Source organism: Pseudophryne corroboree, unplaced genomic scaffold (genome assembly GCF_028390025.1).
Source record: "Pseudophryne corroboree isolate aPseCor3 unplaced genomic scaffold, aPseCor3.hap2 scaffold_1008, whole genome shotgun sequence".
Taxonomy (NCBI): Eukaryota; Metazoa; Chordata; class Amphibia; order Anura; family Myobatrachidae; genus Pseudophryne; species Pseudophryne corroboree.
In genome coordinates this window covers 50,467-122,187 of record NW_026967635.1, presented here as the reverse complement: position 1 = coordinate 122,187, position 71,721 = coordinate 50,467, and the positions used below count along the sequence as shown (strand labels likewise).

At 48.1% G+C, this 71,721-nt stretch overlaps 1 protein-coding gene across 2 annotated transcripts; it reads right to left on the bottom strand.

Moving 5' to 3' along the window:
- Positions 1–28,444: 28,444 nt before the first annotated feature.
- Positions 28,445–56,931, bottom strand: LOC134987561 (zinc finger protein 271-like). Of its 2 annotated transcripts, none has more exons than XM_063950499.1 (7): positions 56,853–56,931; positions 54,582–54,730; positions 53,480–53,671; positions 52,443–52,521; positions 52,227–52,324; positions 51,769–52,075; positions 28,445–31,449 (listed from the first exon to the last, which is right to left on the bottom strand). In XM_063950499.1, the coding sequence occupies exons 2-7, from the start codon at positions 54,657–54,659 to the stop codon at positions 29,711–29,713; spliced, it is 2,493 nt and encodes an 830-aa protein (XP_063806569.1). In that variant the 5' UTR covers positions 54,660–54,730; positions 56,853–56,931; the 3' UTR covers positions 28,445–29,710. The 2 variants fall into 2 exon arrangements, with proteins under 2 accessions (XP_063806569.1, XP_063806570.1); XM_063950500.1 differs by having other exon boundaries at positions 28,445–31,446.
- Positions 56,932–71,721: the final 14,790 nt, after the last annotated feature.

The window sequence follows — 71,721 nt, the reverse complement described above, 5'->3', positions numbered from 1 at the left end:
GTGTCTCAGTATGAGTGTGTGCGCCTCAGTGTGTGTCAGTGTGCGTGTCTCAGTATGAGTGTGTGTGCCTCAGTGTGAGTGTCAGTGTGCGTGTCTCAGTATGAGTGTGTGCGCCTCAGTGTGAGTGTCAGTGTGCGTGTCTCAGTATGAGTGTCAGTGTGTGTGTCTCAGTATGAGTGTGTGCGCCTCAGTGTGAGTGTCAGTGTGCGTGTCTCAGTGTGAGTGTGTGTCTCAGTATGAGTGTGTGCGCCTCAGTGTGAGTGTCAGTGTGCGTGTCTCAGTATGAGTGTGTGCGCCTCAGTGTGAGTGTCAGTGTGCGTGTCTCAGTATGAGTGTGTGCGCCTCAGTGTGAGTGTCAGTGTGCGTGTCACAGTATGAGTGTATGCGCCTCAGTGTGAGTGTCAGTGTGCGTGTCTCAGTATGAGTGTCAGTGTTCGTGTCTCAGTATGAGTGTGTGCGCCTCAGTGTGAGTGTCAGTGTGCGTGTCTCAGTGTGAGTGTGTATCTCAGTATGAGTGTGTGCGCCTCAGTGTGAGTGTCAGTGTGCGTGTCTCAGTATGAGCATGTGCGCCTCAGTGTGAGTGTCAGTGTGCGTGTCTCAGTATGAGTGTGTGTGCCTCATTGTGTGTGTCAGTGTGCGTGTCTCAGTATGAGTGTGTGTGTGCCTCATTGTGAGTGTCAGTGTGCGTGTCTCAGTATGAGTGTGTGCGCCTCAGTGTGAGTGTCAGTGTGCGTGTCTCAGTATGAGTGTGTGTGCCTCAGTGTGAGTGTCAGTGTGCGTGTCTCAGTATGAGTGTGTGCGCCTCAGTGTGAGTGTCAGTGTGCGTGTCTCAGTATGAGTGTCAGTGTGCGTGTCTCAGTATGAGTGTGTGCGCCTCAGTGTGAGTGTCAGTGTGCGTGTCTCAGTGTGAGTGTGTGCGCCTCAGTGTGAGTGTCAGTGTGCGTGTCTCAGTATGAGTGTGTGCGCCTCAGTGTGAGTGTCAGTGTGCGTGTCTCAGTATGAGTGTGTGTCTCAGTATGAGTGTGTGCGCCTCAGTGCGAGTGTCAGTGTGCGTGTCTCAGTATGAGTGTGTGTCTCAGTATGAGTGTGTGTGCCTCAGTGTGAGTGTCAGTGTGCGTGTCTCAGTATGAGTGTGTGTGCCTCATTGTGTGTGTCAGTGTGCGTGTCACAGTATGAGTGTGTGTGCCTCATTGTGAGTGTCAGTGTGCGTGTCTCAGTATGAATGTGTGCGCCTCAGTGTGAGTGTCAGTGTGCGTGTCTCAGTATGAGTGTGTGCGCCTCAGTGTGAGTGTCAGTGTGCGTGTCTCAGTATGAGTGTGTGCGCCTCAGTGTGAGTGTCAGTGTGCGTGTCTCAGTATGAGTGTGTGCGCCTCAGTGTGAGTGTCAGTGTGCGTGTCTCAGTATGAGTGTGTGTGCCTCAGTGTGAGTGTCAGTGTGCGTGTCTCAGTATGAGTGTGTGTGCCTCAGTGTGAGTGTCAGTGTGTGTGTCTCAGTATGAGTGTGTGCGCCTCAGTGTGAGTGTCAGTGTGCGTGTCTCAGTGTGAGTGTGTGTCTCAGTATGAGTGTGTGCGCCTCAGTGTGAGTGTCAGTGTGCGTGTCTCAGTATGAGTGTGTGCGCCTCAGTGTGAGTGTCAGTGTGCGTGTCTCAGTATGAGTGTGTGCGCCTCAGTGTGAGTGTCAGTGTGCGTGTCTCAGTATGAGTGTCAGTGTGCGTGTCTCAGTATGAGTGTGTGCGCCTCAGTGTGAGTGTCAGTGTGCGTGTCTCAGTGTGAATGTGTATCTCAGTATGAGTGTGTGCGCCTCAGTGTGAGTGTCAGTGTGCATGTCTCAGTATGAGTGTGTGTCTCAGTATGAGTGTGTGCGCCTCAGTGTGAGTGTCAGTGTGCGTGTCTCAGTATGAGTGTGTGCGCCTCAGTGTGAGTGTCAGTGTGCGTGTCTCAGTATGAGTGTGTGCGCCTCAGTGTGAGTGTCAGTGTGCGTGTCTCAGTATGAGTGTGTGCGCCTCAGTGTGAGTGTCAGTGTGCGTGTCTCAGTGTGAGTGTGTGTCTCAGTATGAGTGTGTGCGCCTCAGTGTGAGTGTCAGTGTGCGTGTCTCAGTATGAGTGTGTGCGCCTCAGTGTGAGTGTCAGTGTGCGTTTCTCAGTATGAGTGTCAGTGTGCGTGTCGCAGTGTGAGTGTGTGCGCCTCAGTGTGAGTGTCAGTGTGCGTGTCTCAGTATGAGTGTGTGTCTCAGTATGAGTGTGTGCGCCTCAGTGTGAGTGTCAGTGTGCGTGTCTCAGTATGAGTGTGTGTCTCAGTATGAGTGTGTGTGCCTCAGTGTGAGTGTCAGTGTGCGTTTCTCAGTATGAGTGTGTGTGCCTCAGTGTGAGTGTCAGTGTGCGTGTCTCAGTATGAGTGTGTGCGCCTCAGTGTCAGTGTGCGTGTCTCAGTATGAGTGTCAGTGTGCGTGTCTCAGTAGGAGTGTGTGCGCACCAGTGTGAGTGTCAGTGTGCGTGTCTCAGTATGAGTGTGTGTCTCAGTATGAGTGTGTGCGCCTCAGTGTGAGTGTCAGTGTGCGTGTCTCAGTATGAGTGTGTGTGCCTCAGTGTGAGTGTCAGTGTGCGTGTCTCAGTATGAGTGTGTGCGCCTCAGTGTGAGTGTCAGTGTGCGTGTCTCAGTATGAGTGTGTGTGCCTCATTGTGTGTGTCAGTGTGCATGTCTCAGTATGAGTGTGTGTCTCAGTATGAGTGTGTGCGCCTCAGTGTGAGTGTCAGTGTGCATGTCTCAGTATGAGTGTGTGTCTCAGTATGAGTGTGTGCGCCTCAGTGTGAGTGTCAGTGTGCGTGTCTCAGTATGAGTGTGTGTGCCTCATTGTGAGTGTCAGTGTGCGTGTCTCAGTATGAGTGTGTGCGCCTCAGTGTGAGTGTCAGTGTGCGTGTCTCAGTATGAGTGTGTGTGCCTCAGTGTGAGTGTCAGTGTGCGTGTCTCAGTATGAGTGTGTGTGTGCCTCATTGTGAGTGTCAGTGTGCGTGTCTCAGTATGAGTGTGTGCGCCTCAGTGTGAGTGTCAGTGTGCGTGTCTCAGTATGAGTGTGTGTGCCTCAGTGTGAGTGTCAGTGTGGGTGTCTCATTGTGAGTGTCAGTGTGCGTGTCTCAGTATGAGTGTGTGTGCCTCATTGTGTGTGTCAGTGTGCGTGTCTCAGTATGAGTGTGTGTGCCTCATTGTGAGTGTCAGTGTGCGTGTCTCAGTATGAGTGTGTGCGCCTCAGTGTGTGTCAGTGTGCGTGTCTCAGTATGAGTGTGTGTGCCTCAGTGTGAGTGTCAGTGTGCGTGTCTCAGTATGAGTGTGTGCGCCTCAGTGTGAGTGTCAGTGTGCGTGTCTCAGTATGAGTGTCAGTGTGTGTGTCTCAGTATGAGTGTGTGCGCCTCAGTGTGAGTGTCAGTGTGCGTGTCTCAGTGTGAGTGTGTGTCTCAGTATGAGTGTGTGCGCCTCAGTGTGAGTGTCAGTGTGCGTGTCTCAGTATGAGTGTGTGCGCCTCAGTGTGAGTGTCAGTGTGCGTGTCTCAGTATGAGTGTGTGCGCCTCAGTGTGAGTGTCAGTGTGCGTGTCACAGTATGAGTGTATGCGCCTCAGTGTGAGTGTCAGTGTGCGTGTCTCAGTATGAGTGTCAGTGTTCGTGTCTCAGTATGAGTGTGTGCGCCTCAGTGTGAGTGTCAGTGTGCGTGTCTCAGTGTGAGTGTGTATCTCAGTATGAGTGTGTGCGCCTCAGTGTGAGTGTCAGTGTGCGTGTCTCAGTATGAGCATGTGCGCCTCAGTGTGAGTGTCAGTGTGCGTGTCTCAGTATGAGTGTGTGTGCCTCATTGTGTGTGTCAGTGTGCGTGTCTCAGTATGAGTGTGTGTGTGCCTCATTGTGAGTGTCAGTGTGCGTGTCTCAGTATGAGTGTGTGCGCCTCAGTGTGAGTGTCAGTGTGCGTGTCTCAGTATGAGTGTGTGTGCCTCAGTGTGAGTGTCAGTGTGCGTGTCTCAGTATGAGTGTGTGCGCCTCAGTGTGAGTGTCAGTGTGCGTGTCTCAGTATGAGTGTCAGTGTGCGTGTCTCAGTATGAGTGTGTGCGCCTCAGTGTGAGTGTCAGTGTGCGTGTCTCAGTGTGAGTGTGTGCGCCTCAGTGTGAGTGTCAGTGTGCGTGTCTCAGTATGAGTGTGTGCGCCTCAGTGTGAGTGTCAGTGTGCGTGTCTCAGTATGAGTGTGTGTCTCAGTATGAGTGTGTGCGCCTCAGTGCGAGTGTCAGTGTGCGTGTCTCAGTATGAGTGTGTGTCTCAGTATGAGTGTGTGTGCCTCAGTGTGAGTGTCAGTGTGCGTTTCTCAGTATGAGTGTGTGTGCCTCAGTGTGAGTGTCAGTGTGCGTGTCTCAGTATGAGTGTGTGCGCCTCAGTGTCAGTGTGCGTGTCTCAGTATGAGTGTCAGTGTGCGTGTCTCAATAGGAGTGTGTGCGCACCAGTGTGAGTGTCAGTGTGCGTGTCTCAGTATGAGTGTGTGTCTCAGTATGAGTGTGTGCGACTCAGTGTGAGTGTCAGTGTGCGTGTCTCAGTATGAGTGTGTGTGCCTCAGTGTGAGTGTCAGTTTGCGTGTCTCAGTATGAGTGTGTGCGCCTCAGTGTGAGTGTCAGTGTGCGTGTCTCAGTATGAGTGTGTGTGCCTCATTGTGTGTGTCAGTGTGCGTGTCACAGTATGAGTGTGTGTGCCTCATTGTGAGTGTCAGTGTGCGTGTCTCAGTATGAATGTGTGCGCCTCAGTGTGAGTGTCAGTGTGCGTGTCTCAGTATGAGTGTGTGCGCCTCAGTGTGAGTGTCAGTGTGCGTGTCTCAGTATGAGTGTGTGCGCCTCAGTGTGAGTGTCAGTGTGCGTGTCTCAGTATGAGTGTGTGCGCCTCAGTGTGAGTGTCAGTGTGCGTGTCTCAGTATGAGTGTGTGTGCCTCAGTGTGAGTGTCAGTGTGCGTGTCTCAGTATGAGTGTGTGTGCCTCAGTGTGAGTGTCAGTGTGTGTGTCTCAGTATGAGTGTGTGCGCCTCAGTGTGAGTGTCAGTGTGCGTGTCTCAGTGTGAGTGTGTGTCTCAGTATGAGTGTGTGCGCCTCAGTGTGAGTGTCAGTGTGCGTGTCTCAGTATGAGTGTGTGCGCCTCAGTGTGAGTGTCAGTGTGCGTGTCTCAGTATGAGTGTGTGCGCCTCAGTGTGAGTGTCAGTGTGCGTGTCTCAGTATGAGTGTCAGTGTGCGTGTCTCAGTATGAGTGTGTGCGCCTCAGTGTGAGTGTCAGTGTGCGTGTCTCAGTGTGAATGTGTATCTCAGTATGAGTGTGTGCGCCTCAGTGTGAGTGTCAGTGTGCATGTCTCAGTATGAGTGTGTGTCTCAGTATGAGTGTGTGCGCCTCAGTGTGAGTGTCAGTGTGCGTGTCTCAGTATGAGTGTGTGCGCCTCAGTGTGAGTGTCAGTGTGCGTGTCTCAGTATGAGTGTGTGCGCCTCAGTGTGAGTGTCAGTGTGCGTGTCTCAGTATGAGTGTGTGCGCCTCAGTGTGAGTGTCAGTGTGCGTGTCTCAGTGTGAGTGTGTGTCTCAGTATGAGTGTGTGCGCCTCAGTGTGAGTGTCAGTGTGCGTGTCTCAGTATGAGTGTGTGCGCCTCAGTGTGAGTGTCAGTGTGCGTTTCTCAGTATGAGTGTCAGTGTGCGTGTCGCAGTGTGAGTGTGTGCGCCTCAGTGTGAGTGTCAGTGTGCGTGTCTCAGTATGAGTGTGTGTCTCAGTATGAGTGTGTGCGCCTCAGTGTGAGTGTCAGTGTGCGTGTCTCAGTATGAGTGTGTGTCTCAGTATGAGTGTGTGTGCCTCAGTGTGAGTGTCAGTGTGCGTTTCTCAGTATGAGTGTGTGTGCCTCAGTGTGAGTGTCAGTGTGCGTGTCTCAGTATGAGTGTGTGCGCCTCAGTGTCAGTGTGCGTGTCTCAGTATGAGTGTCAGTGTGCGTGTCTCAGTAGGAGTGTGTGCGCACCAGTGTGAGTGTCAGTGTGCGTGTCTCAGTATGAGTGTGTGTCTCAGTATGAGTGTGTGCGCCTCAGTGTGAGTGTCAGTGTGCGTGTCTCAGTATGAGTGTGTGTGCCTCAGTGTGAGTGTCAGTGTGCGTGTCTCAGTATGAGTGTGTGCGCCTCAGTGTGAGTGTCAGTGTGCGTGTCTCAGTATGAGTGTGTGTGCCTCATTGTGTGTGTCAGTGTGCATGTCTCAGTATGAGTGTGTGTCTCAGTATGAGTGTGTGCGCCTCAGTGTGAGTGTCAGTGTGCATGTCTCAGTATGAGTGTGTGTCTCAGTATGAGTGTGTGCGCCTCAGTGTGAGTGTCAGTGTGCGTGTCTCAGTATGAGTGTGTGTGCCTCATTGTGAGTGTCAGTGTGCGTGTCTCAGTATGAGTGTGTGCGCCTCAGTGTGAGTGTCAGTGTGCGTGTCTCAGTATGAGTGTGTGTGCCTCAGTGTGAGTGTCAGTGTGCGTGTCTCAGTATGAGTGTGTGTGTGCCTCATTGTGAGTGTCAGTGTGCGTGTCTCAGTATGAGTGTGTGCGCCTCAGTGTGAGTGTCAGTGTGCGTGTCTCAGTATGAGTGTGTGTGCCTCAGTGTGAGTGTCAGTGTGGGTGTCTCATTGTGAGTGTCAGTGTGCGTGTCTCAGTATGAGTGTGTGTGCCTCATTGTGTGTGTCAGTGTGCGTGTCTCAGTATGAGTGTGTGTGCCTCATTGTGAGTGTCAGTGTGCGTGTCTCAGTATGAGTGTGTGCGCCTCAGTGTGTGTCAGTGTGCGTGTCTCAGTATGAGTGTGTGTGCCTCAGTGTGAGTGTCAGTGTGCGTGTCTCAGTATGAGTGTGTGCGCCTCAGTGTGAGTGTCAGTGTGCGTGTCTCAGTATGAGTGTCAGTGTGTGTGTCTCAGTATGAGTGTGTGCGCCTCAGTGTGAGTGTCAGTGTGCGTGTCTCAGTGTGAGTGTGTGTCTCAGTATGAGTGTGTGCGCCTCAGTGTGAGTGTCAGTGTGCGTGTCTCAGTATGAGTGTGTGCGCCTCAGTGTGAGTGTCAGTGTGCGTGTCTCAGTATGAGTGTGTGCGCCTCAGTGTGAGTGTCAGTGTGCGTGTCACAGTATGAGTGTATGCGCCTCAGTGTGAGTGTCAGTGTGCGTGTCTCAGTATGAGTGTCAGTGTTCGTGTCTCAGTATGAGTGTGTGCGCCTCAGTGTGAGTGTCAGTGTGCGTGTCTCAGTGTGAGTGTGTATCTCAGTATGAGTGTGTGCGCCTCAGTGTGAGTGTCAGTGTGCGTGTCTCAGTATGAGCATGTGCGCCTCAGTGTGAGTGTCAGTGTGCGTGTCTCAGTATGAGTGTGTGTGCCTCATTGTGTGTGTCAGTGTGCGTGTCTCAGTATGAGTGTGTGTGTGCCTCATTGTGAGTGTCAGTGTGCGTGTCTCAGTATGAGTGTGTGCGCCTCAGTGTGAGTGTCAGTGTGCGTGTCTCAGTATGAGTGTGTGTGCCTCAGTGTGAGTGTCAGTGTGCGTGTCTCAGTATGAGTGTGTGCGCCTCAGTGTGAGTGTCAGTGTGCGTGTCTCAGTATGAGTGTCAGTGTGCGTGTCTCAGTATGAGTGTGTGCGCCTCAGTGTGAGTGTCAGTGTGCGTGTCTCAGTGTGAGTGTGTGCGCCTCAGTGTGAGTGTCAGTGTGCGTGTCTCAGTATGAGTGTGTGCGCCTCAGTGTGAGTGTCAGTGTGCGTGTCTCAGTATGAGTGTGTGTCTCAGTATGAGTGTGTGCGCCTCAGTGCGAGTGTCAGTGTGCGTGTCTCAGTATGAGTGTGTGTCTCAGTATGAGTGTGTGTGCCTCAGTGTGAGTGTCAGTGTGCGTTTCTCAGTATGAGTGTGTGTGCCTCAGTGTGAGTGTCAGTGTGCGTGTCTCAGTATGAGTGTGTGCGCCTCAGTGTCAGTGTGCGTGTCTCAGTATGAGTGTCAGTGTGCGTGTCTCAATAGGAGTGTGTGCGCACCAGTGTGAGTGTCAGTGTGCGTGTCTCAGTATGAGTGTGTGTCTCAGTATGAGTGTGTGCGACTCAGTGTGAGTGTCAGTGTGCGTGTCTCAGTATGAGTGTGTGTGCCTCAGTGTGAGTGTCAGTTTGCGTGTCTCAGTATGAGTGTGTGCGCCTCAGTGTGAGTGTCAGTGTGCGTGTCTCAGTATGAGTGTGTGTGCCTCATTGTGTGTGTCAGTGTGCGTGTCACAGTATGAGTGTGTGTGCCTCATTGTGAGTGTCAGTGTGCGTGTCTCAGTATGAATGTGTGCGCCTCAGTGTGAGTGTCAGTGTGCGTGTCTCAGTATGAGTGTGTGCGCCTCAGTGTGAGTGTCAGTGTGCGTGTCTCAGTATGAGTGTGTGCGCCTCAGTGTGAGTGTCAGTGTGCGTGTCTCAGTATGAGTGTGTGCGCCTCAGTGTGAGTGTCAGTGTGCGTGTCTCAGTATGAGTGTGTGTGCCTCAGTGTGAGTGTCAGTGTGCGTGTCTCAGTATGAGTGTGTGTGCCTCAGTGTGAGTGTCAGTGTGTGTGTCTCAGTATGAGTGTGTGCGCCTCAGTGTGAGTGTCAGTGTGCGTGTCTCAGTGTGAGTGTGTGTCTCAGTATGAGTGTGTGCGCCTCAGTGTGAGTGTCAGTGTGCGTGTCTCAGTATGAGTGTGTGCGCCTCAGTGTGAGTGTCAGTGTGCGTGTCTCAGTATGAGTGTGTGCGCCTCAGTGTGAGTGTCAGTGTGCGTGTCTCAGTATGAGTGTCAGTGTGCGTGTCTCAGTATGAGTGTGTGCGCCTCAGTGTGAGTGTCAGTGTGCGTGTCTCAGTGTGAATGTGTATCTCAGTATGAGTGTGTGCGCCTCAGTGTGAGTGTCAGTGTGCATGTCTCAGTATGAGTGTGTGTCTCAGTATGAGTGTGTGCGCCTCAGTGTGAGTGTCAGTGTGCGTGTCTCAGTATGAGTGTGTGCGCCTCAGTGTGAGTGTCAGTGTGCGTGTCTCAGTATGAGTGTGTGCGCCTCAGTGTGAGTGTCAGTGTGCGTGTCTCAGTATGAGTGTGTGCGCCTCAGTGTGAGTGTCAGTGTGCGTGTCTCAGTGTGAGTGTGTGTCTCAGTATGAGTGTGTGCGCCTCAGTGTGAGTGTCAGTGTGCGTGTCTCAGTATGAGTGTGTGCGCCTCAGTGTGAGTGTCAGTGTGCGTTTCTCAGTATGAGTGTCAGTGTGCGTGTCGCAGTGTGAGTGTGTGCGCCTCAGTGTGAGTGTCAGTGTGCGTGTCTCAGTATGAGTGTGTGTCTCAGTATGAGTGTGTGCGCCTCAGTGTGAGTGTCAGTGTGCGTGTCTCAGTATGAGTGTGTGTCTCAGTATGAGTGTGTGTGCCTCAGTGTGAGTGTCAGTGTGCGTTTCTCAGTATGAGTGTGTGTGCCTCAGTGTGAGTGTCAGTGTGCGTGTCTCAGTATGAGTGTGTGCGCCTCAGTGTCAGTGTGCGTGTCTCAGTATGAGTGTCAGTGTGCGTGTCTCAGTAGGAGTGTGTGCGCACCAGTGTGAGTGTCAGTGTGCGTGTCTCAGTATGAGTGTGTGTCTCAGTATGAGTGTGTGCGCCTCAGTGTGAGTGTCAGTGTGCGTGTCTCAGTATGAGTGTGTGTGCCTCAGTGTGAGTGTCAGTGTGCGTGTCTCAGTATGAGTGTGTGCGCCTCAGTGTGAGTGTCAGTGTGCGTGTCTCAGTATGAGTGTGTGTGCCTCATTGTGTGTGTCAGTGTGCATGTCTCAGTATGAGTGTGTGTCTCAGTATGAGTGTGTGCGCCTCAGTGTGAGTGTCAGTGTGCATGTCTCAGTATGAGTGTGTGTCTCAGTATGAGTGTGTGCGCCTCAGTGTGAGTGTCAGTGTGCGTGTCTCAGTATGAGTGTGTGTGCCTCATTGTGAGTGTCAGTGTGCGTGTCTCAGTATGAGTGTGTGCGCCTCAGTGTGAGTGTCAGTGTGCGTGTCTCAGTATGAGTGTGTGTGCCTCAGTGTGAGTGTCAGTGTGCGTGTCTCAGTATGAGTGTGTGCGCCTCAGTGTGAGTGTCAGTGTGCGTGTCTCAGTATGAGTGTGTGTGCCTCATTGTGTGTGTCAGTGTGCGTGTCTCAGTATGAGTGTGTGCGCCTCAGTGTGAGTGTCAGTGTGCGTGTCTCAGTATGAGTGTGTGTGCCTCAGTGTGAGTGTCAGTGTGCGTGTCTCAGTATGAGTGTGTGCGCCTCAGTGTGAGTGTCAGTGTGCTTGTCTCAGTATGAGTGTCAGTGTGTGTGTCTCAGTATGAGTGTGTGCGCCTCAGTGTGAGTGTCAGTGTGTGTGTCTCAGTATGAGTGTGTGTCTCAGTATGAGTGTGTGCGCCTCAGTGTGAGTGTCAGTGTGCGTGTCTCAGTATGAGTGTGTGCGCCTCAGTGTGAGTGTCAGTGTGCGTGTCTCAGTATGAGTGTGTGCGCCTCAGTGTGAGTGTCAGTGTGCGTGTCTCAGTATGAGTGTCAGTGTGCGTGCCTCAGTGTGAGTGTCAGTGTGCGTGTCTCAGTATGAGTGTGTGCGCCTCAGTGTGAGTGTCAGTGTGGGTGTCTCATTGTGAGTGTCAGTGTGCGTGTCTCAGTATGAGTGTGTGTGCCTCATTGTGTGTGTCAGTGTGCGTGTCTCAGTATGAGTGTGTGTGCCTCATTGTGAGTGTCAGTGTGCGTGTCTCAGTATGAGTGTGTGCGCCTCAGTGTGTGTCAGTGTGCGTGTCTCAGTATGAGCGTGTGTGCCTCAGTGTGAGTGTCAGTGTGCGTGTCTCAGTATGAGTGTGTGCGCCTCAGTGTGAGTGTCAGTGTGGGTGTCTCAGTGTGAGTGTCAGTGTGCGTGTCTCAGTATGAGTGTGTGTGCCTCATTGTGTGTGTCAGTGTGCGTGTCTCAGTATGAGTGTGTGTGCCTCATTGTGAGTGTCAGTGTGCGTGTCTCAGTATGAGTGTGTGCGCCTCAGTGTGAGTGTCAGTGTGCGTGTCTCAGTATGAGTGTGTGCGCCTCAGTGTGAGTGTCAGTGTGCGTGTCTCAGTATGAGTGTCAGTGTGTGTGTCTCAGTATGAGTGTGTGCGCCTCAGTGTGAGTGTCAGTGTGCGTGTCTCAGTGTGAGTGTGTGTCTCAGTATGAGTGTGTGCGCCTCAGTGTGAGTGTCAGTGTGCGTGTCTCAGTATGAGTGTGTGCGCCTCAGTGTGAGTGTCAGTGTGCGTGTCTCAGTATGAGTGTGTGCGCCTCAGTGTGAGTGTCAGTGTGCGTGTCTCAGTATGAGTGTCAGTGTGCGTGTCTCAGTATGAGTGTGTGCGCCTCAGTGTGAGTGTCAGTGTGCGTGTCTCAGTGTGAGTGTGTATCTCAGTATGAGTGTGTGCGCCTCAGTGTGAGTGTCAGTGTGCGTGTCTCAGTATGAGCATGTGCGCCTCAGTGTGAGTGTCAGTGTGCGTGTCTCAGTATGAGTGTGTGTGCCTCATTGTGTGTGTCAGTGTGCGTTTCTCAGTATGAGTGTGTGTGCCTCATTGTGTGTGTCAGTGTGCGTGTCTCAGTATGAGTGTGTGTGTGCCTCATTGTGAGTGTCAGTGTGCGTGTCTCAGTATGAGTGTGTGCGCCTCAGTGTGAGTGTCAGTGTGCGTGTCTCAGTATGAGTGTGTGTGCCTCAGTGTGAGTGTCAGTGTGCGTGTCTCAGTATGAGTGTGTGCGCCTCAGTGTGAGTGTCAGTGTGCGTGTCTCAGTATGAGTGTCAGTGTGCGTGTCTCAGTATGAGTGTGTGCGCCTCAGTGTGAGTGTCAGTGTGCGTGTCTCAGTGTGAGTGTGTGTCTCAGTATGAGTGTGTGCGCCTCAGTGTGAGTGTCAGTGTGCGTGTCTCAGTATGAGTGTGTGCGCCTCAGTGTGAGTGTCAGTGTGCGTTTCTCAGTATGAGTGTCAGTGTGCGTGTCGCAGTGTGAGTGTGTGCGCCTCAGTGTGAGTGTCAGTGTGCGTGTCTCAGTATGAGTGTGTGTCTCAGTATGAGTGTGTGCGCCTCAGTGTGAGTGTCAGTGTGCGTGTCTCAGTATGAGTGTGTGTCTCAGTATGAGTGTGTGTGCCTCAGTGTGAGTGTCAGTGTGCGTTTCTCAGTATGAGTGTGTGTGCCTCAGTGTGAGTGTCAGTGTGCGTGTCTCAGTATAAGTGTGTGCGCCTCAGTGTCAGTGTGCGTGTCTCAGTATGAGTGTCAGTGTGCGTGTCTCAGTAGGAGTGTGTGCGCACCAGTGTGAGTGTCAGTGTGCGTGTCTCAGTATGAGTGTGTGCGCCTCAGTGTGAGTGTCAGTGTGCGTGTCTCAGTATGAGTGTGTGTGCCTCAGTGTGAGTGTCAGTGTGCGTGTCTCAGTATGAGTGTGTGCGCCTCAGTGTGAGTGTCAGTGTGCTTGTCTCAGTATGAGTGTGTGCGCCTCAGTGTGAGTGTCAGTGTGCGTGTCTCAGTATGAGTGTGTGTGCCTCATTGTGTGTGTCAGTGTGCGTGTCTCAGTATGAGTGTGTGTGCCTCATTGTGAGTGTCAGTGTGCGTGTCTCAGTATGAGTGTGTGCGCCTCAGTGTGAGTGTCAGTGTGCGTGTCTCAGTATGAGTGTGTGTGCCTCATTGTGTGTGTCAGTGTGCGTGTCTCAGTATGAGTGTGTGTGCCTCATTGTGAGTGTCAGTGTGCGTGTCTCAGTATGAGTGTGTGCGCCTCAGTGTGAGTGTCAGTGTGCGTGTCTCAGTATGAGTGTGTGTGCCTCAGTGTGAGTGTCAGTGTGCGTGTCTCAGTATGAGTGTGTGCGCCTCAGTGTGAGTGTCAGTGTGCTTGTCTCAGTATGAGTGTCAGTGTGTGTGTCTCAGTATGAGTGTGTGCGCCTCAGTGTGAGTGTCAGTGTGTGTGTCTCAGTATGAGTGTGTGCGCCTCAGTGTGAGTGTCAGTGTGCGTGTCTCAGTATGAGTGTGTGCGCCTCAGTGTGAGTGTCAGTGTGCTTGTCTCAGTATGAGTGTGTGCGCCTCAGTGTGAGTGTCAGTGTGCGTGTCTCAGTATGAGTGTCAGTGTGCGTGCCTCAGTGTGAGTGTCAGTGTGCGTGTCTCAGTATGAGTGTGTGCGCCTCAGTGTGAGTGTCAGTGTGCGTGTCTCAGTATGAGTGTCAGTGTGCGTGTCTCAGTATGAGTGTGTGTGCCTCAGTGTGAGTGTCAGTGTGCGTGTCTTAGTGTGAGTGTGTGTCTCAGTATGAGTGTGTGCGCCTCAGTGTGAGTGTCAGTGTGCGTTTCTCAGTATGAGTGTCAATGTGCGTGTCTCAGTATGAGTGTGTGCGCCTCAGTGTGAGTGTCAGTGTGCATGTCTCAGTATGAGTGTGTGTCTCAGTATGAGTGTGTGCGCCTCAGTGTGAGTGTCAGTGTGCGTGTCTCAGTATGAGTGTGTGCGCCTCAGTGTGAGTGTCAGTGTGCGTTTCTCAGTATGAGTGTGTGTGCCTCAGTGTGAGTGTCAGTGTGCATGTCTCAGTATGAGTGTGTGCGCCTCAGTGTCAGTGTGCGTGTCTCAGTATGAGTGTCAGTGTGCGTGTCTCAGTAGGAGTGTGTGCGCACCAGTGTGAGTGTCAGTGTGTGTGTCTCAGTATGAGTGTGTGTCTCAGTATGAGTGTGTGCGCCTCAGTGTGAGTGTCAGTGTGCGTGTCTCAGTATGAGTGTGTGTGCCTCAGTGTGCGTGTCTCAGTATGAGTGTGTGCGCCTCAGTGTGAGTGTCAGTGTGCCTGTCTCAGTATGAGTGTGTGTGCCTCATTGTGTGTGTCAGTGTGCGTGTCTCAGTATGAGTGTGTGTGCCTCATTGTGAGTGTCAGTGTGCGTGTCTCAGTATGAGTGTGTGCGCCTCAGTGTGAGTGTCAGTGTGCGTGTCTCAGTATGAGTGTGTGTGCCTCATTGTGAGTGTCAGTGTGCGTGTCTCAGTATGAGTGTGTGCGCCTCAGTGTGAGTGTCAGTGTGCGTGTCTCAGTATGAGTGTGTGCGCCTCAGTGTGAGTGCCAGTGTGCGTGTCTCAGTATGAGTGTCAGTGTGTGTGTCTCAGTATGAGTGTGTGCGCCTCAGTGTGAGTGTCAGTGTGTGTGTCTCAGTGTGAGTGTGTGTCTCAGTATGAGTGTGTGCGCCTCAGTGTGAGTGTCAGTGTGCGTGTCTCAGTATGAGTGTGTGCGCCTCAGTGTGAGTGTCAGTGTGCGTGTCTCAGTATGAGTGTGTGCGCCTCAGTGTGAGTGTCAGTGTGCGTGTCTCAGTATGAGTGTCAGTGTGCGTGTCTCAGTATGAGTGTGTGCGCCTCAGTGTGAGTGCCAGTGTGCGTGTCTCAGTATGAGTGTCAGTGTGTGTGTCTCAGTATGAGTGTGTGCGCCTCAGTGTGAGTGTCAGTGTGCGTGTCTCAGTGTGAGTGTGTGTCTCAGTATGAGTGTGTGCGCCTCAGTGTGAGTGTCAGTGTGCGTGTCTCAGTATGAGTGTGTGTGCCTCATTGTGTGTGTCAGTGTGCGTGTCTCAGTATGAGTGTGTGTGCCTCATTGTGAGTGTCAGTGTGCGTGTCTCAGTATGAGTGTGTGCGCCTCAGTGTGAGTGTCAGTGTGCGTGTCTCAGTATGAGTGTGTGTGCCTCAGTGTGAGTGTCAGTGTGCGTGTCTCAGTATGAGTGTGTGCGCCTCAGTGTGAGTGTCAGTGTGCGTGTCTCAGTATGAGTGTCAGTGTGTGTGTCTCAGTATGAGTGTGTGCGCCTCAGTGTGAGTGTCAGTGTGCGTGTCTCAGTGTGAGTGTGTGTCTCAGTATGAGTGTGTGCGCCTCAGTGTGAGTGTCAGTGTGCGTGTCTCAGTATGAGTGTGTGCGCCTCAGTGTGAGTGTCAGTGTGCGTGTCTCAGTATGAGTGTCAGTGTGCGTGTCTCAGTATGAGTGTGTGCGCCTCAGTGTGAGTGTCAGTGTGCGTGTCTCAGTATGTGTGTCAGTGTGCGTGTCTCAGTATGAGTGTGTGTGCCTCATTGTGTGTGTCAGTGTGCGTGTCTCAGTATGAGTGTGTGTGCCTCATTGTGAGTGTCAGTGTGCGTGTCTCAGTATGAGTGTGTGCGCCTCAGTGTGAGTGTCAGTGTGCGTGTCTCAGTATGAGTGTGTGTGCCTCAGTGTGAGTGTCAGTGTGCGTGTCTCAGTATGAGTGTGTGCGCCTCAGTGTGAGTGTCAGTGTGCGTGTCTCAGTATGAGTGTGTATCTCAGTATGAGTGTGCGTGTCTCAGTATGAGTGTCAGTGTGCGTGTCTCAGTAGGAGTGTGTGCGCACCAGTGTGAGTGTCAGTGTGCGTGTCTCAGTATGAGTGTGTGTCTCAGTATGAGTGTGTGCGCCTCAGTGTGAGTGTCAGTGTGTGTGCCTCAGTGTGAGTGTGTGTGCCTCAGTGTGAGTGTCAGTGTGCGTGTCTCAGTATGAGTGTGTGCGCCTCAGTGTGAGTGTCAGTGTGCGTGTCTCAGTATGAGTGTGTGTGCCTCAGTGTGAGTGTCAGTGTGCGTGTCTCAGTATGAGTGTGTGTGCCTCATTGTGTGTGTCAGTGTGCGTGTCTCAGTATGAGTGTGTGTGCCTCATTGTGAGTGTCAGTGTGCGTGTCTCAGTATGAGTGTGTGCGCCTCAGTGTGAGTGTCAGTGTGCGTGTCTCAGTATGAGTGTGTGTGCCTCAGTGTGAGTGTCAGTGTGCGTGTCTCAGTATGAGTGTGTGCGCCTCAGTGTGAGTGTCAGTGTGCGTGTCTCAGTATGAGTGTGTGTGCCTCAGTGTGAGTGTCAGTGTGCGTGTCTCAGTATGAGTGTGTGTGCCTCATTGTGTGTGTCAGTGTGCGTGTCTCAGTATGAGTGTGTGTGCCTCATTGTGAGTGTCAGTGTGCGTGTCTCAGTATGAGTGTGTGCGCCTCAGTGTGAGTGTCAGTGTGCGTGTCTCAGTATGAGTGTGTGTGCCTCAGTGTGAGTGTCAGTGTGCGTGTCTCAGTATGAGTGTGTGCGCCTCAGTGTGAGTGTCAGTGTGCGTGTCTCAGTATGAGTGTGTGTGCCTCATTGTGAGTGTCAGTGTGCGTGTCTCAGTATGAGTGTGTGCGCCTCAGTGTGAGTGTCAGTGTACGTGTCTCAGTATGAGTGTGTGTGCCTCAGTGTGAGTGCCAGTGTGCGTGTCTCAGTATGAGTGTCAGTGTGTGTGTCTCAGTATGAGTGTGTGCGCCTCAGTGTGAGTGTCAGTGTGTGTGTCTCAGTGTGAGTGTGTGTCTCAGTATGAGTGTGTGCGCCTCAGTGTGAGTGTCAGTGTGCGTGTCTCAGTATGAGTGTGTGCGCCTCAGTGTGAGTGTCAGTGTGCGTGTCTCAGTATGAGTGTCAGTGTGCGTGTCTCAGTATGAGTATGTGCGCCTCAGTGTGAGTGTCAGTGTGCGTGTGTGTCTCAGTATGAGTGTGTGTGCCTCAGTGTGAGTGTCAGTGTGCGTGTCTCAGTATGAGTATGTGCGCCTCAGTGTGAGTGTCAGTGTGCGTGTCTCAGTATGAGTGTGTGTGCCTCATTGTGTGTGTCAGTGTGCGTGTCTCAGTATGAGTGTGTGTGCCTCATTGTGTGTGTCAGTGTGCGTGTCTCAGTATGAGTGTGTGTGCCTCATTGTGTGTGTCAGTGTGCGTGTCTCAGTATGAGTGTGTGTGCCTCATTGTGTGTGTCAGTGTGCGTGTCTCAGTATGAGTGTGTGTGCCTCAGTGTGAGTGTCAGTGTGCGTGTCTCAGTATGAGTGTGTGCGCCTCAGTGTGAGTGTCAGTGTGCGTTTCTCAGTATGAGTGTCAGTGTGCGTGTCTCAGTATGAGTGTCAGTGTGTGTGTCTCAGTAGGAGTGTGTGCGCCTCAGTGTGAGTGTCAGTGTGCGTGTCTCAGTATGAGTGTGTGTCTCAGTATGAGTGTGTGCGCCTCAGTGTGAGTGTCAGTGTGCGTGTCTCAGTATGAGTGTGTGTCTCAGTATGAGTGTGTGCGCCTCAGTGTGAGTGTCAGTGTGCGTGTCTCAGTATGAGTGTGTGTGCCTCAGTGTGAGTGTCAGTGTGCGTTTCTCAGTATGAGTGTGTGTGCCTCAGTGTGAGTGTCAGTGTGCGTGTCTCAGTATGAGTGTGTGCGCCTCAGTGTCAGTGTGCGTGTCTCAGTATGAGTGTCAGTGTGCGTGTCTCAGTAGGAGTGTGTGCGCACCAGTGTGAGTGTCAGTGTGCGTGTCTCAGTATGAGTGTGTGTCTCAGTATGAGTGTGTGCGCCTCAGTGTGAGTGTCAGTGTGCGTGTCTCAGTATGAGTGTGTGTGCCTCAGTGTGAGTGTCAGTGTGCGTGTCTCAGTATGAGTGTGTGTGCCTCAGTGTGAGTGTGTGTGCCTCAGTACAGTGTGAGTGCTTGTCAGTGTGACTTTGTGGACAGAAAAGCATAAATTGAATGTCTGCAACAGGATCCCCACCCTGAGCCTCTGAAAATATCTCAAACAGATGCAAATGGATGGTTATATCATGAAGTACTGATATAAAGCCAACTACCTAATTTATAAGCCCAACAGAGCAGATGTATAATACGGGTTGGTGGTGCTCCCCAGAGCCAAATAAACAGAGAAAATACACTTAGAAAAAGAATGCTCTTTTTTGGGGGGCACGATTGAAAATGTCCGCAGGGTTGTAAATGCACCATCTTCAAAAGAGTACAGTTCCCCAAAATACTTAGACATACCAAACATTGAATTAAATCATACGTAAAAGTGACCTTTAATGTATACACAGTTTGTTGATCACATAATCCGATAATCACTACTCTAGTCATAAATGACAATACCAATTAATGTTTTACACCAAAAAGATCTGAAATGTTTACAAATGACTGAAACTGCACATGTAATATAGGAGCAATTCCAACTGTGGACCTCATTCATTATCCGCATAACACTCGGTCAAAAGCATAAATACAAAAAACAAGTTAATTGGCATTAATGATCCTTAATCATATTGCTCCCTAACCGCCAATTATTGTGATATTTGAAAAAGATCACATAAATATAAAATAATGTAAAGTTAGAGTAACCCAATATGGAAAAGACACAATTGTCACCTCAATTAATAAAGTATCGAGGTCCTTTAGAATAACAGTATAGGCTTGTATTAGAGAGAACAGTATTTACCTCAATTGATCAAGCATGAGCGTCCCTGGAGCAACAATGGTGGTCATTCCGAGTTGATCACTCGTTGCCGATTTTCGCTATATTGCGATTTTCCGCTTACTGCGCATGCGCAATGTACGCAGTGCGACTGCGCCAAGTAAATTTGCTATGCAGTTAGGTATTTTACTCACGGCATTACGAGGTCTTTTCTTTGTTCTGGTGATCGTAATGTGATTGACAGGAAGTGAGTGTTTCTGGGCGGAAACTGGCCGTTTTAAGGGTGTGTGTGAAAAAATGCTGCCGTTTCTGGGAAAAACGCGGGAGTGGCTGGAGAAACGGGGGAGTGTCTGGGCGAATGCTGGGTGTGTTTGTGACGTCAAACCAGGAATGAAACTGACTGAACTAATCGCACTGGCAGAGTAAGTCCCGAGCTACTCAGAAACTGCTAAGAAATTTCTACTCGCAATTTTGCGAATCTTTCGTTCGCAATTTTGCTATACTAAGATTCACTCCCAGAGGGCGGCAGCTTAGCGTGTGCAATGCTGCTAAAAGCAGCTAGTGAGCGAACAACTCGGAATGAGGGCCAATATACTGTAAGCTTGTGATAAAGATAACAGAAACGCTGATGTGTTCTAATTGCTAAAACGTTTGTTGCTTATGTAAGTGGTAGCAACACTGTTATTTTATGATTGCCACATTGTTAGAATTTTTTGTTGAAGAAAACGATTGATACAATTTGATTCAGCAGATTGTGCAGTAACATAGTTATTTGCATAGGTATTTCCAGTTAAAACAGGAATACATAATTGTGTACCTGCACTGTATAATGTACTGTAAATAAAAAAAATAAGACAGACAGAACACTTCTGCTGTTGGTGTTAGATGCTGATCGTAACCCTGATGCCAAAGGACAGTGCAGGGAGACTACAACAAATTCGCCAATGAGAGAGTGCTGAAAAATAGGAAAAAATATTGAGCTAATATGTGAGGTAAATTACCGAGAGTGTAGTACAGTATATAGTGATAGAGGGTCCCTTCTGCTGTCTGCGTTAGGGGGAACGGGTCACCCTGATACTAAAAAGATTTTCCGTGTGCCTTTCACGATCGCTGATAAGAGCAGGACCAGAAAAAAATGTGTGCATTTACATCCCTGTGGACATTTTCAAGCGTGCCCCCCAAAAAGTATATTTTCAGTGTGACATTGTGTGAGCTCACCCGTGCTGTTCCACGGACCCCGGGATGTACTGTTTATGTTGTATTTTATATTGTGCTATACCTAGTGTCACCCTCTCCGTGTAACCCACTGCTGTCATCCTATCCACAGCATCACCCTCTCCCTGGCACCCACTTCTGTCACCCTCTCCCTGGTGTCACCCTCTCCCTGTCTCCCAATGCTGTCAGTGTCACCTTCTCTCTGGCACCCACTTCTGTCACCCTCTCCCTGGTGTCACCCTCTCCCTGTCTCCCAATGCTGTCAGTGTCACCTTCTCTCTGGCACCCACTTCTGTCACCCTCTCCCTGGTGTCACCCTCTCCCTGTCTCCCAATGCTGTCAGTGTCACCTTCTCTCTGGCACCCACTTCTGCCACCCTCTCCCTGTCTCCCAATGCTGTCAGTGTCACCTTCTCTCTGGCACCCACTTCTGTCACCCTCTCCCTGGTGTCACCCTCTCCCTGTCTCCCAATGCTGTCAGTGTCACCTTCTCTCTGGCACCCACTTCTGTCACCCTCTCCCTGTCTCCCAATGCTGTCAGTGTCACCTTCTCTCTGGCACCCACTGCTGTCACCCTCTCCCTGGCATCACCCTCTCCCGCGATCACGTGATCGAGTCCGGTCACGTGATCTCGGGCGGGATCATACAAATCTTCCATCTGGGTCCCAATTGGCGGATCTCTCTCATGTGATTGATCACGATCACATGATACAATACATTGATATATTCTTTTATGTTTTTTAAATCTTTTCAGTACTCGTTTTTAATAAATACAATATGCTTTAGGTGTGTTTCTAAAATGATTGCCTTCTGATGTATCTTTTTAATTGTTTTGTGAAATGCATATAAACAAAAAATTGGTAGGACCAACAGATGTTTTCCAATCAACCCTAATGAATAAGGGTATATAAAACCCACTGTTTGGATTCCTGACTTATGCTCCTGAGGAAGCTGGCACCCATTAAGACCAGCGAAACGCGTTGAGCTTCAGCCTGTAGGACCACAAATATCAGCACTGCCATCCACCTCCTGGCATATTTTTGGACCTTTCAAACTTCCACTAGGATGAAATTCCGACACAAGTTCTTCATCTGACTTGGATTCATCTCCTCACTGCCATTTGGTTCTCCATTGCTAAAGAGACCTAGGGGACTTAACTGGAATCAAGTCTGGTAAATTATCTTACATCTAATTGAACTTGTGGGCAAATGTGGAATAGTGTCCTAGCCAGGATTTGTGGACATCATCTTTAAATGAGCTAATTTAGTGGGATCCTACCAAGTGCTTTTCATCATTTGTTTATAGCAATTGCTTTTGTTTTTATATCTTCATATGTGATAATGTTTATTAAATATAACAACATGTTTTAAATTTAATTTTATTAATTGAGTTATTTATCTCACACTCGATCTCAGCCGGCGCCAGTACTTTTCTCTTGTTTACCTGTATATTTTAGGGAATTGACCTTCCCTGTACAGGCTGCCGCTGACAGCGCACTTCATTTGTATATTTTCTTTCTTTTACCATTTTGGTCACGAAGTGCAGCAGTCATGAGCTGTTTTTCGAATTTGAGTGAACGTAACAACAGAAGGCAATCATTTTGGTCTCACTTAGATGAACCACAAGTAGATATGACTGTATCTGATGACACTGATTTTTATAAAAAATTATTTAAATTAGAGGATATGCTTAAGGCAGAATCAAGGAATTGGTTGGATAGTATTAATCTCCAACAATACCTAGATAAAAAAATGATCCCTAGGGGCCTTAGGTTATTTAAACCCTCCATATTCCAAAATGATGTGGAATATCAAAAAGAATGGGACCATCTTTTGGACAACTGTTCCTTTGCACTAATGGGTTTAATAATCAGGTACAGAACATCAAAGGTACAAATAATAGAAAAAGAGATAGAAGAAATAAAAAGAACCATGGATAGAAGCGATAAAAGATTAGAAGAGAAAGATAAAACCATTAATGACAGGGTTGTTAAATATGAGCGCAACATCATGGAAACCAAACAGAAAAAATTTAGAAGAGATTTATTAGATTATGAGAATGATCAAGTTAGAACTTTTAGGGATAGGAGGAGACAACCTTCTGGAGCAATAGGGGAAAAACGGGAATTTTCGAATAATTCAGGGAAGAAAAATTGGGGGAAAAACTATAGACGGGATCATTCCAATACACGCAGAAATGAAAGATTTCCAGATCAACAAACACGAGGAGAAACTAGGTGGGCTAGAAATCAATATTCCAAAAGACCCCATTATAACAGTGAATATCGGGATAGTCCAAAGGGTAGAGAGAGAAATGGTTCTGGGGAACATTTTTTAGGAGCACGCCCAAAGACAAAATTTTGGGATTCAACAAAAAACAACACCTGGGGGACTCCAAAAAGGAGACGAGATTCAAACCAAGAGGAAGAAGAGCGGGTAGATGTAGAAAAAGAAAGGAAAAATCCAAGAAGAATCTAGATATAACTTATAATATATCCAACAAAAGACAATGTGTGTTTAACTTGTCTTCAAAAGAACTTAGCAGTTCTGAACTTTCCTTATTGGAAAGGGGCCTAAAATTTGCTCCTACAAATGGACCCAACATGTTTGATCTTTTTGTGGAATTAAACCGATATGTCCGCACTATGTGCAGAAAGAAATATTTTGCAAATAAAAAATTGGCCAAAAATACTGACACCTCCATCCCAGTGGTTTTAGACACTAATGATGACATTATTTTGGCTTCCCTAGAGGAACTATGGGAACAAAACCATGTAGAGGGCGATTCTCCACAACAACTAAAAATTTACGATCATGGAAAAGAATCCATGCTCTTTAAGAGAAAATCTGAGTTTTTTCCCATATACGCTAAAAGCAGTTCAATAGAGTCTTTCTATAAAATAACATTAGAAGACTTTAAAGAACTGGTAGGACAGAAACAGAGTAAAAATAATTTCTCATCTAATTTAACCAGGGAGGAGAAAAGAGCCCTTAAGAAACTGACCCAAGACAACACCCTTGTCATAAAAGAAGCAGACAAGGGTGGGGGTCTTGTGGTCATGAATAGGGCGGACTATATCGGTGAAGCCAATCGACAATTAAATGATAGGAATTTCTATCACATTTTGGAAAAAAATCCCACTGAGACTTTTTTGAGGGAGATTAAAAATATGTTGGATCTGGCTCTTTTTTCGGGGGTCATATCCAGGGAAGAATATGGTTTCCTACTACCTCAATTTCCTGTTTCCCCCACTTTTTATTTTTTACCTAAAATTCACAAGTCCCTCACTTCACCTCCAGGGAGACCCATCATTTCGGGAATAGGCTCCATCACTTCCAACCTTTCCTTTTATGTAGATTCCTTCCTTCAGTCACGTGTTTCAGTACTGAGGTCTTACATTAAAGACACCACCGATTTTCTCAATAAAATATCCAATATACAATGGAAAGCTAATTATTACTTTTTAACACTAGATGTGCAATCTTTATATACACACATTCCCCACTCAGAAGGACTTGATGTTATTTGCAGAAAACTGTCTTTGGATGGAGACCTCAGTCCTGACCACCAATCTTTCATTCTTCAGGCCATATCCTTCATTCTTTCTCACAATTATTTTTTATTTTTATCCACGTATTATTTACAGGTGATGGGAACGGCCATGGGGACCAGGTTCGCCCCCAGCTATGCTAACCTGTACATGGGTGACCTTGAGGACTCCCTCATTTGGGGCAGCAGCTGGGAGGGGAACCTGGTCTTCTATGGCCGTTACATAGATGATCTCTTTATTATTTGGGATGGGGATCTATCTAGCATTTTTTCCTTCGTTTCACATCTCAACCACAACACATATAATTTATCCTTCACTTCTGAACACAGTAGAGAACGTATTGATTTCCTGGATGTGACCCTCGAGATTGTTGATAACAAAATTATCACATCAAATTTCATTAAGCCTGTAAATACTCTATCGTATTTGCATTATGAGAGCGCCCATTTTGCCCCTTGGAAACATAACATCCCCAAGGGGCAAATGATGCGACTCAGACGTAATTGCTCGAACATTGATACTTTTTCTAAACAGGCTAACGAATTAATGAATTCTCTGAGACAAAGAAAATACCCTGAAAGTCTTCTTCAACAAGCCTACAGTGAGGTATATAATATGGATAGGATCAAACTCCTTAATCCTAAAATTAAGGATAAAGCCTCTGAAAACCAACAAGAACATGATATTACCAATGAACGACAATTAGCCTTTGTCTGTAAATACAATAATGCAGCTCATGATATTCGATCCATTATTGCTAAAAATTACAGAGTCCTAAAACAAGATCGTACTCTTAATCAGATTCTTCCCGCCAAACCTCGAGTAGTCTTTAAGAAGAATCAGTCCCTAAAGACCATTCTAGCACCTACCTTTTTGGATCCTATGAAATCAACAAAGGAGAATCCTATGGGATGCATGTGGTTACCGACTAAACCCACAGGGTGTTATAACTGTGGGAAAACTCGATGTACCACATGTACCCATATGCCCAAAAAGACATGCTCACTCACCCTACCCGGTAATAACGAACAATATCAATTAAAAACCTTTATGAATTGTAATTCAAATTACGTTATATATCTTTTAACATGCGGCTGTGGCCTTAATTATGTGGGAAGAACTACGAGACCCATGCATGTTAGGTTCATGGAGCATCGCAGGAACATCATTAAGAAATATGAGAAACATAGTATATCCCGACATTTCACACAAGCACACATGGGAGACCCGAGTAGCCTGTCGGTCATTTGTGTTGAACACGTCACCCCCACACCAAGGGGAGGGGACAGGTTCACCAAACTTTGTTCCAGGGAAGTCTTTTGGATTCTGAAATTTGGTTCCTTATACCCTGATGGACTCAATGAGAACATAGAGTTAAACACAATACGATAACTCATAATTGGGCTCCCAGTATTATCACTGGAGGAAATATAGATACATATATATATACAAAACATTGGTGCCTAGAGATTGTCATCTTATATATAACATATTTTTTCGTTCTCTTCTTTGCTTATACTATATGTTTAATTTTATGACATATAAATTAAATTAGGGTTATTATACCATGTATATATGTCTTTTAAATAATTATTTCCCAATGAGAGAATATATATGAATACTAGAAGAAGTTGATTATAATTATCCTTTTTTATGTATATATATGTGTTTTTACTTTTCCTACCCATGTGTAGTACAAACTGATCTCTCTCCCCCCCTATCTCTTCTTTAATAAGTGTAATTAGGACCATCTCGCTTTATCCCACTAGAAATATCCACCATATTAACATCCATTATATAATATATAAGTATCACTAGTGGATTTTTAAATATATATACATATATGTACTATATATATATATATTATTTGTATGAATCACAATCAGTCTTGTGAACAAATGAAAAATGTAGATTTCATACCAATGTTCCGATTAATATATACATATTTATTTCTTTGGTTTGGAGATTTCTTTTGGTTTATGAATTGTGTTGTTTATTAATATCGTTAGGATTGTGCTTTACCTGTCATGATAAATCATTTTCTGATTCAAATGCATATTACATTTAGAGATACTATCTCGTTTGATATTTGCCACATGTATGCGCTCCAGCAGAATAACAAACTCTTCCGTATCTGTGAACCGCATAATTCATCTCCACGGTCACGTGATCGGGTTTTGTCACGTGATCTTGGGCGGGACAAAAAAACTCTTCCGTATCAGTGAACCGCACGATCCACTTCCGCGATCATGTGATCGAGTCCGGTCACGTGATCTCGGGCGGGATCATACAAATCTTCCATCTGGGTCCCAATTGGCGGATCTCTCTCATGTGATTGATCACGATCACATGATACAATACATTGATATATTCTTTTATGTTTTTTAAATCTTTTCAGTACTCGTTTTTAATAAATACAATATGCTTTAGGTGTGTTTCTAAAATGATTGCCTTCTGATGTATCTTTTTAATTGTTTTGTGAAATGCATATAAACAAAAAATTGGTAGGACCAACAGATGTTTTCCAATCAACCCTAATGAATAAGGGTATATAAAACCCACTGTTTGGATTCCTGACTTATGCTCCTGAGGAAGCTGGCACCCATTAAGACCAGCGAAACGCGTTGAGCTTCAGCCTGTAGGACCACAAATATCAGCACTGCCATCCACCTCCTGGCATATTTTTGGACCTTTCAAACTTCCACTAGGATGAAATTCCGACACAAGTTCTTCATCTGACTTGGATTCATCTCCTCACTGCCATTTGGTTCTCCATTGCTAAAGAGACCTAGGGGACTTAACTGGAATCAAGTCTGGTAAATTATCTTACATCTAATTGAACTTGTGGGCAAATGTGGAATAGTGTCCTAGCCAGGATTTGTGGACATCATCTTTAAATGAGCTAATTTAGTGGGATCCTACCAAGTGCTTTTCATCATTTGTTTATAGCAATTGCTTTTGTTTTTATATCTTCATATGTGATAATGTTTATTAAATATAACAACATGTTTTAAATTTAATTTTATTAATTGAGTTATTTATCTCACACTCGATCTCAGCCGGCGCCAGTACTTTTCTCTTGATCACCCTCTCCCTGTCTCCCAATGCTGTCAGTGTCACCTTCTCTCTGGCACCCACTTCTGTCACCCTCTCCCTGGTGTCACCTTCTCTCTGTCACCCAATGCTGTCATCCTTTCCCTGGTGTCACCCTCTCTGTCTCCCAATGCTGTCAGTGTCACCTTCTCTCTGGCACCCACTTCTGTCACCCTCTCCCTGGCATCACCCTCTCCCTGTCTCCCAATGCTGTCAGCGTCACCCTCTCTGTCACCCACTGCTGCCACCCTCTCCCTGGCATCACCCTCCCCCCTTAATATTTATTATTTATATTACCAAATTTACAATATATTAGCCGCCTGCTCATCACAAGTTTGGCAGTGGCTGCATCGGACTGAGATGCAAATTAGTGGCAGGGGGGCCAGGACGGTTGATGGCGGCAATTTTGTAGTAGATTGGCATAGGCAGCAGCCATTAGCAGCAGCAGCAGTGGGTATTGGCTTGTGGGGCAATAGAAGACATCAGCTCAGCGGTGGTAGGGGTTATCGGTGGGCCTCAGCGTACATTATGGCTGCAGTGCCTCACCAGCCACTGACCTCACCGCACGCCACTGATACCCGGTGTTGTAATTCTTGACCTCCTCGACTCTTAGCCAACAGCAGGATCACCACATTCTCCCTGAATCATTTCTTTTGCTTATTCTTCTGATCTGTGTACCGTTTCCCTTTATTCATTATAGATCCAAAGTTGGTCAATACTAATCAGGATCTACATTTTTTACTATAATTCGGTTCAATGACCCTTGGAGGTCTTATTAATACAAGCTGAGCTTGTGCTGGTGGGATAGGATTAGGATGTAGAGCCAGAGTGTCTACATCCCTCCTGAAGTCTACTAATATAGACTAACCAGAACATTTCCAATTTTCTAAAAAATGTCTACATTTCCTTAATTTTAATAATTGTGGTGGACTATATAAGTGTGGATTTTTTTCTTAGAGTTATGAGTTAATAAAAGTTATGTTTTAATATCTTCATACTAACAAATATAAACAAGAGTGCACCCACACAAGAGTCTTCTGTAAATCCTTTTCTTCCAGGTTGTTTCTGACTCTGGGAGCACCACCAGACTTATCAATCAAAATACGAATCATTCGTACATATCATATGTTATTCTGGTACTCTATCATTATTGTTATCACTATTTTTTCTGTACCTTCAGAAAACTGGTGCGGAATCACGTCTACTTTGTGAGATACAATCTATATCGTCTAAGGCATCCAGTTGCCGCATAAGAGCTGCTATCTAATAATCAATATATTTGGTGCTCATTTAATACATGTAGCATTGCATTAGCACCTGATTTAGCTAGGTAATTATATCTTGCATTTTGTCACCTTACTGACGTGACAGGCTCAGCTGTCAGTCATGCAGACCCACTGCGCCCACTCTCTCCGTACTCATACATACATGCCTTTCTGGGAGTGTCTCGTCCTGGTTGTCAGTGAGACAGTATCTCTGGCACAGCTGTGTAATCATGATGTGAGTGTGTGTGTGTGCTGAGTAGTGAGTACTGCTAGCAGCAAGCCTCACAGCTTAACTGCAGTGTAGCAGTGGGGTGTGGGGGGGGAGAAGGGGGTTGCTACACCAATGAGTCAAGGAATGGAGTAGTTGGATGGGACTCACACAGCAGGTGGTGAAAAGCTTAAAAAGGAGGAGTGGTTGGAAGGGGAAGGAACTGGTAGGTGTAGAAGGGATTAGTGAGGGTAAGGACTCTCAAGGGAAATTGGAGTGGGAGCCCACAGGTTCCAAACTGGGTAAAGAGCAGCTTTTAGGAAGGAAATTGGTGAGCCAGACCCTGTGGTTGACCATTCTCTGCCTCATGTCGGGTGGATCCTTGGACTCTCCAGTTCATCAGGAGGCTGTGGATTCTTCTTGCCCACTACCTAGTGGTTCTGTGGTCATCTCAGGCCATGAACCTCCCAGATAAACATGAAATGGTCATGAAGGTGGTCCTGGGCTCTGTGAAGGAGGAGGTGGAAAAAGCAAAGGAAAGTTGTGTCCCTTCTGAAGGGGCAATGGTGGACATTGTGAATGGTGAAGGGAAGGTTTTTGTGGGTGAAGAGGGAGTTATGCCATATATCCCAGAAGCATGGGTCCTCAGCCTATATGATGTGCCACAATTAATGTGGCCTCTGTCTTGTCCGACCAAGCTTGATTTATGGGCTTTTTAATTTTTTTAAGCAGGATAAAGGCTGATTTTTTTTATTTCTGCAGTAGACTAGAATAAGTCCAGACAGTCCACTTCCATTATACCACCTGAATGTGACGGTCAGTGACCACCGTGCCATCACTTACCTGTATGCTTACACGAAACAGAATGATGGAACACCAGAAGGTTTCTTCTGGTGTCCACTCCGAGATTAGACATTATGGCGTAATTACTCAGACGGGAATATAAAACAGATTAAAAAAATAAAAGCTTAATGTAATAATTAGATGCAAACAAAAGCTTTTATTATGAAATACAGGGGAGTATCCGCACCATATAGATGTAACATACAACAAACCACCGCAGATGGAACCCGGGTGACTCTAATGCACATGATAATGTACAGGGTATATATGGACAGGATCTTGTATCTGAAAACACTCAGCACTCCTGATCAAGATGAGTGTCTGCAACAAGTTAGGCAAACTAGAAGTGAAAACACGTTCCAATGGCCGCCATATTGTTGTGCAACAATACAGATTGTGCAAACTGGTATTAGACATTCACATTTACACAATGCACAAGATACAAAATAAACAACAGAAAAAAGACCTAAGCATTTGGGATGTATTATTTAGGAAGTAAATAGAGGTACATTAATGAAAAGCGTGAGTAACAGTCATCAGTCTGCTTGTGAAGGTCTCTAGAGTGGAGGCCTCTTGGACTGTGCAAGGCAGTGAGTTCCATGGTCAGGGCTGCAAAGCTAAACATTCAACCTATAAATGAATGACAGGAGATTCTTGGTACTGCTGGTAACAGTCCTTCATCTGTAGAAATAATCAAGCGGGGCAGTAAGGAGGCAGAAGCTGCTTCTAGTACCTTGGACCATGTAATGTTGGGCTGCGAAGGTCAGTTAGCCAATTATGAAATAGATTTGTCATCTTACAGGCAGCCGGTGAAGGGAGTAGAGAATGGGTGTTATGCGGCAGGAACGGGCTGGTTAGGTAACAGCTTGGCTGCTGCATTCTGTACTAGCTGCAAGCTCTGTAATTCTTTTGCTGGTAGACCCAGGTAGATGGCATTGCAGTAGTCTATGAACTTCTGAGGGAATCAAGAGCTTGATTCTGGCTATGGTCCACAGATGGAAGAATGAGGATTTGTATGTGGCAGATACCTGATGTCTGTGTCAGCCACATACCAGGACAACACAAAGATTCAGCACATGTTCAGTATTTTCAATTCTGAACACCAAAGCATAAATCCAGATGGTTGGTAAAGCTGTAGTCTTGTCCTTTGTTGGGGAGCTTCTATTATGTTTCACAAAGACTGAGTCACAGCCAACTGGCATCATCCACCCCTGGCGCTAAGCTAGACAACCATTTAGGATTGGTATTTGGTTCTCAGTACATGGAGCAAAAAGCAGGTAATCAGCATAGCAGTGGTAGACCAGGCCATGACGTCTGATTATATCACCCAGTGGTAGCATGTATATTTTATAAAGCATAGGAGATAGGATTCACCCTTGAGGAACATTGGATGACAGTGATAATTATACTCCAGAAGATTTAAATGGTTCCGTACTTGGGTAATGTCTAATATGTTCAACAAGAGCGGATTTATTTCTCTCACGGCATGAAAATGGCTTCTCACCTGTGTGACTTCTCTGATGTGTGACAAGATCTGATTTCCGTACAAAACATTTCCCACACTCAGAACAGGAAAATGGCTTCTCACCTGTGTGACTTCTCTGATGTAAAACAAGATGTGATTTCTGTGCAAAACATTTCCCACACACAGAACAGGAAAATGGCTTCTCACCTGTGTGACTTCTCTGATGTAACACAAGATTTGATTTCCGTACAAAACATTTCCCACACTCAGAACAGGAAAATGGCTTCTCACCTGTGTGACTTCTCTGATGTATAACAAGAGCTGATTTCTGTGTGAAACATTTCCTACACTCAAAACAGGAATACGGCTTCTCATCTGTATGACTTCTCTGATGTATAACAAGAGCTGATTTCTGTGCAAAACATTTCCCACACTCAAAACAGAAATATGGCTTCTCAGCTGTGTGACTTCTCTGATGTAAAACAAGATGTGTTTTCCGTACAAAACATTTCCCACACTCAGAACAGGAATACGGCTTCTCACCTGTATGACTTCTCTGATGTATAACAAGAGCTGATTTCTGTGTGAAACATTTACTACACTCAAAACAGGAATATGGCTTCTCACCTGTGTGACTTCTCTGATGTGTGACAAGATGTGATTTCCATACAAAACATTTCCCACACTCAGAACAGGAAAATGGCTTCTCACCTGTGTGACTTCTCTGATGTATAACAAGAGCTGATTTCTGTGTGAAACATTTCCTACACTCAAAACAGGAATACGGCTTCTCATCTGTATGACTTCTCTGATGTATAACAAGAGTTGATTTCTGTGCAAAACATTTCCCACACTCAGAACAGGAATATGGCTTCTCACCTGTGTGACTTCTCTGATGTGGAACAAGATTTGATTTCAGTGCAAAACATTTCCCACACTCAGAACAGGAATATGGCTTCTCACCTGTGTGACTTCTCTGATGTATAACAAGAGTTGATTTCTGTGCAAAACATTTCCCACACTCAGAACAGGAATATGGCTTCTCACTTGTGTGACTTCTCTGATGTGGAACAAGATGTGATTTCCGTGGAAAACATTTCCCACACTCAGAACAGGAAAATGGCATCTCACCTGTGTGAGCATGCTGATGAATAACAAAATGTGATCTATGTGCAAAACATTTTCCACACTCAGAACAGGAATACGGCTTCTCACCTGTGTGATTTCTCTGATGTGTAGCAAGAAATGATTTTGTTGCAAAACATTTCCTACACTCAGAACAGGAATATGGCTTCTCACCTGTGTGACTTCTCTGATGTGTAACAAGAGCCGATTTCTGTGCAAAACATTTCCTACACTCAGAACATGGAAATGGACTCTCACCTGCCTTAGCTGGCTGATTGGTAATACGCTTTGTGTTCTGTGTAAAACATTTGGCATCTATAGAACAGGGAAACACTGTATCTACTGTCAGAGCTGTAACAGATGCACCAATATCAGAGTGATCAGGAGAACATTCCCCAGGATCAGTGGGATCAGCTGATAGAGCTGGATATATAATTGGGATAATGGGGTTGGCTCCTGGAAAATCCTGTCTACTGTCGTTATCGGTTATTTCAGAATCCAGGGATAACATTAGATGTCCTTCTGAGATGTTCCTGCTTGTGTGTCCATCTGCTGGAAATAAATTACATTAATATATAAAATGAATAGACAAGACCCAGGGTGTTACAGGACACAATATATAATTCTATAAACTGACAATTTTTCCTGAAATCATTGCTTTTATGTTTATTAAAAAACAAAAAAAGCTAGGATGCTTAGACTGGAGCTTAATCAACACTGAACGCTCATGTGGGATTACTAGATGTGACATGGACGCTCATGTGGGAGTACCTTAGGAGACAAATGCAAAATCATGCACTTGGGTCTCAAAAATCCAAAGGCTAAATATAGTAGTAATGGCACTATACTGGAAACTACTGAGGAGGAAAGAGATCTAGGAGTCACTATTTCAGATGACTTATAGGCAGGTAAGCAATGTAACAAAGCAATGAGGAAGGCTAGTCAGATGCTTGGCTGCATTGGGAGAGGAATCAGCAGCAGAAAGAAAGAAGTAATAATACCACTGTATAGGTCATTGGTACGGCCTCATCTAGAATACAGTGTTCAATTCTGGAGGCCATATCTTCAAAAGGATATTAATACATTAGAAGCTGTACAAAAAAGGGCAACTAAAATGGTGCATGGCCTACATCACAAAACATACCCAGAAAGACTAGGAAATCTCAATATGTATAGTTTGGAGCAGAGAAGGGAAAGGGGGGACATGATAGAAACTTTCAAATATATCAAGGGTTTTAACAAAGTCCATTCTCCAAATGAAGAGAAGCAATAGAACACGGGGACATGCACTGAGACTAGAGTGGGGGGGGGGGGTTCACATGTTACACAAGTGTACACCCGCACACACACAGACCCCCTTACACACGGGATCTATAGGGGACAGACCTATAGGGAAGCTGACATGTTACACAAGTGTACACCCGCACACACACAGACCCCCTTACACACGGGATCTATAGGGGACAGACCTATAGGGAAGCTGACATGTTACACAAGTGTACACCCGCACACACACAGACCCCCTTACACACGGGATCTATAGGGGACAGACCTATAGGGAAGCTGACATGTTACACAAGTGTACACCCGCACACACACAGACCCCCTTACACACGGGATCTATAGGGGACAGACCTATAGGGAAGCTGACATGTTACACAAGTGTACACCCGCACACACACAGACCCCCTTACACACGGGATCTATAGGGGACAGACCTATAGGGAAGCTGACATGTTACACAAGTGTACACCCGCACACACACAGACCCCCTTACACACGGGATCTATAGGGGACAGACCTATAGGGAAGCTGACATGTTACACAAGTGTACACCCGCACACACACAGACCCCCTTACACACGGGATCTATAGGGGACAGACCTATAGGGAAGCTGACATGTTACACAAGTGTACACCCGCACACACACAGACCCCCTTACACACGGGATCTATAGGGGACAGACCTATAGGGAAGCTGACATGTTACACAAGTGTACACCCGCACACACACAGACCCCCTTACACACGGGATCTATAGGGGACAGACCTATAGGGAAGCTGACATGTTACACAAGTGTACACCCGCACACACACAGACCCCCTTACACACGGGATCTATAGGGGACAGACCTATAGGGAAGCTGACATGTTACACAAGTGTACACCCGCACACACACAGACCCCCTTACACACGGGATCTATAGGGGACAGACCTATAGGGAAGCTGACATGTTACACAAGTGTACACCCGCACACACACAGACCCCCTTACACACGGGATCTATAGGGGACAGACCTATAGGGAAGCTGACATGTTACACAAGTGTACACCCGCACACACACAGACCCCCTTACACACGGGATCTATAGGGGACAGACCTATAGGGAAGCTGACATGTTACACAAGTGTACACCCGCACACACACACACAGACCCCCTTACACACGGGATCTATAGGGGACAGACCTATAGGGAAGCTGACATGTTACACAAGTGTACACCCGCACACACACAGACCCCCTTACACACAGGATCTATAGGGGACAGACCTTTAGGGAAGCCTGTAGAGGTACACTCCGCGTTCAGTATGAAAAAAAACACACTCTAATATGAAACGCTTATACAATGAATAATATAATAGGATTTTAATACCTACCGGTAAATCCTTTTCTCTTAGTCCGTAGATGATGCTGGGGTCACTCAAAGAACCATGGGGTATAGACGGGATCCACTGGAGACATGGGCACTTGAAGACTTTTAAGGGGTGTGAACTGGCTCCTCCCTCTATATCCCTCCTCCAGACTTCAGTTAGATTCTGTGCCCAGGCAGACTGGTCACACACTAGGGGAGCTCTACTGAGTTTCTCTGAAAAGACTTATGTTAGGTTTATTATTTTCAGGGAGACTGCTGGCTACAGGCTCCCTGCATCGTGGGACTTAGGGGAGAGATTCAGGTCCCACTTCTGTGAGTTCCAGGGCGCTGTTTCTGGCCACCAGGTCACCTACCTGAGGGTGCTGATCGCCGGGTACGCTCGGATGCTCACTCCCACAGCCTGCCGTCACCCACTTGCAGAGCCAGAAGTCAGAAGACAGGTGAGTAGAAGAAAAGAAGATATCTTCTCCAGTGACGGCATTCTGAGGTACCGCGCAGCGACGGAAGCACTGTGCGCGCCATGCTCCACACTTACCACCACCGCAGGGTGCAGGGCGCTGGGGGGGGGGCCTGGGCAGCATTTACCTCATAAAGGCTGGCATAAAGGGGTACTTTGTGTACCCCCGTTGCCACGGTTCCACTGGGGGCAGGGAACCCCCAGAACCAGAGCCCTCGGCTGCTATGTTTTCCTCAAAGGTATCTGTGGCTTCAGCACAACTGGCAGCGTGTTCCGCCCCAGAACCGTTACCCTAATCAGCAGACATGTTATATAACGTGCAGTATAAGGTAACACAGTACAATATGTCAGCAGCACAATACCTAACCCAAGCCCCTGCGCAGTGTAGTCAGCACCAACAGGGATTCAGGAGAGATACGGTGACTAGAATCACAGAGAAAAATACAACGAATGTATATATTGTGAATATCTTATATTACACTATGATAACCTGACGCACCAAGCCCCCACAGGTTACAGAATATAGGGACAGCAAGCTGAGTGAGAGACACAAAGGAGAAAACACACAGCAGTCTAATGCACACACAGATAGTCACAGTCTGTACAATGCAGAGGTTATTACTGACAATAATACTGCACTGGACTAGCTTATATAGCTATGTAATCAGGAGATATAACACTGCACAGTACTATACTGGATGTATATCACAGGATACTTGTACTAAATCACCCTGACTAAATGCACTTTTTCTTAACTATCACTGCCTAAAAGACATGTAGAATACGTAAGTGTCATGTAAAGGCACAGCGCTGACTATCAGGCGGCTTTACACAGGAGGATTGGGAGAGAAATGGCGCCCAAACACTGCCAGGGAGTGAGGGAGAGACAGAGATGCAGCTCCAGGGTAGGAACATTTACTGTAAATGGTGCCCTGGGGCTGGGGGAGGGGCTCCAGGTCTAAGCCTTATCCCCTCTGCTGGCAAAATCACGGTACTGCGGGTTGCTAATAAAATGGCTTTTAGAGAAAACCTGACCTGGGATCGCCTGTACTGCCACAGTGTCCACCACCGGCGTGCGCGGCCCTCCTCCCACGGACCGCGCCGGATTGCAATAAAGAACGGGTCCCGCGAATGGGACCCACTTACCACCTCCCGAAGCACGGCCACGCGATCCCGGAGAGCCCCAGCCGTGTGTGACTGACCAAGGAAGAAACCCGGAGCCTCCTGCTGTAGTCACCCAGCAACCAAGACACGGGAGAGTACAGCGCCGCTGGGGAGAGATGGAGCTGCAGCAGAGAATGTCTACTGACATCTAACACTGCTGCAGCCCTTGAAGTCTTCACTTTTCTTCTCAAAAAAATAAGAATTTACTTACCGATAATTCTATTTCTCGTAGTCCGTAGTGGATGCTGGGGACTCCGTAAGGACCATGGGGAATAGCGGCTCCGCAGGAGACTGGGCACAAAAGTAATGGGATGGTAACACACAGTGACATGATGTGAGGGGGAGAGCAGGAGTATAATAGGGGCTGATGGCTCCTGATGTATGAGATACACCAGAGAGTGTGGGGAGGAGACTGGTCAGATCTCTGGGCTGGTAACACACAGTGACATGATGTGAGGGGGAGAGCAGGAGTATAATAGGGGCTGATGTCTCCTGATGTATGAGATACACCAGAGAGTGTGGGGAGGAGGCTGGTCAGATCTCTGGGCTGGTAACACAGTAACATGATGTGAGGGGAGAGCAGGGGTATAATGGGGGCTGATGGCTCCTGATGTATGAGATACACCAGAGAGTGTGGGGAGGAGACTGGTCAGATCTCTGGGCTGGTAACACACAGTGACATGATGTGAGGGGAGAGCAGGAGTATAATAGGGGCTGATGGCTCCTGATGTATGAGATACACCAGAGAGTGTGGGGAGGAGACTGGTCAGATCTCTGGGCTGGTAACACACAGTGACATGATGTGAGGGGAGAGCAGGAGTATAATAGGGGCTGATGGCTCCTGATGTATGAGATACACCAGAGAGTGTGGGGAGGAGATTGGTCAAATCTCTGGGCTGGTAACACACAGTGACATGATGTGAGAAGGAGAGCAGGAGTATAATACGGGCTGATGGCTCCTGATGTATGAGATACACCAGAGAGTGTGGGGAGGAGACTGGTCAGATCTCTGGGCTGGTAACACACAGTGACATGATGTGAGGGGGAGAGCAGGAGTATAATAGGGGCTGATGCCTCCTGATGTATGAGATACACCAGAGAGTGTGGGGAGGAGACTGGTCAGATCTCTGGGCTGGTAACACACAGTGACATGATGTGAGGGGAGAGCAGAAGTATAATAGGGGCTGATGGCTCCTGATGTATGAGATACACCAGAGAGTGTGGGGAGGAGATTGGTCAGATCTCTGGGCTGGTAACACACAGTGACATGATGTGAGAAGGAGAGCAGGAGTATAATACGGGCTGATGGCTCCTGATGTATGAGATACACCAGAGAGTGTGGGGAGGAGACTGGTCAGATCTCTGGGCTGGTAACACACAGTGACATGATGTGAGGGGAGAGCAGAAGTATAATAGGGACTGATGGCTCCTGATGTATGAGATACACCAGAGAGTGTGGGGAGGAGACTGGTCAGATCCCTGGGCTGGTAACACACAGTGACATGATGTGAGGGGGAGAGCAGGAGTATAATAGGGGCTGATGGCTCCTGATGTATGAGATACACCAGAGAGTGTCGGGAGGAGACTGGTCAGATCTCTGGGCTGGTAAAACACAGTGAGATGATGTGAGGGGGAGAGCAGGAGTATAATAGGGGCTGATGGCTGCTGATGTATGAGATACACCAGAGAGAGTGGGGAGGAGACTGGTCAGAACTCTGGGCTGGTAACACACAGTGACATGATGTGAGGGGGAGAGCAGGAGTATAATAGGTGCTGATGGCTCCTGATGTATGAGATACACTAGAGAGTGTGGGGAGGAGACTGGTCAGAACTCTGGGCTGGTAACACACAGTGACATGATGTGAGGGGGGGAGCAGAAATATAATAGGGGCTGATGGCTCCTGATGTATGAGATACACCAGAGAGTGTGGGGAAGAGACTGGTCAGATCTCTGGGCTGGTAACACACAGTGACATGATGTGAGGGGAGAGCAGAAGTATAATAGGGGCTGATGGCTCCTGATGTATGAGATACACCAGAGAGTGTGGGGAGGAGACTGGTCAGATCTCTGGGCTGGTAACACACAGTGACATGATGTGAGGGGGAGGCAGGAGCATAATAGGGGCTGATGGCTCCTGATGTATGATATACACCAGAGAGTGTGGGGAGGAGACTGGTCAGATCTCTGGGATAATAACACACAGTGACATGATGTGAGGGGAGAGCAGGAGTATAATAGGGGCTAATGGCTCCTGATGTATGAGATACACCAGAGAGTGTGGGGAGGAGACTGGTCAGATCTCTGGGCTGGTAACACACAGTGACATGATGTGAGGGGGAGAGCAGGAGTATAATAGGGGCTGATGGCTCCTGATGTATGAGATACACCAGAGAGTGTGGGAGGAGACTGGTCAGATCTCTGGGCTGGTAACACACAGTGACATGATGTGAGGGGGAGAGCAGGAGTATAATAGGGGCTGATGGCTCCTGATGTATGAGATAAACCAGAGAGTGTGGGGAGGACACTGGTCAGATCTCTGGGCTGGTAACACACAGTGACATGATGTGAGGGGGAGAGCAGGAGTATAATAGGGGCTGATGGCTCCTGATGTATGAGATACACCAGAGAGTGTCGGGAGGAGACTGGTCAGATCTCTGGGCTGGTAAAACACAGTGACATGATGTGAGGGGGAGAGCAGGAGTATAATAGGGGCTGATGGCTGCTGATGTATGAGATACACCAGAGAGAGTGGGGAGGAGACTGGTCAGAACTCTGGGCTGGTAACACACAGTGACATGATGTGAGGGGGAGAGCAGGAGTATAATAGGTGCTGATGGCTCCTGATGTATGAGATACACTAGAGAGTGTGGGGAGGAGACTGGTCAGAACTCTGGGCTGGTAACACACAGTGACATGATGTGAGGGGGAGAGCAGAAATATAATAGGGGCTGATGGCTCCTGATGTATGAGATACACCAGAGAGTGTGGGGAAGAGACTGGTCAGATCTCTGGGCTGGTAACACACAGTGACATGATGTGAGGGGAGAGCAGAAGTATAATAGGGGCTGATGGCTCCTGATGTATGAGATACACCAGAGAGTGTGGGTAGGAGACTGGTCAGATCTCTGGGCTGGTAACACACAGTGACATGATGTGAGGGGGAGGCAGGAGTATAATAGGGGCTGATGGCTCCTGATGTATGAGATACACCAGAGAGTGTGGGGAGGAGACTGGTCAGATCTCTATTCTGGTAACACACAGTGACATGATGTGAGGGGAGAGCAGGAGTATAATAGGGGCTGATGGCTCCTGATGTATGAGATACACCAGAGAGTGTGGGGAGGAGACTGGTCAGATCTCTGGGCTGGTAACACACAGTGACATGATGTGAGGGGAGAGCAGGAGTATAATAGGGGCTGATGGCTCCTGATGTATGAGATACACCAGAGAGTGTGGGGAGGAGATTGGTCAGATCTCTGGGCTGGTAACACACAGTGACATGATGTGAGAAGGAGAGCAGGAGTATAATACGGGCTGATGGCTCCTGATGTATGAGATACACCAGAGAGTGTGGGGAGGAGACTGGTCAGATCTCTGGGCTGGTAACACACAGTGACATGATGTGAGGGGGAGAGCAGGAGTATAATAGGGGCTGATGCCTCCTGATGTATGAGATACACCAGAGAGTGTGGGGAGGAGACTGGTCAGATCTCTGGGCTGGTAACACACAGTGACATGATGTGAGGGGAGAGCAGAAGTATAATAGGGGCTGATGGCTCCTGATGTATGAGATACACCAGAGAGTGTGGGGAGGAGATTGGTCAGATCTCTGGGCTGGTAACACACAGTGACATGATGTGAGAAGGAGAGCAGGAGTATAATACGGGCTGATGGCTCCTGATGTATGAGATACACCAGAGAGTGTGGGGAGGAGACTGGTCAGATCTCTGGGCTGGTAACACACAGTGACATGATGTGAGGGGAGAGCAGAAGTATAATAGGGGCTGATGGCTCCTGATGTATGAGATACACCAGAGAGTGTGGGGAGGAGACTGGTCAGATCTCTGGGCTGGTAACACACAGTGACATGATGTGAGGGGAGAGCAGAAGTATAATAGGGGCTGATGGCTCCTGATGTATGAGATACACCAGAGAGTGTGGGAGGAGACTGGTCAGATCTCTGGGCTGGTAACACACAGTGACATGATGTGAGGGGGAGAGCAGGAGTATAATAGGGGCTGATGGCTCCTGATGTATGAGATAAACCAGAGAGTGTGGGGAGGACACTGGTCAGATCCCTGGGCTGGTAACACACAGTGACATGATGTGAGGGGGAGAGCAGGAGTATAATAGGGGCTGATGGCTCCTGATGTATGAGATACACCAGAGAGTGTCGGGAGGAGACTGGTCAGATCTCTGGGCTGGTAACACACAGTGACATGATGTGAGGGGGAGAGCAGGAGTATAATAGGGGCTGATGGCTGCTGATGTATGAGATACACCAGAGAGAGTGGGGAGGAGACTGGTCAGAACTCTGGGCTGGTAACACACAGTGACATGATGTGAGGGGGAGAGCAGGAGTATAATAGGTGCTGATGGCTCCTGATGTATGAGATACACTAGAGAGTGTGGGGAGGAGACTGGTCAGAACTCTGGGCTGGTAACACACAGTGACATGATGTGAGGGGGGGAGCAGAAATATAATAGGGGCTGATGGCTCCTGATGTATGAGATACACCAGAGAGTGTGGGGAAGAGACTGGTCAGATCTCTGGGCTGGTAACACACAGTGACATGATGTGAGGGGAGAGCAGAAGTATAATAGGGGCTGATGGCTCCTGATGTATGAGATACACCAGAGAGTGTGGGGAGGAGACTGGTCAGATCTCTGGGCTGGTAACACACAGTGACATGATGTGAGGGGGAGGCAGGAGCATAATAGGGGCTGATGGCTCCTGATGTATGATATACACCAGAGAGTGTGGGGAGGAGACTGGTCAGATCTCTGGGATGGTAACACACAGTGACATGATGTGAGGGGAGAGCAGGAGTATAATAGGGGCTAATGGCTCCTGATGTATGAGATACACCAGAGAGTGTGGGGAGGAGACTGGTCAGATCTCTGGGCTGGTAACACACAGTGACATGATGTGAGGGGGAGAGCAGGAGTATAATAGGGGCTGATGGCTCCTGATGTATGAGATACACCAGAGAGTGTGGGAGGAGACTGGTCAGATCTCTGGGCTGGTAACACACAGTGACATGATGTGAGGGGGAGAGCAGGAGTATAATAGGGGCTGATGGCTCCTGATGTATGAGATAAACCAGAGAGTGTGGGGAGGACACTGGTCAGATCTCTGGGCTGGTAACACACAGTGACATGATGTGAGGGGGAGAGCAGGAGTATAATAGGGGCTGATGGCTCCTGATGTATGAGATACACCAGAGAGTGTCGGGAGGAGACTGGTCAGATCTCTGGGCTGGTAAAACACAGTGACATGATGTGAGGGGGAGAGCAGGAGTATAATAGGGGCTGATGGCTGCTGATGTATGAGATACACCAGAGAGAGTGGGGAGGAGACTGGTCAGAACTCTGGGCTGGTAACACACAGTGACATGATATGAGGGGGAGAGCAGGAGTATAATAGGTGCTGATGGCTCCTGATGTATGAGATACACTAGAGAGTGTGGGGAGGAGACTGGTCAGAACTCTGGGCTGGTAACACACAGTGACATGATGTGAGGGGGAAAGCAGAAATATAATAGGGGCTGATGGCTCCTGATGTATGAGATACACCAGAGAGTGTGGGGAAGAGACTGGTCAGATCTCTGGGCTGGTAACACACAGTGACATGATGTGAGGGGAGAGCAGAAGTATAATAGGGGCTGATGGCTCCTGATGTATGAGATACACCAGAGAGTGTGGGGAGGAGACTGGTCAGATCTCTGGGCTGGTAACACACAGTGACATGATGTGAGGGGGAGGCAGGAGTATAATAGGGGCTGATGGCTCCTGATGTATGATATACACCAGAGAGTGTGGGGAGGAGACTGGTCAGATCTCTGGGATGGTAACACACAGTGACATGATGTGAGGGGAGAGCAGGAGTATAATAGGGGCTAATGGCTCCTGATGTATGAGATACATCAGAGAGTGTGGGGAGGAGACTGGTCAGATCTCTGGGCTGGTAACACACAGTGACATGATGTGAGGGGGAGAGCAGGAGTATAATAGGGGCTGATGGCTCCTGATGTATGAGATACACTAGAGAGTGTGGGGAGGAGTCTGGTCAGAACTCTGGGCTGGTAACACACAGTGACATGATGTGAGGGGAGAGCAGAAGTATAATAGGGGCTGATGGCTCCTGATGTATGAGATACACCAGAGAGTGTGGGGAGGAGACTGGTCAGATCTCTGGGCTGGTAACACACAGTGACATGATGTGAGGGGGAGGCAGGAGTATAATAGGGGCTGATGGCTCCTGATGTATGATATACACCAGAGAGTGTGGGGAGGAGACTGGTCAGATCTCTGGGCTGGTAACACACAGTGACATGATGTGAGGGGAGAGCAGAAGTATAATAGGGGCTGATGGCTCCTGATGTATGAGATACACCAGAGAGTGTGGGGAGGAGACTGGTCAGAACTCTGGGCTGGTAACACACAGTGACATGATGTGAGGGGGAGAGCAGGAGTATAATAGGGGCTGATGTCTCCTGATGTATGAGATACACCAGAGAGTGTGGGGAGGAGACTGGTCAGATCTCTGGGCTGGTAACACACAGTGACATGATGTGAGGGTGAGAGCAGGAGTATAATAGGGGCTGATGTCTCCTGATGTATGAGATACACCAGAGAGTGTGGGGAGGAGACTGGTCAGATCTCTGGGCTGGTAACACACAGTGACATGATGTGAGGGGGAGAGCAGGAGTATAATAGGGGCTGATGGCTCCTGATGTATGAGATACACCAGAGTGTGTGGGGAGGAGACTGGTCAGATCTCTGGGCTGGTAACACACAGTGACATGATGTGAGTAGGAGAGCAGGAGTATAATAGGGGCTGATGGCTCCTGAATCCACACTGGGCAAATAAAGTTCCCTAATTTGTACTGACAGAGGAGGGTGTAGGATAAGAGTGTAATAGGGGCTGATGGCTCCTGATATATGAGATACACCAGAGAGTGTGGGGAGGAGACTGGTCAGATCTCTGGGCTGGTAACACACAGTGACATGATGTGAGGGGAAAGCAGGAGTATAATAGGGGCTGATGTCTCCTGATGTATGAGATACACCAGAGAGTGGGGAGGAGACTGGTCAGAACTCTGGGCTGGTAACACACAGTGACATGATGTGAGGGGGAGAGCAGGAGTATAATAGGTGCTGATGGCTCCTGATGTATGAGATACACTAGAGAGTGTGGGGAGGAGACTGGTCAGAACTCTGGGCTGGTAACACATAGTGACATGATGTGAGGGGGGGAGCAGAAATATAATAGGGGCTGATGGTTCCTGATGTATGAGATACACCAGAGAGTGTGGGGAAGAGACTGATCAGATCTCTGGGATGGTGACATACAGTGACATGATGTGAGGGGGAGAGCAGGAGTATAATAGGGGCTAATGGCTCCTGATGTATGAGATACACCAGAGAGTGTGGGGAGGAGACTGGTCAGATCTCTGGGCTGGTAACACACAGTGACATGATGTGAGGGGAGAGCAGAAGTATAATAGGGGCTGATGGCTCCTGATATATGAGATACACCAGAGAGTGTGGGGAGGAGACTGGTCAGATCTCTGGGATGGTGACATACAGTGACATGATGTGAGGGGGAGAGCAGGAGTATAATAGGGGCTAATGGCTCCTGATGTATGATATACACCAGAGAGTGTGGGGAGGAGACTGGTCAGATCTCTGGGCTGGTAACACACGGTGACATGATGTGAGGGGGAGAGCAGGAGTATAATAGGTGCTGATGGCTCCTGATGTATGAGATACACTAGAGAGTGTGGGGAGGAGTCTGGTCAGAACTCTGGGCTGGTAACACATAGTGACATGATGTGAGGGGGGGAGCAGGAATATAATAGGGGCTGATGGCTCCTGATGTATGAGATACACCAGAGAGTGTGGGGAAGAGACTGGTCAGATCTCTGGGCTGGTAACACACAGTGACATGATGTGAGGGGAGAGCAGAAGTATAATAGGGGCTGATGGCTCCTGATATATGAGATACACCAGAGAGTGTGGGGAGGAGACTGGTCAGATCTCTGGGCTGGTAACACACAGTGACATGATGTGAGGGGAAAGCAGGAGTATAATAGGGGCTGATGTCTCCTGATGTATGAGATACACCAGAGCGAGTGGGGAGGAGACTGGTCAGAACTCTGGGCTGGTAACACACAGTGACATGATGTGAGGGGAGAGCAGGAGTATAATAGGGGCTGATGTCTCCTGATGTATGAGATACACCAGAGAGTGTGGGAGGAGACTGGTCAGATCTCTGGGCTGGTAACACACAGTGACATGATGTGAGGGGGAGAGCAGGAGTATAATAGGGGCTGATGTCTCCTGATGTATGAGATACACCAGAGAGTGTGGGGAGGAGACTGGTCAGATCTCTGGGCTGGAAACACACAGTGACATGATGTGAGGGTGAGAGCAGGAGTATAATAGGGGCTGATGTCTCCTGATGTATGAGATACACCAGAGAGTGTGGGGAGGAGACTGGTCAGATCTCTGGGCTGGTAACACACAGTGACATGATGTGAGGGGGAGAGCAGGAGTATAATAGGGGCTGATGGCTCCTGATGTATGAGATACACCAGAGTGTGTGGGGAGGAGACTGGTCAGATCTCTGGGCTGGTAACACACAGTGACATGATGTAAGTAGGAGAGCAGGAGTATAATAGGGGCTGATGGCTCCTGAATCCACACTGGGCAAATAAAGTTCCCTAATTTGTACTGACAGAGGAGGGTGTAGGATAAGAGTGTAATAGGGGCTGATGGCTCCTGATATATGAGATACACCAGAGAGTGTGGGGAGGAGACTGGTCAGATCTCTGGGCTGGTAACACACAGTGACATGATGTGAGGGGAAAGCAGGAGTATAATAGGGGCTGATGTCTCCTGATGTATGAGATACACCAGAGAGTGGGGAGGAGACTGGTCAGAACTCTGGGCTGGTAACACACAGTGACATGATGTGAGGGGGAGAGCAGGAGTATAATAGGTGCTGATGGCTCCTGATGTATGAGATACACTAGAGAGTGTGGGGAGGAGACTGGTCAGAACTCTGGGCTGGTAACACATAGTGACATGATGTGAGGGGGGGAGCAGAAATATAATAGGGGCTGATGGTTCCTGATGTATGAGATACACCAGAGAGTGTGGGGAAGAGACTGGTCAGATCTCTGGGATGGTGACATACAGTGACATGATGTGAGGGGGAGAGCAGGAGTATAATAGGGGCTAATGGCTCCTGATGTATGAGATACACCAGAGAGTGTGGGGAGGAGACTGGTCAGATCTCTGGGCTGGTAACACAGGGTGACATGATGTGAGGGGGAGAGCAGGAGTATAATAGGGGCTGATGGCTCCTGATGTATGAGATACACCAGAGAGTGTCGGGAGGAGACTGGTCAGATCTCTGGGCTGGTAACACACAGTGACATGATGTGAGGGAGGAGCAGGAGTATAATAGGTGCTGATGGTTCCTGATGTATGAGATACACCAGAGAGTGTGGGGAGGAGACTGGTCAGAACGCTGGGCTGGTAACACATAGTGACATGATGTGAGGGGGGGAGCAGTAATATAATAGGGGCTGATGGCTCCTGATGTATGAGATACACCAGAGAGTGTGGGGAAGAGACTGGTCAGATCTCTGGGCTGGTAACACACAGTGACATAATGTGAGGGGAGAGCAGAAGTATAATAGGGGCTGATGGCTCCTGATGTATGAGATACACCAGAGAGTGTGGGGAGGAGACTGGTCAGATCTCTGGGCTGGTAACACACAGTGACATGATGTGAGGGGGAGGCAGGAGTATAATAGGGGCTGATGGCTCCTGATGTATGATATACACCAGAGAGTGTGGGGAGGAGACTGGTCAGATCTCTGGGCTGGTAACACACAGTGACATGATGTGAGGGGAGAGCAGGAGTATAATAAGGGCTGATGGCTCCTGATATATGAGATACACCAGAGAGAGTGGGGAGAAGACTGGTCAGATCTCTGGGCTGGTAACACACAGTGACATGATGTGAGGGGGAGAGCAGGAGTATAATAGGGGCTGATGGCTGCTGGTGTATGAGATACACCAGAGAGAGTGGGGAGGAGACTGGTCAGAACTCTGGGCTGGTAACACATAGTGACATGATGTGAGGGGGGAGCAGAAATATAATAGGGGCTGATGGTTCCTGATGTATGAGATACACCAGAGAGTGTGGGGAGGAGACTGGTCAGATCTCTGGGCTGGTAACGCACGGTGACATGATGTGAGGGGGAGAGCAGGAGTATAATAGGGGCTGATGGCTCCTGATGTATGAGATACACCAGAGAGTGTGGGGAGGAGACTGGTCAGATCTCTGGGCTGGTAACACACAGTGACATGATGTGAGGGGGAGAGCAGGAGTATAATAGGGGCTGATGGCTCCTGATGTATGAGATACACCAGAGAGTGTGGGAGGAGACTGGTCAGATCTCTGGGCTGGTAACACACAGTGACATGATGTGAGGGGGAGAGCAGGAGTATAATAGGGGCTGATGGCTCCTGATGTATGATATACACCAGAGAGTGTGGGGAGGAGACTGGTCAGATCTCTGGGATGGTAACACACAGTGACATGATGTGAGGGGAGAGCAGGAGTATAATAGGGGCTAATGGCTCCTGATATATGAGATACACCAGAGAGAGTGGGGAGAAGACTGGTCAGATCTCTGGGCTGGTAACACACAGTGACATGATGTGAGGGGGAGAGCAGGAGTATAATAGGGGCTGATGGCTGCTGATGTATGAGATACACCAGAGAGAGTGGGGAGGAGACTGGTCAGAACTCTGGGCTGGTAACACACAGTGACATGATGTGAGGGGGAGGCAGGAGTATAATAGGGGCTGATGGCTCCTGATGTATGAGATACACCAGAGAGTGTGGGGAGGAGACTGGTCAGATCTCTGGGATGGTGACATACAGTGACATGATGTGAGGGGGAGAGCAGGAGTATAATAGGGGCTAATGGCTCCTGATGTATGAGATACACCAGAGAGTGTGGGGAGGAGACTGGTCAGATCTCTGGGCTGGTAACACACGGTGACATGATGTGAGGGGGAGAGCAGGAGTATAATAGGTGCTGATGGCTCCTGATGTATGAGATACACTAGAGAGTGCGGGGAGGAGTCTGGTCAGAACTCTGGGCTGGTAACACATAGTGACATGATGTGAGGGGGGGAGCAGGAATATAATAGGGGCTGATGGCTCCTGATGTATGAGATACACCAGAGAGTGTGGGGAAGAGACTGGTCAGATCTCTGGGCTGGTAACACACAGTGACATGATGTGAGGGGAGAGCAGAAGTATAATAGGGGCTGATGGCTCCTGATATATGAGATACACCAGAGAGTGTGGGGAGGAGACTGGTCAGATCTCTGGGCTGGTAACACACAGTGACATGATGTGAGGGGAAAGCAGGAGTATAATAGGGGCTGATGTCTCCTGATGTATGAGATACACCAGAGCGAGTGGGGAGGAGACTGGTCAGAACTCTGGGCTGGTAACACACAGTGACATGATGTGAGGGGAGAGCAGGAGTATAATAGGGGCTGATGTCTCCTGATGTATGAGATACACCAGAGAGTGTGGGAGGAGACTGGTCAGATCTCTGGGCTGGTAACACACAGTGACATGATGTGAGGGGGAGAGCAGGAGTATAATAGGGGCTGATGTCTCCTGATGTATGAGATACACCAGAGAGTGTGGGGAGGAGACTGGTCAGATCTCTGGGCTGGTAACACACAGTGACATGATGTGAGGGTGAGAGCAGGAGTATAATAGGGGCTGATGTCTCCTGATGTATGAGATACACAAGAGAGTGTGGGGAGGAGACTGGTCAGATCTCTGGGCTGGTAACACACAGTGACATGATGTGAGGGGGAGAGCAGGAGTATAATAGGGGCTGATGGCTCCTGATGTATGAGATACACCAGAGTGTGTGGGGAGGAGACTGGTCAGATCTCTGGGCTGGTAACACACAGTGACATGATGTGAGTAGGAGAGCAGGAGTATAATAGGGGCTGATGGCTCCTGAATCCACACTGGGCAAATAAAGTTCCCTAATTTGTACTGACAGAGGAGGGTGTAGGATAAGAGTGTAATAGGGGCTGATGGCTCCTGATATATGAGATACACCAGAGAGTGTGGGGAGGAGACTGGTCAGATCTCTGGGCTGGTAACACACAGTGACATGATGTGAGGGGAAAGCAGGAGTATAATAGGGGCTGATGTCTCCTGATGTATGAGATACACCAGAGAGTGGGGAGGAGACTGGTCAGAACTCTGGGCTGGTAACACACAGTGACATGATGTGAGGGGGAGAGCAGGAGTATAATAGGTGCTGATGGCTCCTGATGTATGAGATACACTAGAGAGTGTGGGGAGGAGACTGGTCAGAACTCTGGGCTGGTAACACATAGTGACATGATGTGAGGGGGGGAGCAGAAATATAATAGGGGCTGATGGTTCCTGATGTATGAGATACACCAGAGAGTGTCGGGAGGAGACTGGTCAGATGTCTGGGCTGGTAACACACAGTGACATGATGTGAGGGAGGAGCAGGAGTATAATAGGTGCTGATGGTTCCTGATGTATGAGATACACCAGAGAGTGTGGGGAGGAGACTGGTCAGAACGCTGGGCTGGTAACACATAGTGACATGATGTGAGGGGGGGAGCAGCAATATAATAGGGGCTGATGGCTCCTGATGTATGAGATACACCAGAGAGTGTGGGGAAGAGACTGGTCAGATCTCTGGGCTGGTAACACACAGTGACATAATGTGAGGGGAGAGCAGAAGTATAATAGGGGCTGATGGCTCCTGATGTATGAGATACACCAGAGAGTGTGGGGAGGAGACTGGTCAGATCTCTGGGCTGGTAACACACAGTGACATGATGTGAGGGGGAGGCAGGAGTATAATAGGGGCTGATGGCTCCTGATGTATGATATACACCAGAGAGTGTGGGGAGGAGACTGGTCAGATCTCTGGGCTGGTAACACACAGTGACATGATGTGAGGGGAGAGCAGGAGTATAATAAGGGCTGATGGCTCCTGATATATGAGATACACCAGAGAGAGTGGGGAGAAGACTGGTCAGATCTCTGGGCTGGTAACACACAGTGACATGATGTGAGGGGGGAGCAGAAATATAATAGGGGCTGATGGTTCCTGATGTATGAGATACACCAGAGAGTGTGGGGAGGAGACTGGTCAGATCTCTGGGCTGGTAACGCACGGTGACATGATGTGAGGGGGAGAGCAGGAGTATAATAGGGGCTGATGGCTCCTGATGTATGAGATACACCAGAGAGTGTGGGGAGGAGACTGGTCTGATCTCTGGGCTGGTAACACACAGTGACATGATGTGAGGGGGAGAGCAGGAGTATAATAGGGGCTGATGGCTCCTGATGTATGAGATACACCAGAGAGTGTGGGGAGGAGACTGATCAGGTCTCTGGGCTGGTAACACACAGTGACATGATGTGAGGGGGAGAGCAGGAGTATAATAGGGGCTGATGGCTCCTGATGTATGAGATACACCAGAGAGTGTGGGGAGGAGACTGGTCAGATCTCTGGGCTGGTAATGCACGGTGACATGATGTGAGGGGGAGAGCAGGAGTATAATAGGGGCTGATGGCTCCTGATGTATGAGATACACCAGAGAGTGTGGTGAGGAGACTGGTCAGATCTCTGGGCTGGTAACACACAGTGACATGATGTGAGGGGGAGAGCAGGAGCATAATAGGGGCTGATGGCTCCTGATGTATGAGATACACCAGAGAGTGTGGGGAGGAGACTGATCAGGTCTCTGGGCTGGTAACACACAGTGACATGATGTGAGGGGGAGAGCAGGAGTATAATAGGGGCTGATGGCTCCTGATGTATGAGATACACCAGAGAGTGTGGGGTGGAGACTGGTCAGATCTCTGGGCTGGTAACACACAGTGACATGATGTGAGGGAGGAGCAGGAGTATAATAGGTGCTGATGGCTCCTGATGTATGAGATACACTAGAGAGTGTGGGGAGGAGTCTGGTCAGAACTCTGGGCTGGTAACACATAGTGACATGATGTGAGGGGGGGAGCAGGAATATAATAGGGGCTGATGGCTCCTGATGTATGAGATACACCAGAGAGTGTAGGGAAGAGACTGGTCAGATCTCTGGGCTGGTAACACACAGTGACATGATGTGAGGGGAGAGCAGAAGTATAATAGGGGCTGATGGCTCCTGATGTATGAGATACACCAGAGAGTGTGGGGAGGAGACTGGTCAGATCTCTGGGATGGTAACACACAGTGACATGATGTGAGGGGAGAGCAGGAGTATAATAGGGGCTGATGGCACCTGATATATGAAATACACCAGAGAGAGTGGGGAGAAGACTGGTCAGATCTCTGGGCTGGTAACACACAGTGACATGATGTAAGTAGTAGAGCAAGAGTATAATAGGGGCTGATGGCTGCTGATGTATGAGATACACCAGAGCGAGTGGGGAGGAGACTGGTCAGAACTCTGGGCTGGTAACACACAGTGACATGATGTGAGGGGAGAGCAGGAGTATAATAGGGGCTGATGTCTCCTGATGTATGAGATACACCAGAGAGTGTGGGAGGAGACTGGTCAGATCTCTGGGCTGGTAACACACAGTGACATGATGTGAGGGGGAGAGCAGGAGTATAATAGGGGCTGATGTCTCCTGATGTATGAGATACACCAGAGAGTGTGGGGAGGAGACTGGTCAGATCTCTGGGCTGGTAACACACAGTGACATGATGTGAGGGGGAGAGCAGGAGTATAATAGGGGCTGATGTCTCCTGATGTATGAGATACACCAGAGAGTGTGGGGAGGAGACTGGTCAGATCTCTGGGCTGGTAACACACAGTGACATGATGTGAGGGGGAGAGCAGGAGTATAATAGGGGCTGATGGCTCCTGATGTATGAGATACACCAGAGTGTGTGGGGAGGAGACTGGTCAGATCTCTGGGCTGGTAACACACAGTGACATGATGTGAGTAGGAGAGCAGGAGTATAATAGGGGCTGATGGCTCCTGAATCCACACTGGGCAAATAAAGTTCCCTAATTTGTACTGACAGAGGAGGGTGTAGGATAAGAGTGTAATAGGGGCTGATGGCTCCTGATATATGAGATACACCAGAGAGTGTGGGGAGGAGACTGGTCAGATCTCTGGGCTGGTAACACACAGTGACATGATGTGAGGGGAAAGCAGGAGTATAATAGGGGCTGATGTCTCCTGATGTATGAGATACACCAGAGAGTGGGGAGGAGACTGGTCAGAACTCTGGGCTGGTAACACACAGTGACATGATGTGAGGGGGAGAGCAGGAGTATAATAGGTGCTGATGGCTCCTGATGTATGAGATACACTAGAGAGTGTGGGGAGGAGACTGGTCAGAACTCTGGGCTGGTAACACATAGTGACATGATGTGAGGGGGGGAGCAGAAATATAATAGGGGCTGATGGTTCCTGATGTATGAGATACACCAGAGAGTGTGGGGAAGAGACTGGTCAGATCTCTGGGCTGGTAACACACAGTGACATGATGTGAGGGGGAGAGCAGGAGTATAATAGGGGCTGATGTCTCCTGATGTATGAGATACACCAGAGAGTGTGGGGAGGAGACTGGTCAGATCTCTGGGCTGGTAACACACAGTGACATGATGTGAGGGGGAGAGCAGGAGTAAAATAGGGGCTGATGTCTCCTGATGTATGAGATACACCAGAGAGTGTAGGGAGGAGACTGGTCAGATCTCTGGGCTGGTAACACACAGTGACATGATGTGAGGGGGAGAGCAGGAGTATAATAGGGGCTGATGGCTCCTGATGTATGAGATACACCAGAGTGTGTGGGGAGGAGACTGGTCAGATCTCTGGGCTGGTAACACACAGTGACATGATGTGAGTAGGAGAGCAGGAGTATAATAGGGGCTGATGGCTCCTGATATATGAGATACACCAGAGAGTGTGGGGAGGAGACTGGTCAGATCTCTGGGCTGGTAACACACAGTCTCATGATGTGAGGGGGAGAGCAGGAGTATAATAGGGGCTGATGTCTCCTGATGTATGAGATACACCTTAGAGTGTGGGGAGGAGACTGGTCAGATCTCTGGGCTGGTAACACAGTGACATGATGTGAGGGGGAGAGCAGGAGTATTATAGGGGCTGATGGCTCCTGAATCCACACTGGGCAAATAAAGTTCCCTAATTTGTACTGACAGAGGAGGGTGTAGGATAAGAGATTGCTGTAGTGACTGAGCAAGGAGAATATGTAACTCTGTTCTGTAATAAATATTTATTACTCACCTGTGCTGATATCTGTAGGGATCTCCTCCTCCTTACACTGCTGATCACCCCTCACATATGTCTCTTCTTCTCCCTCTATATCTTCTGCCTTTATATCAGTCACATACGTCTCTTCTTCTCCCTCTATATCTTCAGCTTTCATATCAGTCACATACGTCTCTTCTTCTCCCTCTATATCTTCTACCTTTATATCAGTCACATACATCTCTTCTTCTCCCTCTGTATCTTCTGCCTTTATATCAGTCACATACGTCTCTTCTTCTCCCTCTGTATCTTTGACTTTAACATTATTTATTTGGGCTTCACCCTATGTAAACCATCAATAAAAGAAGACTGTAATAATTGTTGATTTCAGTAATAGATTAAACAATACAAATTTATTGACACACACAGCTGCTCTACACATTATATAGTGACAGTCACTTTGGTATATTGGCGAGACACTAAATCCCACCTACCTGATCCTCCTGTGGGATCCTGTGATTCTCCTCTGTACAGTCCTGGGAATACAGAGGACGGGGACATCTCTCTGGGGTATCTCTGTTACTGGGCCCATCTGTAGGAGACACACAGTGACTGAGTACAGTGTATATATTTGATTATCAGATGATGTGTGTATATAGGGGCCCCCATACCTGCTCTCCCCTGTACAATACATGACAGTCTCCTCTTACCCAGTGATGTGAGGGGCTGGTGATTCTCCATCATCACGTCCTTGTACAGACCCCTGTGTTCCTCTATATACTCCCCCTCCTGCATGGAGACATAGACAGTGACATCCTGACACCTTATAGGAACCTGACACACACAGTGATACAGTCATCATCCAGACACATCCCCTGGTGTTACTGTATAATGTCCCATTCCGAGCAGTCACCTCTCCAGTCATCACCCAGACATATCCCCTGGTGTTACTGTATAATGTCCCATTCCCAGCAGTCACCTCTCCAGTCATCACCCAGACACATCCCCTGGTGTTACTGTATAATGTCCCATTCCCAGCAGTCGCCTCTCCAGTCATCACCCAGACACATCCCCTGGTGTTACTGTATAATGCCCCATTCCCAGCAGTCACCTCTCGAGTCATCACCCAGACACGTCCCCTGGTGTTACTGTATAATGTCCCATTCCCAGCAGTCACCTCTCCAGTCATCACCCAGACACATCTCCTGGTGTTACTGTATAATGTCCCATTCCCAGCAGTCACCTCTCCAGTTATCACCCAGACACATCCCCCGGTGTTACTGTATAATGCCCCATTCCCAGCAGTCACCACCCAGACACATCCCCCGGTGTTACTGTATAATGCCCCATTCCCAGCAGTCATCACCCAGACACATCCCCTGGTGTTACTGTATAATGTCCCATTCCCAGCAGTCACCTCTCCAGTCATCACCCAGACACTTTCCCTGGTGTTACTGTACAATGCCCCATTCCCAGAAGTCACCTCTCCAGTCATCACCCAGACACATACCCCGGTGTAACTGTATAATGTCCCATTTCCAGCAGTCACCTCTCCAGTCATCACCCAGACAAGTCCCCCGATGTTACTGTATAATGTCCTATTCCCAGCAGTCACCTCTCCAGTCATCACCCAGATACGTCCCCTGGTGTTACTGTATAATGCCCCATTCCCAGTAGTCACCTATCCAGTCATCACCCAGACACATCCTCTGGTGTTACTATATAATGCCCCATTCCCAGCAGTTACCTCTCCAGTCAGCAACTGAATGATCTTGTTGGTGAGTTTCAGGATTTTCTGGTCATTGTGTCTTTCATGTGTCAGTGAGTGAGGTGGAGGCACCGTGATGGGGCTCTGGGTTCTACTCAGTCCTCCAGACACACAGGGATGGCTGCTGGTTATCTCACACTCATTGGATGTCTTCTTCACTATTGTGTAATCCTGTGTAATGGTGGAGACATCAAATATCAATATATACACTCCCAGATCCCCTCACCTCCCCAGTCATGTCCCTGTATTATTACTATAGAAATAAGTGACGTCACTGTGACACTCCCAGATCCCCTTACCTCCTCAGTCATGTCCCTGTATTATTACTATAGATATAAATTACATAACAGTGACGCTCCAAGATCTCCTCACCTCTACAGTCATGTCCCTGTATTATTACTATAGATATAAGTGACGTCACTGTGACTTTTCCAGACTCCTTAAACTCCCCGGTCACGTCCCTGTATTATTGATATAGATATAATTGACGTCACTGTGCCGCTTCCAGATTCCCTCCCCAGTCATGTCCCTGTATTATTACTATAGATATAAGCGATGTCACGGTGAAGCTCCCAGATCCCATCACCTCCCCAGTCATGTCCCTGTATTATTACTATAGATATAAGTGATGTCACTGTGATGCTCTAAGACCCCCTCACCTCCCCAGTGACAGCCCTGTATTATTACTATAGATATAAGTTATGTCACTGTGACACTCCCAGAACCCCTTACCTCTCCAATCATGTCCCTGTATTATTACTATAGATATAAGTGATGTCACAGTGATGCATCCAGATCCCCTCACCTCCCCAGTCATGTCCCTGTATTATTACTATAGATATAAGGTCACAGTGATGCTCCCAGATCCCCTCACCTCCCCAGTCATGTCCCTGTATTATTACTATAGATATAAGGTCACTTTGATGCTCTCAGATCCACTCACCTCCCCAGTCATATCCCTGTATTATTACTATAGATATAAGGTCACTGTGACACTCCCAGATCCACTCACCTCCCCAGTCATGTCCCTGTATTATTACTATAGATATAAGGTCACTGAGACGCTCCCAGATCCACTCACCTCCCCAGTCAGTAGGTAGATGATCTCCAGGGTGATATTTATTATCTTTTCAGTCCTGTGACTCCTGTCCTTGTCCATCCTTTGTGAATCAGAGAGAATACAGAACGTGTGATGTGTAATAAAGACTCTGTTCCTCACAGCTGGAGTTCCTTGGAATAAATATAATACATAAAACCTATTGCACATGTAACATAGTAAATATAAAATAGAGTGGTCATTAAGTCTCCTATTTGCCCACAGCCATAGAGTCCTGGTCAGTGTCTCCAAGGTTCCTGTGACCCAGCCCCATAAGGCTGTACTGCATAGTGGGACTGATCTAGAATGTAGCGCTATTGTGGGTGGAGTCACAATGAGCTGATGTTCGGTACACCGCTCATGTGCAAAACCCGTACGGAGCATGTCCTCTATCCTGAGTTATCAGAAGAGTATGGCTGCAGCCATGAAGTAGTGTAAGGGTGAGAATTGGTTGTGAAGGGACAGGGTCTCCTGAGGGAAATTTCATGGCCTCATTCATGGAGCTGCGGCGTACAGTCTTCGTGACCTCAGGATTCACAGATCCAGCCGATGGTGTAGCAAAGGTGGCAGAAGACAGGCAAGGAGGTGGCAGAAGACAGGCAGTGGAAAGGCGGCAGGAGACAGGCAGGGAAAAGGTTGCAGGAGACAGGCAGGGGAAAGGTTGCAGGAAACAGGCAGGGGAAAGGTTGCAGGAGACAGGCAAGGAGGTGGCAGGAGACAGGGAGGGGGTGGCAGGAGACAGGGGAAAGGCGGCAGGAGACCGGCCAGGGGGAGCAGGAGACAGGGGAAAGGCGACAGGCAGGGAAAAGGCGGCAGGCGTCAGGCAGGGAAAAGGCGGCAGGAGACAGGCAGGTGGGCAGCAGGGTGGGGGTGGCAGGAGACAGGCAGGGGAAAGGCGGCAGGAGACAGACGGGGTAAAGGCAACAGGAGACAGGCAGGGGAAAGGCGGCAGGAGACAGGCAGGGGAAAGGCGGCAGGAGACATTATTTGTTCTCAGGAGACTGAATAATTTCTTAATCACTTGTAATAAAAGTTATGTTTTACTCTTTGAGAATATCTCATTATTTCTTCACAAGAGTGCGCCCACAAAGAAGTCTAATTTCTTTCTCTTGTCACTGTGACACTCCCAGGTCCCCCTCACCTCCCCAGTCATGTCCCTGTATTACTATAGATATGTGATGTCACTGTGACGCTCCCAGATCCCCTCACCTCCCCAGTCATGTCCCTGTATTATTACTATAGATATAAGTGATGTCACTGTGACACTCCCAGATCCCCTCACCTCCCCAGTCATGTCCCTGTATTATTACTATAGATATAAGTGATGTCAAAGTGACACTCCCAGATCCCCTCACCTCCCCAGTCATGTCCCTGTATTATTACTATAGATATGTGATGTCAAAGTGACACTCACAGACTCCCTCACCTCCGCAGTCATGTCCTTGTATTATTACTATAGGTATAAGTGATGTCACAGTGACGCTCCCAGGTGTGTGATATACATTTGCTTTATACTGCTTCAATTATCATCTGTTACACATGCCAGGGATATTATGGTCTCTGCTTTAATATATCCGAGAATTTGAGCAATATTTTCAATCCCCACAATTTCATATAATAAAATTCATAATAATAATAACAACGACACTAAAGGCTGCACCCCAGCATAAACATAATAACATATGTCTTTATTAACAGGACACCACAGGTTGCTCCTCCAGTATAATAATAATAATAAAAGGACACCACAGGCTACTCCCCCTGTATAATAATAACAGGACAGCACAAGCTGCTCCTCCTGTATAATAATAATAATTACAGGACACCACAAGCTGCTCCCTTTGTATAATAATAATAGTAATAATAATAACAGGACACCACACACTGCTACTCCTGTATTGTAATAATAACAATAACAACAACAAGAGACAACAGGCTGCTCCCCCTGTATAATAATAATAATAATAAAAATAGGACACCACAGGCTGCTCATCCTGTATAATAATAAGACACCACAGGCTGCTCCTGCTGTATAATAATAATAATAATATCAGGACACCACAGGCTGCTCCTCCTGTATAATAATAATATCAGGACACCACAGGCTGCTCCTCCTGTATAGTAATAATAACAGGACACCACAGCCTGCTTCCCCTGTATAGTAATAATAACAGGACACCACAGCCTGCTTCCCCTGTATAGTAATAATATCAGGACACCACAGGCTGCTCCCCCTGTATAGTAAGACGCCATTACCTGATATCCACGGACACTGGGAGGCTGCACAAGTCGATGAAAATTCACTTCCTGCATGTGGAACGCACAGTCCGGAAGTAAGGTGGAACGCACAGGCAGGAAGTAGGGTATGATTGGCAACGGCTGCTACCTGGTTACTGGCCCCTCCCCTCCTCCACCCCGCCCAAAGCCCAGCACTCTGTAATAACTATTAAGATACATGTCCTCAGTGCAGGAGGCCGGCGGCCATTTTCTTGTAGATCAGTCCGGCAGCAGCAATAGGTTCCCTGGCCGTGTAGTGACGTCAGGAGCGGCGGCCATTTCCCCCTGGTCTGAGCTCCGCCTTCCTTCTATCATTCCCACAAGGCAGCAGGAGCAGAGAGCAGCCATTGCTGTGTCTGGCAGCAGGTAATGATATTATTATTATTATTCTATAGGCTGAGCAGCTCTGGTGTCAGGTTCTGTACTACAGGGGGAGCAGCCTCTGGTGCCTTGTTATAGTGCAGCTGGAGCAGCCTCTGGTGCCTTGTTATAGTGTAGCTGGAGCAGCCTCTGGTGCTGCATTATCCCTGTACAGGTGGCTGACACTCTAGTGTCCTATTACTGTAATACAGGTGGCGCAGACCCCGCCGTTACCGTAATACAGGTGGAGCAGACCCCGCCATTACCGTAATACAGGTGGAGCAGACCCTGCCGTTACCGTAATACAGGTGGAGCAGACCCCGCCGTTACCATAATACAGGTGGCGCAGACACCACCGTTACCGTAATACAGGTGACGCAGACCCCGCCGTTACCGTAATTCAGGTGACGCAGACCCCGCCGTTATCGTAATTTATACACGGGACATTGCAGGAGCTGTGGCATTGTGCTGTACAGGGGGAGCTGCCTATGTTGTCATAGTATACAGAAGGAGTGGCCTTTGTTGTCATAATATACAGGGGTAGCATCCTGTGTTGTCATAGTATACAGGGGGAGCGGCCTGTGTTGCTATAATATACAGGGGTAACAACTTGTGTTGTCATAGTATACAGGGGGAGTGGCCTGTGTAGTCATAGTATACAGGGGTAACAACTTGTGTTGTCATAGTATACAGGGGGAGTGGCCTGTGTAGTCATAGTATACAGGGGTAACAACTTGTGTTGTCATAGTATACAGGAGGAGCTGCCTGTGTTGCAATAATGTACAGGGGCAGCATCCTGTGTTGTCATAATAGACAGGAGGAGCAGCCTGCGGTGTCCTGTTGTTGTTGTTGTTATTATTATAATACGGGAGGATCAGCCTGTGGTGTCCTGTTATTATTATACAGGAGGAGCAGCCTGTGGTGTGCTATTATTAAACAGGGGGAGCAGCCATTGGTGTCCTATTATTATTATTATTATACAGGGGGAGAAGCCTGTGGTGTCCTGTTATTATACAGTAGGAGCAGCCTGTTGTGTCCTGGTATTATACAGGAGGAGCAGCCTGTGGTGTCCTGTTGTTATTATTATAATACGGGAGGATCAGCCTGTGGTGTCCTGTTATTATTATTATACAGGAGGAGCAGCCTGTGGTGTGCTATTATTAAACAGGGGGAGCGGCCATTGGTGTCCTATTATTATTATTATTATTATTATTATTATTATACAGGGGGAGCAGCCTGTGGTGTCCTGTTATTATACAGTAGGAGCAGCCTGTAGTGTCCTGGTATTATACAGGAGGAGCAGCCTGTGGTGTCCTGTTATCATTATACAGTGTCAGCATTATTATTATTATTATTATTATTTTCTCATACGTCCTAGAGGATGCTGGGGTCACCATTAGTACCATGGGGTATAGACGGGATCCGCAGGAGACATGGGCACTTTAAGACTTTGAAAGGGTGTGAACTGGCTCCTCCCTCTATGCCCCTCCTCCAGACTCCAGTTTTAGAATTGTGCCCAGTGAGACTGGACGCACTACAGGGAGCTCTACTGAGTTTCCCGGAAAAACTTATGTTAGGTTTTTTATTTTCAGGGAGGACTGCTGGCAATAGTCTCCCTGCATCGTGGGACTGAGGTGAGAGAAGCAGGACCTACTTCTGTGAGTTCAATGGCTCTGCTTCTGGCTGACAGGACGCCATTAGCTCCTGAGGGTCTGATCGCTAGGTACGCCTAGATGCTCGTTCCCAGAGCCGGCCGTCACCCCCCTTTACAGAGCCAGAAGTCAGAAGACAGGTGAGTAGAAGAAGATCAAGAAGACCTCAGTGACTGCTTCTGAGGTACCGCACAGCGATCGCACGCTGCGCGCCATGCACCCACACACACAGCAGCACTACAGGGTGCAGGGGAGGGGGGCAGGGGGTGCCCTGGGCAGCAGAAAAGCCTCAAAATAAACTAGCAAAAGGGGACATAAGTGCCTAGGTACTGTCCTAACCCCCGCCAGTATAAATATATATTTAAAAAAAGCGGGACCGAACCGCGCCATTAAGGGGTGGAGCTTCGTCTTCACAGCTCGCTCAGCGCCATTTTCCTCTACACAGGCTGCAGAGACGCTGGTCCTTCCTCACACTTCTGAATAAGTATCAGGGTGCAAAACGGTGGGGGGGGGGGCACAGAAATATTGGTGCAATATATGTGTATATATATCTATTTAATATAAAGCGCTGCAGGTCTGGGGCATTCTTTAGTGTTTCAGAACCGGTGATTTGGCGCTGGGTTGTGAGCTGGCAAACTTCCTCTGGGTCTCTCTGACAGACTCTACTGTGGGTCTGTCCCCTATATGCCCGGTGTGTCTGTGGGTGTTTGGTGCACGTGCGTCGACATGTCTGAGGCTGAAGGCTCTTCCCTGGAGGAGGCTGTATTAGGGACACAAACGGCTGCGTGGGTGACCCAGTCGGCACCGCCGACTCCTGATTGGGTAAATGTGTTCCTCTTATTAGTAAGAGGCTAGATAAGTCTGAGTCTCAGACCCAGGCATGGAAGAAATCTGTGAGGGATATGTTATTCCAAAGTCAGGTCCCCTCAGGGTCACAAAAACGTACGTTGGCCCAGTTGGCAGATACTGATACCGACACGGACACTGATTCCAGTGTTGACTATAGCGATTCCAGGTTAGACCCAAAATTGGCAAAAAGCATTCAGTACATGATTGTGGTGGTTAAAGATGTATTACATATCATGGAGGACCTGGCTGTCCCTGAAAAAAGGGTCTGTATGTATAAACAAAGGAAACCTGAGATATCGTTTCATCCCTCTCATGAACTGAACACGCTATTTGAAAAAGTTTGGGACGGTCCTGACAAAAAGTTTCAGATTCCCAAAAGAATTATGGCAGCTTATCCGTTTCCCTCGACGGATAGGGAAAAGTGAGAGTCACCCCCCACTGTGGACAAGGCCTTGTCTCATTTGTCTGAAAAGGTGGCTCTCCCGTCACCTGACACGGCGGCCCATAAGGATCCTGCGGATCGTAAACAAGAAACTACATTGAAGTCCATTTATGTGACCACGGGTACACTACTCCGACCTGTCATTGAGTCTGCGTGGGTAAGTAGTGCTATCGAAAAGTGGGCAGATAATTTGTCATCTGATATAGATACCCTAGATAGGGATAGTATCCTCTTGACACTGGGTTATATCAAGGACGCTGCAGCATACCTTAATGAAGCTGCGAGAGATATTGGTCTTTCTCTATCGTCCTTGTGGATGCTGGGGTTCCTGAAAGGACCATGGGGAATAGCGGCTCCGCAGGAGACAGGGCACAAAAAAGTAAAGCTTTACTAGGTCAGGTGGTGTGCACTGGCTCCTCCCCCTATGACCCTCCTCCAGACTCCAGTTAGATTTTGTGCCCGAACGAGAAGGGTGCAATCTAGGTGGCTCTCCTAAAGAGCTGCTTAGAGAAAGTTTAGTTTAGGTTTTTTATTTTACAGTGAGTCCTGCTGGCAACAGGATCACTGCAACGAGGGACTTAGGGGAGAAGTAGTAAACTCACCTGCGTGCAGAGTGGATTTGCTGCTTGGCTACTGGACACTAGCTCCAGAGGGACGATCACAGGTACAGCCTGGATGGTCACCGGAGCCGCGCCGCCGGCCCCCTTGCAGACGCTGAAGATAGAAGAGGTCCAAAATCGGCGGCTGAAGACTCCTCAGTCTTCATAAGGTAGCGCACAGCACTGCAGCTGTGCGCCATTTTCCTCTCAGCACACTTCACACGGCAGTCACTGAGGGTGCAGAGCGCTGGGGGGGGGCGCTCTGAGAGGCAAATAAAAACCTTACTAAAGGCTAAAAATACCTCACATATAGCCCACAGAGGCTATATGGAGATATTTAACCCCTGCCTAACTCAAATAATAGCGGGAGAAGAGCCCGCCGAAAAAGGGGCGGGGCCTATCTCCTCAGCACACGGCGCCATTTTCTGTCACAGCTCCGCTGGTCAGGACGGCTCCCAGGTCTCTCCCCTGCACTGCACTACAGAAACAGGGTAAAACAGAGAGGGGGGGCAAGATTAATGGCTATATTATATATATATATATAAAGCAGCTATAAGGGAGCACTTATAATAAGGCTATCCCTGTCATATATAGCGCTTTTTGGTGTGTGCTGGCAGACTCTCCCTCTGTCTCCCCAAAAGGGCTAGTGGGTCCTGTCTTCATTAGAGCATTCCCTGTGTGGTTGCTGTGTGTGTCGGTACGTGTGTGTCGACATGTATGAGGACGATATTGGTGTGGAGGCGGAGCAATTGCCAAATATGCAGATGTCACCCCCCAGGGGGTCGACACCAGAATGGATGCCTTTATTTGTGGATTTACGTGATAGTCTCACTTCACTTAAACAGTCGGTTGAGGACATGAGGCGGCCGGACAATCAATTAATGCCTGTCCAGGCGCCTCAAACACCGTCAGGGGCTGTAAAACGCCCTTTGCCTCAGTCGGTCGACACAGATCCAGACACAGGCACTGATTCCAGTGACGACGGTGGAAATTCAAACGTATTTTCCAGTAGGGCCACACGTTATATGATTTTGGCAATGAAGGAGACGTTAAATTTAGCTGATACTACAGATACCGTAAAACAGGGTATTATGTATGGTGTGAAAAAACTACCAACAGTTTTTCCTGAATCAGAAGAGTTAAATGACGTGTGTGATGAAGCGTGGGTTGCCCCTGATAAAAAGTTGATAATTTCAAAGAAGTTATTGGCATTATACCCTTTCCCGCCAGAGGTTAGGGCGCGCTGGGAAACACCCCCTAAGGTGGACAAGGCGCTAACACGATTATCTAAACAAGTGGCGTTACCCTCTCCTGAGACGGCCGCACTTAAGGATCCATCAGATAGGAGGATGGAAGGTATCCAAAAGAGTATATACACACATGCAGGTGTTATACTACGACCAGTTATAGCAACTGCCTGGATGTGCAGTGCTGGAGTAGTTTGGTCAGAATCCCTGATTGAAAATATTGATACCCTAGATAGGGACAATGTTTTGCTGTCGTTAGAACAAATAAAGGATGCATTTATCTATATGCGTGATGCACAGAGAGATATCTGCACACTGGCATCACGAGTAAGTGCTATGTCCATTTCAGCCAGAAGAGCATTATGGACACGACAGTGGACAGGCGATGCGGATTCAAAACGTCATATGGAAGTTTTGCCGTATAAAGGGGAGGAGTTATTTGGAGTCGGTCTATCAGACTTGGTGGCCACGGCTACTGCCGGGAAATCCACATTTTTACCTCAAGTCACTCCCCAACAGAAAAAGGCACCGACCTTTCAACCGCAGCCCTTTCGCTCCTACAAAAATAAGAGAGCAAAGGGCTTGTCGTACCTGCCACGAGGCAGAGGCAGAGGGAAGAGACACCAACAGGCAGCTCCTTCCCAGGAACAGAAGCCCTCCCCGGCTCCTGCAAAAACCTCAGCATGACGCTGGGGCCTCTCTAGCGGACTCGGGGACAGTGGGCGGCCGTCTCAAAAATTACAGCGCGCAGTGGGCTCACTCGCAGGTAGACCCCTGGATCCTGCAGATAATATCTCAGGGGTACAGGTTGGAATTAGAGACGGATCCTCCTCATCGTTTCCTGAAGTCTGCTTTACCAACCGTCTCCTCCGAAAGGGAGACGGTTTTGGAGGCCATTCACAAGCTGTACTCTCAGCAGGTGATAGTCAAAGTACCCCTCTTACAACAAGGGAAGGGGTATTATTCCACTCTATTTGTGGTACCGAAGCCGGATGGCTCGGTAAGACCTATTCTAAATCTGAAGTCCTTGAACCTCTACATAAAAAAGTTCAAGTTCAAGATGGAGTCACTCAGAGCAGTGATAGCGAACCTGGAAGAAGGGGACTTTATGGTATCCTTGGACATCAAGGATGCGTATCTCCACGTTCCGATTTACCCCGCACACCAGGGGTACCTCAGGTTCGTTGTTCAAAACTGTCACTATCAGTTTCAGACGCTGCCGTTCGGATTGTCCACGGCGCCTCGGGTCTTTACCAAGGTAATGGCCGAGATGATGATTCTTCTTCGAAGAAAAGGCGTATTAGTTATCCCATACTTGGACGATCTCCTAATAAGGGCAAGGTCCAGAGAACAGCTGGAGACAGGATTAGCACTATCTCAAGAGGTGCTAAGACAACACGGGTGGATTCTGAATATTCCAAAATCCCAATTAATCCCGACAACTCGTCTGCTGTTCCTAGGAATGATTCTGGACACGGTTCAGAAAAAGGTTTTCCTTCCCGAGGAAAAAGCAAAGGAGTTATCCGACCTGGTCAGGAACCTCCTAAAACCAGGAAAGGTGTCAGTGCATCAATGCACAAGAGTCCTGGGGAAAATGGTGGCTTCTTACGAAGCAATTCCATTCGGCAGATTCCATGCAAGAATTTTCCAAAGGGATCTGTTGGACAAATGGTCAGGGTCACATCTTCAGATGCACCTGCGAATAACCCTGTCACCAAAGACAAGGGTGTCTCTTCTGTGGTGGTTGCAGAAGGCTCACCTATTAGAAGGCCGCAGATTCGGCATTCAGGATTGGATCTTGGTGACCACGGACGCCAGCCTGAGAGGCTGGGGAGCAGTCACACAAGGAAGAAACTTCCAGGGAGTATGGACGAGCCTGGAAAAGTCTCTTCACATAAACATTCTGGAACTAAGAGCAATCTACAATGCTCTAAGCCAGGCGGAACCTCTCCTGCAAGGAAAGCCGGTGTTGATTCAGTCGGACAACATCACGGCGGTCGCCCATGTAAACAGACAGGGCGGCACAAGAAGCAGGAGTGCAATGGCAGAAGCTGCCAAGATTCTTCGCTGGGCGGAGAATCACGTGATAGCACTGTCAGCAGTGTTCATCCCGGGCGTGGACAACTGGGAAGCAGACTTCCTCAGCAGACACGATCTTCATCCGGGAGAGTGGGGTCTACATCCAGAGGTCTTCCACATGTTAATAGACCGTTGGGAAAGACCAATTGTAGACATGATGGCGTCTCGCCTCAACAAGAAACTGGACAAATATTGCGCCAGGTCAAGAGATCCACAGGCAATAGCTGTGGACGCGCTGGTAACTCCTTGGGTGTACCAGTCAGTATATGTGTTTCCTCCTCTGCCGCTCATACCAAAGGTATTGAAGATTATACGGCAAAGAGGAGTAAGAACAATACTAGTGGTTCCGGATTGGCCGAGAAGGACTTGGTACCCGGAACTTCAAGAAATGCTCACGGACGAACCGTGGCCTCTACCTCTGAGAAGGGACCTGCTCCAACAGGGTCCCTGTCTCTTTCAAGACTTACCGCGGCTGCGTTTGACGGCATGGCGGTTGAACGCCAGATCCTAAAAGGGAAAGGCATTCCAGAAGAAGTCATTCCTACCTTGATTAAGGCAAGGAAGGAAGTCACCGTGAAACATTATCACCGCATTTGGCGAAAATATGTCGCGTGGTGCGAGGATCGGAGTGTTCCGACGGAGGAATTTCAACTGGGTCGTTTCCTACATTTCCTGCAATCAGGATTGTCTATGGGTCTCAAATTGGGATCTATTAAGGTTCAAATTTCGGCCCTGTCAATATTCTTCCAAAAAGAATTGGCCTCAGTCCCTGAGGTCCAGACTTTTGTCAAAGGAGTACTGCATATACAGCCTCCTGTGGTGCCTCCGGTGGCACCGTGGGATCTAAATGTAGTTTTAGATTTCCTCAAATCCCATTGGTTTGAACCATTGAAAAAGGTGGATTTGAAATATCTCACATGGAAAGTGACTATGTTACTGGCCCTGGCTTCGGCCAGGAGAGTATCTGAATTGGCGGCTTTATCTTATAAAAGCCCTTATCTAATTTTCCATTCGGATAGGGCAGAACTGCGGACTCGTCCGCATTTTCTTCCTAAAGTGGTGTCAGCATTTCACCTGAACCAACCTATTGTGGTGCCTGCGGCAACTAGCGACTTGGAGGACTCCAAGTTGTTGGACGTTGTCAGAGCCTTAAAAATATACATTTCAAGGACGGCTGGAGTCAGAAAGTCTGACTCGCTGTTTATACTGTATGCACCCAACAAGTTGGGAGCACCTGCTTCTAAGCAGTCGATTGCTCGTTGGATTTGTAGCACAATTCAACTTGCACATTCTGTGGCAGGCCTGCCACAGCCTAAATCTGTTAAGGCCCATTCCACAAGGAAGGTGGGCTCATCTTGGGCGGCTGCCCGAGGGGTCTCGGCATTACAACTCTGCCGAGCAGCTACGTGGTCGGGGGAAAACACGTTTGTAAAATTCTACAAATTTGATACCCTGGCAAAAGAGGACTTGGAATTCTCTCATTCGGTGCTGCAGAGTCATCCGCACTCTCCCGCCCGTTTGGGAGCTTTGGTATAATCCCCATGGTCCTTTCAGGAACCCCAGCATCCACAAGGACGATAGAGAAAATAAGAATTTACTTACCGATAATTCTATTTCTCGGAGTCCGTAGTGGATGCTGGGCGCCCATCCCAAGTGCGGATTATCTGCAATACTTGTACATAGTTATTGTTAACTAATTCGGGTTATTGTTTAAGGAGCCATCTTTAAGAGGCTTTTTCTGTTATCATACTGTTAACTGGGTTTAGATCACAAGTTGTACGGTGTGATTGGTGTGGCTGGTATGAGTCTTACCCGGGATTCAAAATGCCTCCCTTATTGTGTATGCTCGTCCGGGCACAGTACCTAACTGGAGTCTGGAGGAGGGTCATAGGGGGAGGAGCCAGTGCACACCACCTGACCTAGTAAAGCTTTACTTTTTTGTGCCCTGTCTCCTGCGGAGCCGCTATTCCCCATGGTCCTTTCAGGAACCCCAGCATCCACTACGGACTCCGAGAAATAGAATTATCGGTAAGTAAATTCTTATTTTTGGGATCAAAGGCCAATGCCATGGCTGTCTCAGCTAGGCGTGCATTGTGGATTCACCAATGGAATGCTGATGCTGACTCCAAGAAAAGTACAGAATCTCTACCATATAAAAGTAAGACCTTATTTGGAGACGGCCTTGATGATTTGGAGTCTAGGCTACCGCGGGTAATTCATTCTTTTTACCTTATGTTCCTCCACAACAAAAGAAAACGTACCATTATCAGATGCAATCCTTTCGGCCCAATAAATTCAGAAATGGCCGAGGTTCTTCCTTCCTTGCTACTAGAGGAAGGGGAAGAGGTAAACGATCTCCAGCCTTGTCAGGCTCCCAGGAGCAGAAGTTCTCCCAGGCTTCTGCCAATTCCACCGCATGACGTCGGGGCTCCTATGCGGGAGTCCGCACTGGTGGGGGCCCGTCTCAAATTTTTAAGTCAGTTTTGGGTTCGTTCGAACCTAGACCCGTGGATTTTACAAATAGTATCCCAAGGGTACTAGCTGGAGTTTCAAGACGTCCCCCCTCGCCGTTTTTTCAAATCGGCCTTACCAGCTTTTCTTCCGGACAGGGAGGTAATTTGTGACGCAATACAAAAATCAAGTTATCATTAAGGTTCCCCAGTCACAACAGGGAGAAGGTTTTTTTCTAGCCTGTTTGTGGTCCCGAAGCCGGACGTCTCGGTCAGACCAATCCTATAACATGAAATCTCTGAATTTCTACCTAATGAGATTCAAATTCAAGATGTCTCACCGAGCAGTGATCACCAAGCAGTGATCTCCAGCCTGGAGGAAGGGGATTTTATGGTGTCGGTGGATATAAAAGATGCCTACTTACATGTTCCCATTTATTCTCCACACCAGGCTTACCTGAGATTTGCAATTCAGGAGTGTCATTACCAATTCAAAAGTTGCCGTTTGGTCCATCCACGGCTCCGAGGATTTTCACCAAATTAATGGCGGAGATGATTGTTCTCCTTCGCAAGCAAGGAGTCACAATTATCCCATACTTGAACGATCTCCTGATAAAGGCGAGATCCAGGGACCAGTTGGTCCGGAACGTTGCACTCTCCATGACAGTTCTTCAACAACATGGTTGGCTCCTAAACTTGCCAAAATCACAGTTGATTCAGACGATGCGGTTGTCATTTTTGGGAATGATATTGGACACAGAACTACAGAGAGTCTTTCTTCCTGTGGAAAAGGCTCTGGAACTTCAGAGTCTGGTCAAACAAATTCTGAAACCACCAAGAGTGTCAATCCATCAATGCATTCGGTTGCTGGGGAAGAGGGTTGTGGCCTACGAGGCCATTCAGTTTGGCAGGTTACATGCTAGAGTGTTCCAGCGCGACCTCTTGAACAAGTGGTCCGGGTCCCATCTACACATGCACCAGAAGATAATCCTGTCTTCCAAGACGAGGGTATCACTCCTGTGGTGGCTGCACAGCTCTCACCTCCTAGAAAGGCACAGGTTCGGGATACAGGACTGGATCCTAGTGACCACGGATGCAAGCCTCCGAGGCTGGGGGGCAGTCACCATGGGAGAAAACTTCCAAGGAAGATGGTCAAGTCAGGAGACTTGTCTCCACATAAATGTTCTGGAGCTAAGGGAAATTTACAATGGCCTCCTACAAGTGGAACATCTTCTTCGAGATCTACCTGTACTGATCCAGTGAGACAATGTAACAGCAGTAGCGTACATAAACCGTCAGGGCGGAACGAAAAACAGAGCGGCGATGGCAGAAGCCACAAGGCTTTTTCGCTGGGCGGAAAAGCATACAAGCGCTCTGTCAGCAATCTTCATTCCAGGAGTGGACATCTGGGAAGCAGACTTCCTCAGCAGACACGATCTCCATCCAAGAGAGTGGGGCCTCCACCAAGAAGTCTTCGCAGAGGTGACAGGTCATTGGGGAACTCCTCAAGTAGACATGATGGCTTCTCGTCTCAAAAAGAAGCTTCAGAGATATTGTTCCATGTCAAGGGACCCTCAAGCGATTGCAGTGGATGCTCTCGTGACACCGTGGGTGTTTCAGTCGGTGTATGTATTGCCTTCACTTCCTCTCATTCCAAAAGTTCTAAAGATCATAAGAAGAACAAAGATCCGAGCGATCCTCATAGTTCCAGACTGGCCAAGGAGGGCTTGGTATCCAGATCTTCAGGACTTACTCATCGGAGATCCCTGGCCTCTGTGCGTGTATTAGGACTTACCGCGGCTACGTTTGACGGCGTGGCAGTTGAAAGCAAAATCCTAGCACGTAAGGTTATTCTCAGTGAAGTCATTCCCACACTTATTCAGGCCAGAAAAGGGGTAACGTCTATACATTACCACCATATTTGGAGAAAATATGTGTCTTGGTGTGAATCCAAGAAGGCTCCTACGGAAGAGTTTCAGCTAGGAAGGTTTCCCCATTTTCTACAAGCAGGTGTGGATGCGCGCCAAAATTGGGCTCAATCAAGGTTCAGATTTCAGCCTTATCGATTTTCTTTCAGAAACATTTGGCCTCCCTTCCAGAAGTTCAGACTTTCCTGAAGGGCGTATTGCACATCCAACCTCCATTGGCACCATGGGATCTTAATGTGGTGTTGCAGTTCCTTCAATCACATTGGTTTGAACCTTTATGGAAGGTGGTGTTGAAATTCCTCACTTGGAAAGTGGTCATCCTGTTGGCCTTGGCATCTGCAAGGTGGGTGTCTGAGTTGGCGGCCTTGTCTCACAAGAGCCCTTATATGATCTTCCATGAAGATAGAGCTGAATTGAGGACACGTCAGCAATTTTTCCCAAAGGTGGTTTCCTCTTTCCACATAACCAACCTATCGTGGTACCTGTGGCTACTGATGCCTTCGTTGATTCAAAATCTCTGGATGTGGTCAGAGCTTTAAAGATTTATGTCACCAGAACGGCTCACTTCAGAAAAACAGAAGCTCTATTTGTCCTGTATGCTCCCAACAAGGTTGGGTGTCCTGCTTTCAAGCAGACCATTGCGCGCTGTATCTGTAACACGATTCAGCAGGCCTATTCCACTGCTGGATTGCCATAACCGGAATCAGTGAAGGCCCATTCCACTAGGAAGGTGGGCTCATCCTGGGTGGCTGCCCGGGGGGTCTCGGCATTGCAACTTTGCCGAGCAGCTACTTGGTCGGGGCCAAACACTTTTGCACAGTTCTATAAGTTTGACACCTTGGCCGATGGAGACCTTAAGTTTGGTCAATGGGGGCTGCAGAGTCGTCCGCACTCTCCCATCCGTTCTAGAGCTTTGGTATAATCCCATGGTTCTAATGGTGACCCCAGCATCCTCTAGGACGTATGAGAAAATAGGATTTTAATACTTACCGGTAAATCCTTTTCTCTTAGTCCGTGGAGGATGCTTGGCGCCCGTCCCAGTGCGTACTGTATCTGCAGTTAATAGTTATGGTTACACATATGCTGTGTTACGTTTCTTAAGGGGGGAACCTGGATTGCACATCCTATTACTAAAGATATCAAGAGGTGCTATCATGCTGAGGCTTCTACTACTATGCTGGGGGAAGAGAGATGCAGATGCACACTCTTAGCACTAAGAACACTGATAATAAAAATAAGTTAAATAAACCCTTACAATTAACATGGGCCCTCATTCTGAGTTGTTCGCTCGCAAGCTGCTTTTAGCAGCATTGCACACGCTAAGCCGCCGCCTACTGGGAGTGAATCTTAGCATAGTAGAATTGTGAACGAAAGATTCTCAAAATTGCGAATAGACACTTCTCAGCAGTTTCTGAGTTGCTCCAGACTTACTCGGCATCTGCGATCAGTTCAGTGCTTGTCGTTCCTGGTTTGACGTCACAAACACACCCAGCGTTCGCCCAGACACTTCTCCGTTTCTCCAGCCACTCCAGCGTTTTTCCCAGAAACTGTAGCGTTTTTCCACACACACCCATAAAACGGCCTGTTTCCGCCCAGAAACACCCACTTCCTGTCAATCACACTCCAATCACCAGAACGAAGAAAATACCTCGTAATACCGTGAGTAAAATACCAAACTTCTTAGCACATTTACTTTTCGCAGTCGCAGTGTGGACATTGCGCATGCGCACTAAGCGGAAAATCGCTGCGATGCGAAGAAATTTACCGAGCGAACAACTCGGAATGACCACTATGTAGTATAATTGAAGTTCTTAGCACACATTTGCGCAAATATGCGGGCCCATGTACCGCGGCCAGGTGACTTCATCACATTGGTCCCTAACATCCCTAATATTATCACATTCTATAAATGTATACAGGACTTACCTCTAAATAGGGCCTTATCAATGTGTGATCTGAGATGCAGGAACCCAGCCAATTAAAACACCTGAGGGTGAATGGGAGGAGTGCAAATCCAGAGGAAGGAAGCCGGCCTACCAGTGTACAATATATACACAAATATAGTGGAAAAAAAGGGGGGAACCTAGATTGCACATCCTATTAATAAAGTGTGCATCTGCATCTCTCTTCCCTCAGCATAGTGTTACGTTTCGTCAGCCTGTTGCTGCAATTGTTCATGCCGTTGGCCTGTTTTCTGTTGAATGCCATGTTCTGCGGTATGGTTGCGGTGTGAGCTGGTATGGATCTCACCTTAGTTTAACAATAAATCCTTTCTTCGAAATGTCCGTCTCCCTGGGCACAGTTCCTATAATGGGAGTCTGGAGGAGGGGCATAGAGGGAGGAGCCAGTTCACACCCTTTCAAAGTCTTAAAGTGCCCAAATCTCCTGCGGATCCCGTCTATACCCCATGGTTCTAATGATGACCCCAGCATCCTCTACGAACTAAGAGAAAAGGATTTACCTGTAGGTATTAAAATCCTATTATACAGGGGGAGTAGCCTGTGGTGTGCAGTTGTTGTTGTTGTTGTTGTTGTTATTATTTTTATACAGGGGATCAGCCTGTGGCATCCTGTTGTTATTATTATTATTATTATACAGGAGGAGCAGCCTATGTTGTCCTATTATTAATATTATAAAGAAGGAGTAGCTAGTGGTGTCCACTTATTATTATTATTATTATTATTATTATTATTATGCAGGAGCAGCAGCCTGTGGTGTCCTGTCATTATTATTATACAGGGGAAGCAGGCTGTGGTGTCCTGTTGTTATTATTATACAGAAGGTAGTAGCCTGTTGTGTTCTATTATTATTATTTTTTTGCAGAGGGAGCAGCCTGTGGTGTCATTTTATTATAACTATAAATGGAGAGCTGAATGGGGTGTCCTGTTGTTATTATTATAATACGGGGGAGCAGGTTTTTGTGTATGGTTATTATTATACAGGGACAGCAGCTTGTGGTGTCTTATTATTATTATTATTATTATTATTATTATTATTATTATACATTTGGAGTGGTGGTGATGTCACAGTGATTTCACTTATATCTATAGTAATAATACAGGGACATGACTGGGGAGGTGAGGGGGATCTGGGAGCATCTCAGTGACATCACTTATATCTATAGTAATAATACAGGGACATGACTGGGAGGTGAGGGGATCTGAGAATGTCACAGTGACATCAATTACATCTATAGTAATAATACAGGGACATGACTGGGGGTGAGGGTGATCTGGGAGCAT

Coding starts and splice junctions, on each gene's coding strand:
- LOC134987561 (XM_063950499.1), bottom strand. CDS start 54,659: ATGGACAAGGACAGGAGTCACAGGACTGAAAAGATAATAAATATCACC. Junction 52,076..52,226: donor GGATCCCACAGGAGGATCAG/GTAGGTGGGATT, acceptor TGGTTTACATAG/GGTGAAGCCCAAATAAATAA. Junction 31,450..51,768: donor CCCTACAGATATCAGCACAG/GTGAGTAATAAA, acceptor ATTTATTTCCAG/CAGATGGACACACAAGCAGG.